General features: G+C 61.5%; 5 protein-coding genes and 2 long non-coding RNA genes across 11 annotated transcripts; 4 read left to right on the top strand and 3 right to left on the bottom strand.

Moving 5' to 3' along the window:
• The first annotated feature begins 6,496 nt into the window (after window positions 1-6,496).
• ARHGDIA (Rho GDP dissociation inhibitor alpha) lies at window positions 6,497-9,517 on the top strand. 2 transcript variants are annotated; one of them, XM_060627022.3, is made up of 6 exons: window positions 6,497-6,623; window positions 8,080-8,299; window positions 8,415-8,498; window positions 8,796-8,872; window positions 8,961-9,024; window positions 9,192-9,517. In XM_060627022.3, the coding sequence occupies exons 2-6, from the start codon at window positions 8,110-8,112 to the stop codon at window positions 9,389-9,391; spliced, it is 615 nt and encodes a 204-aa protein (XP_060483005.1). In that variant the 5' UTR covers window positions 6,497-6,623; window positions 8,080-8,109; the 3' UTR covers window positions 9,392-9,517. The 2 variants fall into 2 exon arrangements, with proteins under 2 accessions (XP_060483005.1, XP_060483006.1); XM_060627023.3 differs by lacking the exon at window positions 6,497-6,623 and adding an exon at window positions 7,225-7,560.
• A 3,677-nt stretch (window positions 9,518-13,194) lies between these two features.
• LOC144614399 (uncharacterized) lies at window positions 13,195-14,989 on the bottom strand. The gene is made up of 2 exons (XR_013552175.2): window positions 13,904-14,989; window positions 13,195-13,381 (listed from the first exon to the last, which is right to left on the bottom strand). It is a non-coding gene; the product is annotated as an uncharacterized LOC144614399 (long non-coding RNA).
• Window positions 14,990-15,248: 259 nt separating this feature from the next.
• P4HB (prolyl 4-hydroxylase subunit beta) lies at window positions 15,249-24,885 on the top strand. Its single transcript, XM_060645137.3, has 11 exons — window positions 15,249-15,468; window positions 16,391-16,597; window positions 18,019-18,152; window positions 18,289-18,426; window positions 21,563-21,667; window positions 21,853-21,978; window positions 22,160-22,360; window positions 22,688-22,808; window positions 22,924-23,105; window positions 23,211-23,297; window positions 23,993-24,885. Exons 1-11 carry the CDS (start codon window positions 15,318-15,320, stop codon window positions 24,071-24,073), a joined length of 1,533 nt encoding a protein of 510 aa, XP_060501120.1. The 5' UTR covers window positions 15,249-15,317; the 3' UTR covers window positions 24,074-24,885.
• A 406-nt stretch (window positions 24,886-25,291) lies between these two features.
• On the bottom strand, window positions 25,292-30,206 carry LOC132687201 (uncharacterized). The gene is made up of 5 exons (XR_009613987.2): window positions 30,188-30,206; window positions 26,998-27,106; window positions 26,791-26,862; window positions 26,413-26,582; window positions 25,292-26,265 (listed from the first exon to the last, which is right to left on the bottom strand). It is a non-coding gene; the product is annotated as an uncharacterized LOC132687201 (long non-coding RNA).
• On the top strand, window positions 28,796-29,887 carry PPP1R27 (protein phosphatase 1 regulatory subunit 27). Its single transcript, XM_060645140.3, has 3 exons — window positions 28,796-28,985; window positions 29,072-29,222; window positions 29,544-29,887. The coding sequence occupies exons 1-3, from the start codon at window positions 28,796-28,798 to the stop codon at window positions 29,665-29,667; spliced, it is 465 nt and encodes a 154-aa protein (XP_060501123.1). The 3' UTR covers window positions 29,668-29,887.
• Window positions 30,207-30,253: 47 nt separating the features above from the next.
• Window positions 30,254-37,003, top strand: MCRIP1 (MAPK regulated corepressor interacting protein 1). Of its 3 annotated transcripts, none has more exons than XM_060645141.3 (5): window positions 30,254-30,349; window positions 34,986-35,041; window positions 35,136-35,254; window positions 35,772-35,873; window positions 36,083-37,003. In XM_060645141.3, exons 2-5 carry the CDS (start codon window positions 35,034-35,036, stop codon window positions 36,145-36,147), a joined length of 294 nt encoding a protein of 97 aa, XP_060501124.1. In that variant the 5' UTR covers window positions 30,254-30,349; window positions 34,986-35,033; the 3' UTR covers window positions 36,148-37,003. The 3 variants fall into 3 exon arrangements, with proteins under 3 accessions (XP_060501124.1, XP_060501125.1, XP_060501127.1); XM_060645142.3 differs by lacking the exon at window positions 30,254-30,349 and adding an exon at window positions 30,451-30,568; XM_060645144.3 differs by lacking the exon at window positions 30,254-30,349 and adding an exon at window positions 31,748-31,819.
• A 4,770-nt stretch (window positions 37,004-41,773) lies between these two features.
• On the bottom strand, window positions 41,774-50,563 carry GCGR (glucagon receptor). 2 transcript variants are annotated; one of them, XM_060645139.3, is made up of 14 exons: window positions 50,064-50,563; window positions 45,646-45,817; window positions 45,435-45,537; window positions 44,662-44,769; window positions 44,467-44,588; window positions 44,265-44,371; window positions 44,021-44,177; window positions 43,765-43,924; window positions 43,627-43,687; window positions 43,345-43,414; window positions 43,030-43,118; window positions 42,770-42,908; window positions 42,653-42,694; window positions 41,774-42,285 (listed from the first exon to the last, which is right to left on the bottom strand). In XM_060645139.3, the coding sequence occupies exons 2-14, from the start codon at window positions 45,706-45,708 to the stop codon at window positions 42,055-42,057; spliced, it is 1,452 nt and encodes a 483-aa protein (XP_060501122.1). In that variant the 5' UTR covers window positions 45,709-45,817; window positions 50,064-50,563; the 3' UTR covers window positions 41,774-42,054. The 2 variants fall into 2 exon arrangements, with proteins under 2 accessions (XP_060501122.1, XP_060501121.1); XM_060645138.3 differs by lacking the exon at window positions 50,064-50,563 and adding an exon at window positions 49,508-49,667.
• Window positions 50,564-65,444: the final 14,881 nt, after the last annotated feature.

Raw genomic sequence — 65,444 nt, 5'->3', positions numbered from 1 at the left:
AATTCTCAACCACAAGTGTGCTGGTTTCCTCCGCACCTAAGCGCCACAAGCACAGAAAAGGAGACGAAAGTGACTTGACTGAGGTATAGTAAATACATTTGGTCTTTGTCCCTGGTTCCTGACACAGAGCTCCCAAATCCCCTGGAGTTTCCTCAATGATTGGAGCAGTTTTTGTAACAAGCCCCTTTCCACCGTCCCAGAGTCGACGTCGACGGGATGACTCTCAGGGGCCTCCGGATGGCTCCAGGGTGGAGGGTAGGGTGGGGGGCTGGTCACCAGAAAGTCCGAGCCGTGATCAGGGGACTGGGACTTTCGGCCCCACCTCACCCCAACCTCTGGGGAGGGGGGGGGGGGGAAGTCTGGAGATCGAGTTAATCATCAATGGCTAACGATTTAATCCATCCTGTCATTTAATGAAACCTCTATAAAAAGCCCCAAGTGACGGGGTTCAGCTTCTGGTTGGTGGGCACTGGGCGGAACTGGGAGGGCACCGCACCCACAGGGGGCACGGACGCCCCCGCCCCCACCCCCAGCGAGTCCTCTACGTCTCTTGCATTCGGCTGTTCCCGCCCGAGTCACAGCCTTTATAATAAACCGGTAACTGCAAATAAGGTGTTTTCCTGAGTCCTGCGAGTTGTTTTAGCAAGTAGTCAAACCTGAGGGGGGGTCATGGGGACCCATGTATTTGCAGTCTGCTGGCAAGAGCGTGGGCAGCCTGGGCACCCCTCCTGTGGCGTCTGGACTACGGGCCCTCTTGTGGCACTGAGCCTGCAGGGTCTGGGCTGACTCCAGAGAGCATCAGAATTTACTTGAACCGTGGGATACCCGGGTGGTTTCGGACGGTCGGTGTAAGAAAAACATCTCAGCAGCACGCTGTCCAAGTGCATGGTGTTGATTCCATCTGGACCCTGATGTACATAGACCAGCCTGAACAGGGGTTTTGAGACCGGGAAAAGGTGAACATTCAGTATCTGATAATACTAAGAAGCACTGTTAATTTTGGTAGGTGTGTTACTGGTGGCGTTGTGTTGAAAATGAGTCCTTATCTTCGCAGGTGAAATGGAGAAGGCAGAGGCCCCCCCAAAAATTAAAATGAAAAGTTAAAAAATAAACATAAAAAAAATAAACGTTAAGGGTGGGGAGGGCTTTTAAAAACTTATACAAATAAAAAAAATACCTAAGAAAACTAAACATTGGGAAATGCACAGGGACGTGAACAGGCAGTTCACAAAAGAAATAGGAGAATGTGCCCTTTTAGGGGCACTCAGTGGGTGAAGCGTGCAACTCTGTATCTCGGGCTGTGAGTTGGAGCCCCACATTGGGTACAGAGATTATTTAAAAATAAAATCTTAAAGGGGCGCCTCGGTGGCTCGGTGAAGCGTCTGACTCCCGCTCAGGTCGTGATCTCACGGTTCGTGGGTTCGAGCCCCGCATCGGGCTCTGTGGTGACCGCTCGGAGCCTGGAGCCCGCTTTGGATTCTGTGTCTTCCTCTCTCTCTGCCCCTAACCCACTCGCATTCTGTCTCTGTCTCTCTCAAGAATAAACATTTAAAAAAAATGTTTTTTAAAAACAGAAAAAAAAAGAACAGAGACTACATGCTACACGTAACAACACGGTTGATCTCACGGTCGTGAGAGTGAGCCCCACGTCAGACTCTATGCTGAATGTGGGCCTGCTTGGGATTCTCTCTCTCTCTCTCTCTCTCTCTCTCCCTCTGCCCCTCTCCCCGACACATGCTCTTGCTCTCTCTCTAAAATAAAATTTAAAAAATGTTTTTGCACACAAATGTTCACAGCAGCATTTTCCGTAATAGCCAAAATGTGACAAACCCAAATGTCCATCAATTGATGAATGTGGTGTATCCACAATGGAATATTATTCATCCATAAAAAAAGAACAAAGATGGGGCACCTGGGGGGCTCAGTCGGTTGAGCGTCCGACTTCAGCTCAGGTCATGATCTCGCGGCTCGTGAGTTCCAGCCCCGCGTCGGGCTCTGTGCTGACAGCTCGGAGCCTGGAGCTGCTTCGGATTCTGCGTCTCTCTCTCTTTCTGCCGCTCCCCTGCTCGTGCTGTCTCAAAAATAAAATAAAGCATTGAAAAAAATTAAAAAAGAAAAGAAAATGAAAGTCACGCCACGGACAATATTTCCAAATCATACGTGAGAAAAGACTCCTATCCAGAATGTGTAAGGACTATGACAACTGAATACCAGAGTGCAATTTAAAGATGGACAAAAGGCTTGAGTAGATGTTTTACCAAGAAGCCCCTTCATCAGGGGCTGCAAAGCAGACCCCCAAGGAGACATCACGTCACACCCAGCTTTAATCAAAAAGACAGACAATGCCACGAATTGTCAAGGGTGTGCCTGAGTGGAACCTTCTCGTATTGCTGGCAGGATTGTGAAATGGTACATCCACCTTGGAAATCAGGGGGGATTCCGCTCTCGGGAATCTAGCCGACAGAAATGAACATATGTTCCCACAAAGATAAATGCAAATGTTCGTAACAGACAAACGGAAGTGAAAAGTCCATCAATTACCAAGGAATGCAGGCAAATGTGGGTGGTGTACTTGCACAATAAACGGGACAGCATGCACATCCTGTGCCTTCGATGGAATGTACAAACATCGCTCTAGGCGGGATCACGAAGCACCGTAGGACCACGCGTTGTATAATGCCACTGACACGAAATGTTCAGGAAAGGCAAATCTATAGGTACAGGAAGCAGGACACAGGTGCCAGGGTCTGGGAGTGACAAAGAGCTCAAGGTAAAGTCTGTAATGATGTTTATTCAACCCGACAAATTTACCAAAAAATAATTGAATGATAAACTGTCCATGAGCGGATTTGGTCAATCATACCTCGATAAAGTTGTAAACAAGGCACCTGGGTGGTTCGGCGTGTTAGGCAACCAGCTCTTGGTTTCGGCTCAGGTCATGGTCTCACGGTTCGGGAGTTCGAGCCCCCGAGTTGGGTCTGCAATGTCCGCTAAGCCTGCTTGGAATTTGCTCTCTCCCTCTCTCTCTGTCCCTCTCCTGCTCTCTCTCTCTCTCTCAAAATAAATAAATAAACATTTGGGACAAAAAAGCTGTAGGGGCACCTGGGTGGCTCAGTCGGTTGAGTGACCAACTCTTGGTTTCAGCTCAGGTCATGATCTCACGGTTCGTGAGTTCCAGCCCCATATCGGGCTCTGCGCTGACAGTGTGGAACCTGCTTGGGATTCTCTCTCTCCCTCTTTCTCTGCCCCTCCCCTGCTCGTGCTCGAATGAACGCACGCTCTCTCTCAAAATAAATAAGTAAACTTTAAGGTTACAAAAAATGTTGTTTGCTGAGCCAAACCACCTGAAGGTTACGCTAAGGTGTAAGGTTTATTTTCACAGCAGGCTCCCAGCCCCACCAGCCACCCCCGGGTCAGGTATGGCCAGGCTATTATACCGGGTGTTCATATCCCTTAGGTTCTTTGCTAATTTGTCTTTTTTTTTTTTTTTTAATGTTCATTTATTTTGAGAGAGCGTGCGAGAGCGAGCTTGAGGGAGGTGGGGAGAGAGACAGAAAGAGAGAGAGAGAGAGAGAGAGAATCCCAAGGATGCTCCACGCTGTCAGCAAAAGCCCAATGCAGGGCTGGATGAGATCATGACCGGAGCCAAGTCAAGAGTCGGACACTCGACCGACTGAGCCACTCGGGCGCCTCTCTTTGCTAACTTGATAAAAGGTTCAAAATAGTGTCACTGCTCCCTCGTGACGGTGCGAAGTATGTGCCACATCACATTTGAAGGGGTCTGGTTCCCACAGGTTCGAACTGCACCCCACAGGAAGGACGGAGGATGGGGACTGGTCAGGGCGGTGGTGTGGGGCCACCAGCCGGGTCTCAGCCACGGGAGACTGTACGGGACCCCGGGATCCTTCAACACGACACCACATGGAGCAGAGAGAGGATGATTCTATCGACTGAGACATTAACGTATCGCTAACTGCAATGCACGTAACTTTGGTTCAGGTTCAAATAAAACGTGAAAGAACTCACCGATGCAATCAAGGAGAATACCGTTTGGATCTTTAATTCTGTTTAGGACCGTCGTTACTTTTCCTGGTTGGTATTCCGGGTGCCAACTGCTCTGTGAGAGATTACCCAGAACTTAGCGTAAAGCAAACACCATTTTATCTCACGCTCGCGGACTGTGAAGGTCAGGGCGAGATGGGTGGTTCGTGGGGCGCGGTGGGGCAGGTCTTCCGGGTCTCGAGCCCCAGGTTTCAGATGAAGAGAAACCACACCTGTGCCCTCTCACCTCTGCCCTGAGCTGAAGCCAGAGTAGGAGGAGACTTTTGGGGGTGCGGGGAGGCAGTGTCTTAGCAGAGGGGGTTGGGGGTCACTGTGGCTGGATCAGAGGCCACGCGTGCTTTGCTTTTCTTCCCATTGAGAGAGATGGAGTCTAACGCCCTGCCCTTGAACCTAGGCTGGCTCAAGTCTCGGGTTTGACCGGCGGAAGGGCGCAGAAGTTTGGTTCTGGCACTTCCCGGTGGGTTCACACGAAGACTCGTGGGCGGGCCTTTCAGAACATTGGTTCTTGGGGTCCGGCTGCCCAAATCCCACAGGAGTCGCGTGGCGCGGCCTCGGCCGGCAGCCTCGGCGGGGCACTACACGGTGGCTCTGTCTTGGGCGGCCCAGCCTTGTTTGGCCCCAGCTTGGACCTGACCCGGCTGCCGCTGCAGCAGAGCTCCCGCTGAGCTCACCCAGCCCACCGAACCCAGAGAACTGTAAACCGCTGCTCCAAAGCGCTCCGCTTTGGAGTGGTTCCGTCCACAGCAGCAGAGACGTGGGACAGGTGAAACAGTGGCACCACGGCTACTGTTTGCCCCCAAGGATCTTTTTCCTTCGAAGTAAATACGTGCTGAAATAGGGCGCCGGGCTCAAGGCGGTTAAGCATCCACCTTTGGTTGGGGTCACGGTCTCACAGTTTGTGCGTCCAAGGCCCCCATCGGGTGAGCACAAGCCCTGCTTCGGGATTCTCTCTCTCCCTCTCTCTCTGCCCCTCGCTCACGCTCTCTCTCAAAACAAAACTAGAAGTGCTGACATATTTATGGTGGAAATAACCTCTGAGGTTCGCTTCAAATTGGCTGCATGTGAGGGGAGGAGGGGAGGGCACGGGCGAAACGGGAGAGGCCATCTGCTGAAAATGACTGAAGCCAGGCAGCGGGCCCACTGGGTTCACAACCCCATTCCTTCCACTTTGGTGCATGGGGTGGTCCGCTCCCACACTGCACTAGGGCAGGCCCGTGTGACCAGAATAGGGCAGAAGTGACCCTGCTTCTAAGAGACGCCGCGGCTGCGTCTGGAGTGCTTGCCGGCTCCCTTGCGCTTGCTCGCTGTCCATCTGTCTGTCTCCGAGGCCTCACCCGGGAGCAGCCCTGTGCACAGCCGGGAGCTGCGGGTGACAGGGCACTAACTCCCCAAGCCACGAGGAACCGGGCCTCCCGATCGCAGCACGCGCTGGACTGCAGCCTCCTGAGAGGCCGGGGCCAGAGCACCTGCTCAGCCGCGCCCTGATCCTCGGAAACCCTAGAATAAGCGTGTGCGGCTGCTACATTCCAGGGCACGTTCTCACACGGATTGCTAACAAGATGTATGTTTGGAATTTTCCACAATAGGGTTTTCTGCTTTTGTTTTCAAGCACTTGGGTGACCTGAGGGCAGCGCTCTCCTCACCCAGCCACCCAGCCACCCAGCAGTGCGGGACGGTGGTCTGTGGTACCCTGGGTCTCCAATGACAGGGAGCCGCAGAAGGCTCTGCTTCGGGGCAGCTCAACTCTGCACAAGGAGCCGCCAGCGCGACTCTTAAGTTACACAAAATTCGCAAATGTTCCTCAAATATGAGAGAATCTCCAAAAGACAACGAAGGTTAGGGTTTTGCATTAAGTTCGCGGCCGAAACCGCGCCCCCCCCCCCCCCGCGCGTGGGTTCCCCGCCTGGCCTCGCGGGTCGGGAGGGGACGACGGCGGGGGGCGCGCCCCCGATGGGGGGGGGGGGTCCTTCAGGGACTCGGGCCCCGCGAGAAGGCCTCGCGCTTCACGAGGTCCCTCCCGCTGCTACGAACTGTCCCTTGACCCGGCCCGCTTCCATCCGGGGCGGCGGACGGCGCACGCCGGGAGCCTCCGAATCGAACCCCCTCCCGCGGCGCCGGCCGTGCGGCGCGGGGGCTCGGGGCGCGCGTCCACGGCCGGGGGTGGGGCGACAGCGCCGGCTCGCCCCCGCGTGGCACCTCTAGGACATGTCACGACGGACGGGGGCCGGGGGAAGGCGCACGGGAGGCTGCGACACTGTCCCGTGCCCACGGAGAGCGGCCGAGCCCCGAGGACCGCCCCGGGCCGGAAAACAGCGGCAGCGAAGGGCGCGAAGCCCCCAGGCGGCCCCGCCCTCGCGGGACGCGCCCACGAGGCCGGCTCCACAAGATGGTGGCGGCGCGCTCCCGGCAGCCCGCGCCCGCGCATGCGCCCTCCGCCGCCACCCGGCGCGAGCGGAAGTCGCGTGACCCCGGAAGTGGCGGGCCGGGCGCGCGCGGGCGGGGCGGCGACGTTCGTCATTCCGTGCGGGAGGGAGCGTGAGAGCGGCGCGGTCGAGCCTCCGGTGAGCGGCGGCGGCGGCGGGCGGGGCGGGGCGGGGCTGGGGAGGGGGCGCCGCGGGGGCCGGGGGCGCGGCGCCTTTGTTCGCGCCGCCCGCCGGGGGTGGGCGCTGGCCGGTGCGGGCCTCCTTTGGGGCCGCCGCCCGAGTCCCGCGGCGCCCCCTCCCCGCCGATGCGCGCCGGCTGGACCCGGGCCCGGCGCCCCCTCCCCGGGGGTGGTGGGCCCGGCACCCGGCCAGGGAAGCGTGGGCACCGCGCCCCTGCCCGGTTCCCGAGCACCCCACCCTGCGCGGCGCGCCTGCCCGCCCAGATTGCGGGGCCCCGCGGAAGGAAGTGTGGGCCGCGGCCATCGCACTCGGAGGAGCCTGTCGCCCGCGGAGGAGCCTGTCGCCCGCGGCCGCACTTGGGTGGCGTTAGGGCGTGAGCATTTTAGAGGAATTTAAGAGGAAGCGGCCGTGAGGCCTGGGAAAGCGGGCGGGCCCCACCCCACCAGTGGCCGGCCGGCCGGCTCGGGGTTCCCAGCGGCCCTTTGTGAGGTCTGCTGCTCGGGCAGCTCCGGGCTGCTAGGCTGGTCCGTGGGGAGAGGCGTTGATCATTCTGGGGCAACCTGAGGTCTAGTGCTGACCGGGCTGTGGCCCACTTCCCTTACCGCCCAGAAGGACTTGAGTGGTTTCCGCTACTTCTCAGATTCTAGCGGGGTGCGATGGGGATTCCTAGTTGAAGCCAGCCTCATGCACTGCTCCTTGTTCCCACAGCGCTGTCCCAAGCTCTTCTGGGCCAGGATCCAGAACGAGGGTCCTGAAAGCATAGGCAGGTCACAAACCCTCACAGTTGGAAAGAACATTAGCGCATGGTTAGGGTTCCTCATGACTTTTGGGACCCACCTGTGGGACTCAGGCCGGCCAGGTCGTCTGAGCTCCAGGAGAGCCCTGCGTTTGCAGGGTGAGGCCTTGCTTCACTGTTAGAACAAGGCCCAAGGAGTGTGCTTGGTCAGGGAGACCCAGGAGGAGGTGTCCCTTGGGGAGAGGGTCTAGGCAGCTCCAAAAGAACAGCAGGACTTTAGAAGTGACCCCGTAGGGGCCCTGTCAATTGGGCCTGGTGGTCTGTCTCTTCCCCCAGGGTGGGAGAGGTATGCCAGGTCTCCCTGAGGAGCGGGCTCCAGGCCCCACTTAGTTCTGGATGCTCTGTCCAGACCGTCCCAGCAGGTCCCCGAGGTGGGCAGGGCAAGGAGTGTGGTTCCCTCTGGGCCTTAGGAGTCTGTGTCTGGGCCTTTTGCAAAGCTCTGCTCGGAGCTGCTTTCTTCCAGAAGGCAACTATCCCTTGGGGTCCAAATATAGAGCCTGGTTACCTGCAGAGGTTTTTCAACAGCGAACTTGTGCTGGCTGTGGGGCTTGCTGAGGGACAGAAGAGGTAGACACTGTGGGTCCCTTCAGGCTGCCACAGCCCTGTCCCTGCCCACAGGTGTGCCAGACCCAGTTAGAGTAAGTGAGCATGGCCGAGCAGGAGCCCACAGCTGAGCAGCTAGCACAGATTGCAGCCGAGAATGAGGAGGACGAGCACTCGGTCAACTATAAGCCCCCCGCCCAGAAGAGTATCCAGGAGATCCAGGAGCTGGACAAGGATGATGAGAGTCTGCGCAAGTACAAGGAGGCCCTGTTGGGCCGTGTAGCTGTGTCTGCTGGTAAGTGGGCTGAGGCAATGCTGAGAGGGACACCTGTCACTTTGGGGTTTCTGCTGCCTCCCCCATCCTGCAAGTCACTAGTGGGGTAGAGCTTTAACCTGCTCTCACTCCGCAGACCCCAACGTCCCCAATGTTGTTGTGACCCGCCTGACCCTGGTGTGTAGCACAGCCCCCGGCCCCCTGGAGCTGGACCTGACAGGTGAGTGGCATCCGGGGGTCCTCTGCGGCCCAGGCCGCCCAGCACCTTGCGGGCTCTGCTGAAAATAGTCTTTTGGAATGCTGGTGCCCTCTTGTGGGGGGCCGGAGAAGTGCAGCCAGGAAGTGTTTGTGGACTCTGACTTTGGAGAGGCCTGGGTCCTGGGTGGGGCTACCTGGGGCCGCCTGGGTCAGGGTGGGAGCGGAAGGGGTGCCCTGCAGCTGCAGACGGGGGACATGCTGAGGTCAGAGCAGCTTCCTGTAGCCGAGCCTTTCAGTACAAGCTTCTTCCTCGGCACAGGTGATCTGGAGAGCTTCAAGAAGCAGTCCTTTGTGCTGAAGGAGGGCGTGGAGTACCGGATAAAAATTTCTTTCCGAGTAAGGCAGACGCTGGGGGGCGGGGGGTGCTGGGAGGAGTCGGGCCTGGAGAGCCCCACCGAGCTGTGTTTGGGTTGTGTCCCTGCAGGTGAACCGGGAGATCGTGTCCGGCATGAAGTACATCCAGCACACGTACAGGAAAGGCGTCAAGAGTGAGTGAGGCGAGCGCCACCTGGCTGGCCCGTGGGAAGGGGCAGGTGGAGGTGGCCGCCCGGGGGCGCGGGGATCAGCAGGGAGAGGAAGGAAGCGGTGTGCGGCCCCGGCCCGGCCTCAGGTGGAGGCGGGCGGCACTGGTGACCTGTGCGTTTCCTACGCGCAGTTGACAAGACCGACTACATGGTGGGGAGCTACGGGCCCCGGGCAGAGGAGTACGAGTTTCTGACGCCCATGGAGGAGGCGCCCAAGGGCATGCTGGCCCGAGGCAGCTACAACATCAAGTCCCGCTTCACAGACGACGACAAGACCGACCACCTGTCGTGGGAGTGGAGCCTCACCATCAAGAAGGACTGGAAGGACTGAGCCCCGGGGGGCGGGCCTTCGGACAGACGGACGGACGGACCTGTCTGACGCGCCCCACCCCCACCGCCCCCACCCCCTCCCAGCCCCCTACCAAAGTGCTGACAGGCCTGTCCCCCCTCCCCCCACCCGCCCACGGGCCCCCCGGCCTCCTCCTCCTCGGTGGCCTTGCCTTGCTGCTTCTGCCTGCGCTGGGGGGGTAGAGAGGGGAGGGAGCCTGCACCTCAGGCCTCCACCTCCCTTTCCGTACCCCTTCAGGTTCCCTCCCACCCGTCCTAACCCGACTTGAGGCCCCGGCTTTTCCAAGGGAACCTCGTGGCCTTGGCAGTTGCCCTGAATCCTGTTCTTTGGGGGTGGGGTGGGGTGGGGTGGGGTGCATGATTGGAGGCCTCTTGGGGGCCGGCCACCCTCCTGCTTTCACCTGTCCCCGGTCAGTTCATCCATCGCTGTCAGTAACCGTCTAACCATGATGCCTTAACATGTGGAACGTGTGCTGTGGGGGCCGTCACTAACCTCTAACCACCACCACCCCCCCCCCTCCCCCCCTCCCCCCCCCACCCCCCCCCCCGTGTCTGCATGAGCATGTGGTCTCCCCGGTCCCCGCCCCATCTGCGATCCCCGTGGCCCCGGGAAGTGTGTGGGATGTGCTGCTGCTCCCCTGCCCGCCAGGGCCTCGCCAGCCCCCTCCCCCGGCCAGGGCTGTGGGGACGGCTCCAGGGGCTCTGGGAAAGCCAAATTGCCAAAACTGAAGTTGCCTCCGTTCCCATCCGGGAGGCCGGGTGTCCTCACGCCTCTGCCTTCTTTGTCCCGGTGGGCGGCGCTGGAGCCCACAGCCCCAGCAGACGGCCCTCGCCGGACAGAGCCAGCGGCCGAGCCTTATGTGTCCCACCCGGGCCTGCCGGCCCGGGGTCGTGTGCCTGGCCCGTCAGTATTTATTGCCTCCATATGTGCCGTCCTCTGGGCCCCCTGGCCTGCCACCTCTGCCCCCAGGCTCGGTGCCACCGTCCCCGGCAGGCCCTCCCCACACCCAGCCAGGACAACCGTGGGACCAAGCGCGCACAGTCGGAGCCCTCCCCTGTGCCTCCCCTCCCCGACCTTCCCCGTGCCCTCCTCTCCCCTGTCAGGACGGGGCCTAGAACGCCCAGGAGCCTGAACCTGCTTCTCCTTTTCTGACCGGGAAATAAACTCCCCCAAAGGAGCCAGGGTGTTTGCTGCTTGTCTCCTGGCGGGCGGGGGCAGGAAGGCAGCAGGAATGCTTTTTCCCTGGGTGGCAGCCGCTGCTTCTGTGACCACTTTCATACTAATGTCAAGTGGCCAGGGTTCACTGTGGGTGAGGAACCGGAGTCCCCAAAGTGCCCAAGTTCCCCCGGATTCGGGGCAGTGGGAGGGGGCGCGGTAGGCCCGTCTTGGGGTCTAGAGCACCGGCTCCTCAGGAAATGCCCCAACCCTGAAGAAGGGGAGCCTCGCTGGAGGTTTGAGGCCTGTGCGGCAGGCAAGACATGCAGGTAGGGGATGGGAGGGGCCCTGCTGCCCTCTGGTAGTGCTGGGGGGGGGGGGGGGGCAGTCGGTGCTGTGGGCTGCAGGAACAGGCAGGATCAGCCATCCAAGGGTGGAAAGGGTGAAGCGGGGGTAGACTGGAGGAGACTAGAGGGCCCTCGCTGCCTAAGGTGCAAAAGTGCCAGGAGAGCCCTGAGTAACAGCCAATCCCGTGGACCAGGGAGGCCTCTGCCGGGCCTGGGGTGGTGGGGAGTGGAGAGGAGGATGGTCCCGCCGCCTCTCCAAGCACCACCCCCAGGGCACTCGGTAACCTTGACGCCCCTCCCCAACCCCAGGATGAGGAAAGGGCAGGTGGGCAACCTAAGCTCCAGACACCCTCTTACCTGGCCCACGTGGGTTACAAAAGCGGTCGGGTGCCACACAGTGGGGACGCGGGACTGCTCCCCTGGAGCCTCTACTGGCCACACCTAAGGCGGCCTGCCCCTCTTTCCATTGCTTCCAGCACAGTGTGCTCAGCTGGCAGCTTATCGCCAGCTGGGCTGGGCCACATGCCCGTGCCAGGACAGCTCCTACAAGGCTGGTCACTGCCTCAACCCTCCTTATGGGGGCCCCGTGCTCGATGGCATGAGGAAATGGCACTTCCTGCCCAGACACAGACCCAAGAGCCCAGGCAGGAAGCAGCCTGGGCCCCAGTTCTTGATTCCACAGGGTCAAAGACCCTAACCCACCTCTCCCAGAGCCAGAGCCGTGCAGCCCCAAGACAGGCCTGGTGGGACAGGCTCGGGCAGAGGGAGCCGCCGTGAGACCAGTTCCGGGCTCTGAGGCCTTTCTCATGGAACCGGACGCGGCTGCCTCTGGCGCTCATCCCCACCCCCAGAGGCAGAAAGCCCCATCTCAGTCAGTCCATAGCGCTGGGGCCACCACCTCCCTTCTCCCGGTACACTTCCTGAAAGGTCCAGTGCAAACCTCTAAACCCAGGGAAATACTGTGCCATCAGCAGCGCATTGGGCCAGGGTCTTCTGAGGCTGTCAGGCCAGAAGGCCTACTACTTTTGCTCTCGGATTTCCCCAGCTTTACTAGACATGTGAACTCAGGACCCAGAGTGCCCAGTTGTACAGGCACACTGCCAATCCCCAGGACTTTGTCCCCCGCCCCCGCTGAGGGGCAACACAGGGTGGTGCCTGCAGGACGTGGCTCTTGGGTCCCAAGTCTAATCTGACCCTCCTGGTTCCACCCTGAACCTGCCTACAGTCTGGGAGCCGGTGTCTGTGGCCCTCTTCCCTTCCGTCCTCTTCCACGTCCCCCAGAAATCCCCAAGCTGCCACCTCCTCATCCACTCCAAGATGGGCCCTCCCTTCCACTGAGGAGGGTGCCGTGGTCACCAGGTCAGGACCCCTGATGTGACTGATAACCAAATACTGTGGTTTAGGACAATCTTCATGCCCCCGTGCAGTCCCGCTCCACGATCAGGACGCCTGCAGCCCCCACCCCGGGGGCATGCTCACCACCTCGCCCCCAGCATGCACAGGAAGAGGACCGCGGGATAGTGCCTGATCGGGAACCTAGTCAGATTTCAGTGGCCCAGCGAGCACTTCTGGGGTGTCCGTGAACCTGCCATGACTCCCTCGACACACCCTATCCGACCCTATCCCTCCTTCCAACCCTATCACGCATTGGAAGGCAGTTTTATTCTGAGAACTCTACTTTTGAGAATGGTATTTATCAAAACATCTGCTATTTAATGGGCAACTTCTCCGGGAATGCCACGCCTGGAGGATGCCCTGTAGTTGTGTGGGTCCCCCAAGACACAGCCACAGGGGCAGGTGGGGCACCAACCTCCCAGGGCACATTCCGGCGCAGGGCCTGGGGCACAAGGTGAACACACCCCACTGCCTCTCTCTGGAGCTGATTTTGGAAGGTATGTGAGTGGGTCTTAGGAAGAATGAGACCGAGCCGGCCCTCCCCTCAAAGCTGAGGCCTGCAGAGGCGTTCAGTCAACCAGCCTGTGTTCCGGGACCAACCCCACAGAAACAGGGGGTCTCAGGCCTCCCCCAAACCAGGCCTCCTTCCAGCTGAACCCCCGCTTTGCTGCTCCTGCACGGGTTGGTACGTGAGGCCAATTCAAGATGAGCAAAGGCATCCTGAGGAGAAGGCACATTGGTGCGGCTGAGGTATCGGAATACCGTGCCTGGGTCAGGCCAGAGGCCAGTCGCCCGCATCAAGGTGTGTTTCGGCCGCCCTCAGCGGCAGCCATGGAGGCAGACTCGGCCACAGTGAGGCTCATTCGCGGCCGTTGCACCCTTGTCTGCTTTATTCTCCCCTCGATCCCGACGTTCTCATCTTTGTCGGGACTGTATGCTCTGGGGCGAAGCTGCCTCCGTGCTGGCACAAACTCATCGTCGTGGTGTGTATCATCTCTTCACTGTCCCCAGCGGAAGAAACTCAAACCCCACTCTTGAGGCACCTAAACCCTGGTCTCACGAGCGCTTCCGAAATCTAGACAGGATACAAATAACCCTTATATCAGGCCCCGCGGTCTGTAAAATAAGGGTTGTGGCAATCATAAAAACGTTAGGAGATAGTGCAGCAATGAGGCAATCCCCACCCATACGCAGAGAGCAGAGGGGGAGGACTCCGCTCGCAATTGTTAGGAAGAGCTGTCTTTCATCTGTTGAAGCCCCAGGCCAGGGCTTCCCCCACCCCATGCCCCCCTAGCTGGGGCGCAGGCCGGCACCTGCCAGGCACACGTCCACCGCCTTTCTATGCCCAAAGTCCCAGCTCCTGTCAAGTCGTCCCTGTGAAGACACGGATGCCAGCAGGTACAAGCACCTCGGTGAACCTTGCTCCCCTGGCACTGGGGGAAGAGCAGAGAACATGGCCTTGACCTTCAGGAGTGCATACACCAGTTGAGGCAGCCCCACACAGGAGAGACAGGAACACATGCCCTCCCCTCCAAAAGCAACCACTCGACAAATGTGAACTCTCCAAAGCACGAATGCATGTTTTTTTCTGTCTTACCATTTCTGAAATGAGGAGATTATTACAGCCAACGTGTACATTTAACGTGGGCGTTTCTCTTCTTCCTGCCATGTTATTAAATTGATGAGAAGTCTCAAAGCTACTGGTGGTGGCGTTTCGCAACAGAGGAAGCGAATACAAATGAAGAGGAAGGTTTCCTGGAGACAAACGGTCTGTTCCAGGGGTGGGGGTGGGGCGGGCTGCCAGGGAAAGGCAGACGTGGTGGCAGAGGCTTTGAGCAGTGACGGAAAGGGACGGCGGATCAGTCTAGAGCAGCGCCGTCCAGCAAAAATAGGGTGGGAGCCACAACCGATATTTTAAAATTTCTAGAAGCTAGTCAAACGTTTTAATTTAGCCCAACGTATACAAAATACCAACGCAACATCTGAATATAAAAAAGTTACGGGAGTTCCCGTCGCCTCGGTGGCAGGTGGTCACCGCCGCGGAGGGCAGCGCCCGGGGGCCCGGGATGGCTCGCAGACAGCCAGCAGGAATCGGCAGCCGGCGGGGAGGCAGGTGCGCGGCCCCCCGAGTCGGCCTCCCCCGAGACCCCGAGTCTCCCGCTTTTGGACCCTCAGCTGCAGCGGCCCAACCTCCCTCTTCCTGCGCCCGTTCTGGTGGGCCTCCTCGCCGGCCTTCCGGCCATATCACGTTCGGCCTCGGCGTCCCCCGCGCCACCTGCGCGCCGCCTCCGCGCCCCGACCCGCCGCCGGCACCGCCCGGGACGGCCGAGCCCCTCCGGCCCCGTCGGCCCCGTCGGCCCCGCCAGCCCCGCGGTGCTGGGCTCGCGGCACACACCGCCCGACCCTCACGCGCACCGGAAGTTGCGTAGGCTCGCCTTCCGACTCGCAGAGCTGGGGGGGGGGCGGTGTCAGTTAAGGACAGGCCGTCCAATCAGAATGCAACACGAAGGGTTTCAGAGGCGCAGACGCAGCTCCGCCCTTCACTCGGGAGCTCCGCCCCACTGCCACGTTTGACGACGGATCGCGCGGGCGTGCGCGTATCTCTTGGCCAATCAGGAGCCGCAGATCCTGGCCTCCAAAGGTAGCAGCCATTCCAGACCCGCGGAAGGTGTAGGAGAAAGCCACCAGTCACAAGTCGAGGGAGAGAAAGTTCTCCATGGGGAGCCAATGAAAAAACCGGGTAGAGTGCGAGCGCGAGCTCCTCGGCCAATCTCGGGCGAGGGCGAGGGAAGCCCCCATGGCGATTTCGAATCCGGGGTCGGGGGCCAGAACGGACAGCCAATGCGAACGCTTTGGAGGTGGGCCCCGGAGCCCGCCAGCCAATCGAGAGTGGGCGCAGGCGGGCGCGCGCGCGGCGGCGGCAGGGCTTATAGGGGCGGGGCGGCCGGCGCGCGCTCTCGTGGCCTCGCTGTCCCGGCGGCGCCAACCGAAGCGCCGCGCCCGCTGCCGACATGCTGCGCCGCGTTCTGCTCTGCCTGGCCCTGGCCGTGCTGACGCGCGCGGGCGCCGCCGCTCCGGAGGAGGAGGACCACGTCCTGGTGCTGCACAAGGGCAACTTCGAGGAGGCGCTGGCGGCCCACAAGTACCTGCTGGTGGAGTTCTGTGAGTGCCGCCGGCCTGGCCGGGCCTCGCCGTGGCGGGGCGGGGACGCGGGGGGGCCGGCGGGACGGGCGGGGGTCTCCGGGGCTGTCAGCATCCAGCCCCCCCTCCGGAGGCGCAGTCCCGGGCTGATGCGGCGCGCAGAGCTGCTGTCGGCGTCCCCGCGCTGCCCACGTCCTGGGGGCATCCCTCCTGCTTGAGCCGGGTCCCAAGGCTGGCCGCAGGCCGACAGCCAGGACATGCTTTATGCCTTACGTCCACATGGCAGGGGCCCTCCTTTAGCCTGGTGTCAGCTGCCACCAATACAGAGGAGCACGCCGGGGTCCAGCTCCCTGACCGCCCCCCAGGACTGATCCCAGAGCGCCCCACCTTCAACCCCATACAGCTCGCTTTAGCAGTGCTGTCACCCAGACTCCAGCACCGCCCGTCTGTGTTTATAAGTGTGTAAGCACTACTTGGGGTGGAAAGCTCCAGCCCGCCAGAGCTGCTAACCTGAGCTGGCAGAGAGTTGTGTTCCCACAGTGCATAGAGTCACTTTTAAGTGGGAGTCTTGGGGCAGGCGTGCACAGGTGTGTGTTGCACATTCACGACTAGGTCTTGCTGAGCGTACAGGTGCCGAGGCGCTGGCTTCTTGACTTTTCTGGGAGATCCCAGGGACATGACCGCCCTCACTGCTTGCAGATGATGGGAAGTCACCCATCGTTTGTCCCGTGCCAAGCAGCTTGGGGTCTGGGTGTCAGTTTGTCGTTCGTGGCCTCTGTACCAATATTGCCCAAGAGCGTCAAGCTATCAGCTCAGCCCTGTGGGTTCAGGGGGGTTATCTTGGTGAGTAGATAAGATTTTTATGGAAGGAAGTGCCAGGAAAAGGTGGGGGAAGCGGTGGAACTTGGTCGACGCTGCTTTCCAGCATCCGTTTCTTTTCCAGATGCGCCATGGTGTGGCCACTGCAAGGCTCTGGCCCCCGAGTATGCCAAAGCAGCTGGCAGGCTGAAGGCGGAAGGCTCGGAGATCAGACTGGCAAAGGTAGATGCCACCGAGGAGTCCGATCTGGCTCAGCAGTATGGTGTGCGTGGCTACCCTACAATCAAGTTCTTCAAGAACGGAGACACCGCTGCCCCCAGAGAGTACACAGGTGTGATTGCTGCACCGCCCTTCTCTTCCCTGCAGACGGGGGTGTGCCTGCAGCCTTTGGGAGAGACCTGAGAGGTGGGGAGGCCCGCTTTCAGAGGCAAGGCGGGGAACCTGGTCTCAGACTGGATTCTCAGTCGAGGTCAGCCTCTGACGCTCTCGTGAGGAAAGTGCTCCCATCCCCGAAGAGTGCGTCAGGTAGAGAGGGACATCCTTCCGGGGCGGGTGGCAAGCTGAGGCTTGTCCTAAGGTTGACCAGTGAGAGGAGGAAGGCTGGGGCCCTCGGGCCCGCTTGGAGCAACAGGTGTAGCGATTTGGGACTGTCCGGTGTGCCAAGCCAAGTGCCCGGGGCCTTCCCCAGGGCAGGGGCTGAGGCTGAGAGCCACTGGGTGACAGGCTGGCATCACTCACCTGTCCTGGCAGAGCTCAAATGCAAGGCCCGGCCCCTCAGGCTGCCTCCTGGGGCCTGGGCCCCTTTGTAGCCTGGTAGGTACCGGGACAAGAGGAGAGACTTTTGTCCATAGAACCGGTTCTGTGGCTCTTCTGTCAGAATGCTCTCGAGCAGCCTCGTTGATTCTGACGTCTGCGGCTCTGGTGTTCTTACTAGGCTGCTGTTTTGTTGTTCACACGTTCGCCTGGGTTCGCTCTCAGGACAGGAAGTGCAGAGTTCCCACGGTCCCATCGCTCGCGCTTAGGTTTGGTGAATGAGACAGCGGCTCCTAACTCCACCTGTAACTGATGAGTCAGCATCTCGTTGCCACTTAGGAGAATCCTAAGCGTGAGCCTCGCACCCTCCTTGTGCCGGGCCAGGTGGCCAGATGCTTTGAGGGGAGGAAGGGCTTGGCCTTAGTCCCAGGAGGAGCAGGCTTCTACCTTTTCAGTTTGTCAGCTCTGGGTAGCGTGCGGGAGCCTGATCGCTCTCATTTTGCTGGTCTGGGAGGCATGTGGGAGGGCCAGGCCGAGGACAGGGACCCCTGAGCGGTCCTTATGTCCCAGGCCAGCTAGAGCTCGGGGAAGGCGGGGGTCGAGCTGATTTGCCAAGCAGCCTTTTTTTATTTTATTTTTTTTGAATTGCATTACATCTTTAATTATGACGGAGCCTAGAGTGAGGGCACTGGGGGAAAGTGTGTGCTTGATGAATTTAAGCGTCAAGGGATTTAGAAAGTGCAGAGGGCTTAGAGGAGGGGGCGGCGGCGTGATTCTGCTACCCTGGGGGCAGCCGCTGCGTCTCCCCTGCTTCACACCCAGTCCCGGTTTCTCAAGAGGCAGAATAGTGCTCTTAGCGCTAGGATTTGCACAGGCGCGTAGACAAGGTTCCTCTTCTGGAAGGAGAGTGTTGAGCCCCGGTCTTGGCAGAGAGCTCGGAGAACGGGCAGGGAGGGTGGGCCCCGGTTTTCAGCGGAACCCGCCTGTATTTGGGTGCAGCTGGCAGAGAAGCTGAGGACATCGTGAACTGGCTGAAGAAACGCACCGGCCCCGCCGCCAGCACGCTGCCCGACAGGGCCGCCGCGGAGGCCTTGCTGGAGTCCAGCGAAGTGACCGTCATCGGCTTCTTCAAGGTAGAGGCTTCGGCACCGCGCCCCGTCGTCGGGGAAAGGTTCCCTGTGGTCTGGGTACTGCCTGTCTGTCCTGCTGGCGGCCCGGGCGGGACCCTCGGTGCTTGGGTGAGTGGCCACCTCTGCTGCTTCTCTGTAGGATGTGGAGTCGGACTTTGCCAAGCAGTTCCTGCTGGCAGCGGAGGCCATCGATGACATACCTTTTGGGATCACGTCCAACAGCGACGTGTTCTCCAAATACCAGCTGGACAAGGATGGGGTTGTGCTCTTCAAGAAGGTAAGTGGCCCTCCGGCAGCCCCGCCCAGGGCATGGAGACACCGCGGGGGGGGGGGGGGGGGGTGCTGCTTTCCTTATCACTTCCAGCCCCTGAGAACCTTGCCCGGGCGGCGCTGGACCGCCAGCTGGACTTATCGGGGGCCTGTTGGCAACGTCAGACCATAGGAGCCACTCAGACAGTGGCCTTCAGACTTTGCGCTGTGGGCCCGTTGTTCCGGCTCGAGTGGCAGCTCCAGGGCCGTGTTTGATGAAGGCAGAGCTGCTCTGGAGTGTTTAGTGTTTCCGAAAAAAAGAAAATGGCGAAATATTCAGGAAGGTCTGCCGCCCTAATCTTTTCTAAGCACGTGATTCTTAGTATGAGGCATCAGTTACGTTGATGGTGCCATGCGGCCGACACTCCTGTTTGCTCAACTTTTTGATCCCTGGAAATGGAGGCCGTGCAGGTGGCAGGCAGAGGAGGGCAGAAATCAGGAGAGAGGGGCAGGGGGCAGGAGGCGTGTCTTCGGGGATGAGGATCGGGCCTTTCGCTCCTGTTTTGTCCTGGTGGGAAGAGGGCGGGTTTGGAACTCCAGCAAAGCAGGAAACCCTGTGGTCAGAAAGGTCGCCGGCTTCTGGTCTAAGGCCGTTGTGTGTGTGCGCCCCACGTGTAGGGCATCTGGGCCGAGTGACTGAAGACAGGTAACTTTGTGTAGAAACTGCCTCATCTGGCACCTTGCCAGGGGCTGGCAGGGAGGGGTGAGGGTGTCTCCTGGCTGTACTCCTGAGGACTGGGGACGCCAGGGTGGCTCCGGGTGGCTCTGTTCCAGCGTCCTTGCCACTCCAGTGTTTCTGTAGTCTTGCTTTCCTCAAAACAATTCTAGATCCTCGTAGCACCCCCCCCCCCACCCGAGGGAACGGAGGGACTATGAGGCCCCCATGGGGGGCCCGGGTGGGACTGGGTGGGATGGGCCTCTGCGGGTGGCCAGAGTCCTGGGTCCTGAGGTTGAGGCTGACGGAGGGGGAGGGTGTCTCAGAGACCGCCGAGACCCATGTGCCATCCCGCGTCCAAACCGTGCTTTCCTACCTCCTGAAAATCCAGAGCGCCAGTTCTCAGGCGTCCTCCGGCCTCGACTCCCCGTTGTCTGTGGGCACTGGGCGCGGCCTGGGTGACGTGACCCCTTGGGTCTGGTGCCAGTTGGGGGGCAGCCTTGAGCAGAGGCCTGGCAGGACCCCGGGGACTTTGTGCCGCGTGGGTCAGTATGGGTTCCAGCTGCAGTCACAGACCATCGTACGGACGAGGAGGAGGAGGCTCAAGTCTGGCCCCTTCCGGCTCTGTTGGGCCGGCCCCCGTTTTCTCCATCATGCTCGTTTCCTCAGTCTTTCTTGTTCCCTTTTCTCTAGGTTGTTCGATCCCATTTCTTGCAGCGTGTTGGGTCTGTCCAGGGGCCGCTGTGGGCAGCCTCACTGAGTCAGGCACCTCCCTAGTGGGACAGGGCAGGCCACTTGCTGGGAAGGACGGGGGCTCGGATGGTGGCTTGGGTCATGGGTCACTGGCAGTTGGACTTCTGGTTTGAGAGCTATCCTGTGTCTTTATTCGTCCTGGTGGTTACTTTGCTTTTCTTTCCTGAAACCAAGGGGTAGGAGTAGGTGTCGGGCCAGGCCTGTCCTCCACTGCCTGCAGCGTTGCGCCTTTTGGGGATGTTTGTCATTGTGGCCTGACGGGGCTGGGCTTCACTACTGTCCCTGGCTGAATGAAGGCTGGTTGTGTGCTTTTTACTGAAGTAGACGGGGACTGTGGTGTGACGTGACCCCATTACTAAAAAGATTGTGTCTCAAGACAGGTGCGTGCGGCAACTCTGTTCTTTGGGCCTCTGGGCATGAAATTGGGCACACCGCCCACTGCTCGGAGGGGCTGGCAGTACGGTTCTGGAGTAGTGGGGGCCTGTGTGCCCCTGGTAGGGGCTCAGGAGCATGCCTGGTGGAGCCGGGCCCCCTGGCCTTGGCTTTTCATCCCCTTTCCCCTCTTCTCCTTGGGTTTGGGGAAGAGAGAGCAGGCTTCAGCTTTTCCTGGGGGTGCTGTGCTCGTGGCCCCTGGCACCTGGCCCTCGATCTGGTCTAACTTTAGCAGCCGGTGTCGTAGTCGTAGTCGAGCTGAATGAAGGTCAGGCTGTAATGTGATGTTGGCGGGAGCAGGAAGTGGCCGCCTGCTTTTCTGGAAGTTCCTTTGGGGAAGTGTAACTGGAAATGACTGGGAAGAAAAGGTGAGTAGTTTCTCTCTGTGGGACTCATTCGAGAGTTCAGAGGGAAGGATGAGATGCTCGTGCGAACAGGTGTAGACGCAGCATCGTTTTTGTGCTGGGAGTGGTCTCTGCGCTCCACCCAGAGCCAGGGCTGCAGCTTGGCTGCACGGCTGCCCGTGGGCCTCTCTGATCTGTAGCAACAGCCTTCAGCTTCGGGGCCTCAGGACCTCTGAAACTCTTAGATATTACTGGGGATCCCAAAGAGATTCTGTTGCTGTGGGTTCTATCTATTGATTTTTACCAGGTCAGGAATCAGAACCGAGAAATGTTTCTAAGACCCTAACCGTCTAGGGTGTCTGGCTGGCTCTGTCGGTAGAGTGAGTGACTCTTGATCTCAGGGTTGTGTGTTCAAGCCCCACATTGGGCATGGAGCCTACTTAAATAAGAACTCGTCCGTCTAAGTAACAGTTACGTGTAATCAGAAGGTCTTGTGAAAGTTAGTTTTTCCCAGACAACTGCATTTCAGTGGTGAGCGTGTTCGGGTTCTGCTGGTTTCTAGCCTCCACCTTGTGGAGGGCAGACCTGGCTGATGTCAGTCTGTCGGGACGTCCCTTGTCACTCTGCTCTGATCTGAGGGCATAGCACACTCGGGAGAACGCGTGTTCTGAGCAAGAGCACGAAATTGCAGCCGGAAGAGCCCCACGCTCTCCCCTTGGTGTCGCTGTGGCTCAGTGCCCGGAAGAGGCTGCTGTCTGCAGCCCTCATCTGGCTCTGTTCGGTGGACAGAGGCGTGTGGCTTCTGCTATCACAACTCCGGGTTGCTGTGCCGGGCCGAACCTGGGCTCCGGGGGCCGGGGCGGGCGGCATGGGAGGCTTTGGGAGGACCGAGGTTCTCGCAGCCCTCTCTGTGCCCACAGTTTGACGAAGGCCGGAACAACTTCGAGGGGGACATCACCAAAGACAAGCTGTTGGACTTCATCAAGCACAACCAGCTGCCGCTGGTCATCGAGTTCACTGAGCAGGTGCGGCTCTCCTGTGGGTCCTGCACCCCTGAGGGCGGGGCGGTGTGTGAGGGTCGTGGGGTCCCGACCCCGGGAACCCCCACGTACAGATCGTTGCAGCGGTGGCATTGTAGCCGTTGAGAGAATGTTCTGCGTAAATGGCTTAGTTTGTGGCTCAGACCCAGTAACCTCTGTTTACAACACAGACAGCCCCGAAGATTTTCGGAGGTGAAATCAAGACTCACATCCTGCTATTCCTGCCCAAGAGCGTGTCTGACTATGAGAGCAAACTGAGCAACTTCAAGAAGGCCGCCGAGCGCTTCAAGGGGAAGGTGAGCGGCTCGAGTGACTCAGGCTGCAGGGTGGCCCGGGGCTCTCTGCGGCTCCCGGGTCCCTCTGGGAGGGCCGGGCCGTGGCGGTGCGAGTCTGCACAGTGTGCGTGGCGGGAAGCAGCCAGGCAGGGGAGCGGAAGCTGCCTGCGGCCCCCCGCCTCACCTGCCGCTTCTCCCCTAGATTCTGTTCATCTTCATCGACAGCGACCACACGGACAACCAGCGGATCCTGGAGTTCTTCGGCCTCAAGAAGGAGGAGTGCCCCGCCGTGCGCCTCATCACCCTGGAGGAGGAGATGACCAAGTACAAGCCGGAGTCGGACGAGTTGACGGCGGCGAAGATTGAAGAGTTCTGCCACCGCTTCCTGGAGGGCAAGATCAAGGTGGGGGAGCCACATCCCGAGGTGGAGCCGGCCCGCGCCGGCCTCCCGGCCTTTGGGGTCCTGGGCTCCCTGCGGCTGCATCTGGAAGGTGTCCGAGCTGGGCGTGGACTCCTGCGGACGGGGCCCCAGACGGCGTGAAGATGCTTGGGGAGAGACGCGGTGGTCCCGCTGCTTGGGGAGCACCGAGCAGCCCCGACCCCGTGGGCTCGGCCCTCTCCCGAGGCTCCGTGAGCAGCTCTGGTCCCTGTGTGTCTCAGGCCGGGGTGGGGGTCCTAGGGGCCAGTGGGGTCTTGAGCCATCCCTGACCCTGCTCTGCCTGCCCCCCAGCCCCACCTGATGAGCCAGGAGCTGCCCGAAGACTGGGACAAGCAGCCCGTCAAAGTGCTGGTTGGGAAAAACTTCGAAGAAGTTGCTTTTGACGAGAAAAAGAACGTCTTCGTGGAATTCTGTAAGTGGAGCCTCTTCCACTCGTGCGCGCGTCCTCCCCACGAGGGCCAGCGGGCCGGGGGTGGGCAGAAAGCGGCTCCTCGGCCCAAGGGGGGGACTCCGCCGCTCTCTTCCAGACGCCCCGTGGTGTGGGCACTGCAAACAGTTGGCCCCCATCTGGGACAAGCTGGGAGAGACGTACAAGGACCACGAAAACGTCGTCATCGCCAAGATGGATTCGACGGCTAACGAGGTGGAGGCCGTGAAAGTGCACAGCTTCCCCACGCTGAAGTTCTTCCCGGCAGGCGCCGACAGAGCGGTGCGCCTCCGGCCGGGGGCTGGGGGAGGAGGGGGGCGGGGCCGGGGAGCGCGGGACCGGCTCCCTGATTCACATTCTCGCCCCCCCCCCCCCCCCCCCCCCCAGGTCATTGATTACAACGGGGAGCGGACACTAGACGGTTTTAAGAAGTTCTTGGAGAGCGGTGGGCAGGACGGGGCCGGAGACGACGATGTAAGTGGCACGTTGGTTCCGCCCGGCCACGGCCAGCCTCTGGGTCACACCGTGTAGTCCGTGGGACAGGCTTCCGTGGGCGCCACTTGAGGCAGGCACGGGGACCCGGGCTGGGGGGCTGCCGGGAAGCCCTCCCCGTGCCCCGCAAAGCCATCCTCCCCGATGAACACACTGTACGGAGCGCCCGAGAGGGGCCTTTAAATGCTGACATCTGCTTAAGAGACTTACTCGTCCCGTGAGGCTCCCTACTGCGCTGGACCCGGACGCTCCTCCCTGGCCGCTGGCTGAGGCGTCCCACCGGACACCAGCTTGGGCCTGTCCGTGCAGCCGTGGGCGGCTGGGGAGAGTGGAGGCCGGTCTGTGCCCAGGCCAGAGGGCAGGGTGGTGTGGGGGCGGGGGCCGGCAGAGTATGTGAGGCCGGGAGCCAGGGCAGTGGTCAGTTCAGTGGGGTGTGGTCGGCGGGCTGTCGGCGGCCCCACAAACCCTGGAGGCTGGGGTCCCGGGCTCCCGGGCTCCCCTTGCACCGTCTTGTGGGCAGAAGCTCTGAGAGCCGACGGTTGGCTGCTTCTGCCCAAAGGGCCAGCCAGTGTCTGGCTGACCGAGGCCCCGCCCCGTCCCTCCTGGTCCCTCCCGGTCCCTCCCGGTCCCTCCCGACCCACGTGCTTGCTTCCCTCCCTTTTCCTGCTGCGCCCCAGGACCTGGAAGATCTGGAAGAGGCGGAAGAGCCTGACCTGGAGGAAGATGACGATCAGAAGGCTGTGAAGGATGAACTGTGACACGGAGGCCAGACCCTGGCGCCCAGACACGGCACCTCAGGGCCGCACACCCAGCGGCGCGGCCTCCGGAAGCTGGGGCCCCTCCCTGGAAGGAGGGAACGTCCATCGGAAATGCAGGGAACTTTCTGAAGCAACACTTCATTCTAACACACGTGTAAATCGAAACCCATCACCCTTTGCTTTTCAATCTTTGGAAAGGGATTTATCTCCAGGCCAGCCCATCTTCTGGGCCATTTTTTTTTAAATCGTGATGTACTTTTTCGTACATGGTTTTGTCCAAAGTGCTCGTTAAAATGTCTTGGAATCTCGGGCAGGTGAAGCCTCCTTCCTGTTAGGTTTATACTGTCACTTTTGAACATGCCATCGGTGGGATTTTTAGACATTTTTGGACGTCAGGGTGTCTGTTCCACTCTGGCCGTGGCTCCCCGGAGACTCCTGTCCCCTGCTCGGGGAGGGGCCCGGCCGGCCTGGACAGCCACTCTCCACATGCTGGCGTTGCCATGGCTGAGCGTGGTTCTCCCGGTGTTTGGTTAAATGGACGCTTTGGCACGGTGGGGAAGGCGGGGGGCCTTCTGTGCCCGGAGGGGTGGTGGGTGCCGGCCGAGCCCCGGGCAGCCCCCCATCCTTCCCGAGCCAGGCCCCCCGTTCTGTGACTTCCGGGGTAACCTGAGGCCCGTGCCAGGCAGAACCTCCCATTTCCAGGCTGGGAAACGGTCAGGAGTGCTTGAGCCGAACCAAACGTTGACAGTTTTCAGGCATTTCTACCACAATATTGGAATTGAACACATTGGCCAAATAAAATTGAAATTTTACTACCTCTCGTTGTCTCTGCTCTATGGTCCCTCCGGGGCCTGGGCTCGGGTGGGGCCTCTCGCCAGGGCCTTTGTTGGCACGTGGCACCAACACGGGAGCCACAGGAGTCTCTTGGGTCGTCAGCCCGAGGTGGTGACCGCCTGCAGGTCACCAGGTGGAGGCGCTGCTCCCGCCCCCCCGCCCAGGTGAACGGTCCACAGCCAGCGGGCAGGGAGCACCCGGTGTGAACACTCTGGGCAGCGCCGACCAGACCCATGTGCTGCCTCCCCAGCTCAGTAGCCCGCGGTGAGCGCCGCCCATAGCCGGGCTTCCTTCCCCCGTTCTCCAGTCTCTGGTGGCCTGTGCCGGCAGCTTTCCAGCTGGTCCGCTCCCGGGTTCAGGTGTGCGGGGCCTCAGTCCTGCTGGCACAACGAGACGCTTAGCCGCGGAAAGGTGAGCTGGCGCCGTTCAGCTTCAGTGGGAGGACGGCGGCCCTGCCCTCCAAAATGTGAGCTGCTCCCCCAGGGGGCGCACGCCCTCCAGCCTCCAGAGGAGGCTCACAGAGTGAGGCTGCCACGGGGGAGGGGGAGGCGGGGTCCAATCCTGTGCTCCCTGCCCCCAGCGACCGGTGTGGGTGACCCTGTGGACCCAACTACGCCAGAGCCAGGCCCCTCCGCATGGAGAGCTGGGACCGGGCGGGAGCACGGTGTCATGTGCTCCTGGGAGCGGCGGGTGAATCACCCGTACCTTTCCCCTTTTGCAGAGGCAGCTGATTAGCACATTCCAGGGCCTGGATTTGCTGGGAGGCTGTGGGGGTGGAGTCCAAAACCTGGCCGGGCTGCCGGATTAGCAGGCAACTTTGCACACTCAGGGTGGTCAGTTAAGGCTTAGCAGCCCGGGCGTCCCAATCTCCCTCTCTTCCTCTCCCCTGCCCTCCTTCACTTCTCTCTCCAGGTGGCAGGAAGTTACTGCCCTGGTGCACCAGACACCCCTCCCCCGCCTGCCCCCCCAGGTCCTCAGGCCTCAGAGCCTGCCGGCAGGGACAGGCTGTACAGTGGGCCCTGCACCGTCTCCCAGTGGGCTCTCTGGCTCCTGTTTTCTGCTGGATAAAAAGCACCACTAGTCGCACCCCTCGGACTTTCCAAAGTGGGCTTTTTGCACTAAATGTTTTGGTTTGCTTTATTCCTCTAGAAGGTAGAAACCTAACATCGTACAAGCCAGATCGCGGGTTCACACGGGCATCAGGAAGAAAGCCACATGAATACAGGTGTGGTTCTGATGTGGTTACAGGTAGTTAGGGTTTGCCAACCAACATTCTTAGGTGAGACGCTCACAGCCAGCTTCTGACAAAAGGTTCCAAAGTGAGACGCTTCAGGCCAGGCCCACGGTTTAGAGGACGGCTCCAGTGCCCAGATAAGAATTAAAAGCACATTAAATACCTTTCAGGGGAGTCTGTTGTGAATGGGGTGGGGGGCACTTTGGGCACCAGTCCCTTCTCTGGCCCAAGCTGAAACCCAAAAGCCAAAACCCCCAAGCTCTCAGCTCACCTTGGTAGGACGGGGCCTGTCTCCAGCCCGAGGCCTGGCCACTCTCGGGAAGGCCTGGGTGGCAGCTTCATAAAGCCTTCTTTCATTTGATCCCCTGAGCAGGGAGGGCAGACAGAACTTTCCACGACACCAGAACAGGCCATCTTCACATCAAAGGAAAGTTCTTTCTCCTGTAAACACGCCAGAAGAAAGTATACTGACTCCTCCCAGGTGACTAGGAGTCAAGGTCACCCAGCACCGTCCTCTGAGCCCTGAAGCTCAGGAACCCCAGGCACCACCCTTGGATTGGGGGCCCTGCAGGGCCTGGCCTGGGAGGAGGGTTCCATGGTGGCCAGGCCCGGCCAGCAGGTAGGGGCTCTGAGACCAGCCGAGAAAAACCTTGTCAGGGCAGGGAGTCTGTCTTCGGCGGTGCCCCATTTCTCCACAGCATTTGGCCCCAAGGCTTTGCACCTAGAGGGTGTTAAATACATTTGTTGATTTGGTTCTGTTGGATGGAGACCAGCCTGGTGATGCAAGGCTGCTGGTGACCAGGTGGCCGGCCCCACCCCCAAGAAGAGTGCCAGTCAGCCTTGGTTCTGTCCTTACTCAGGACTCCAGAGACTCCCCGGGGGCTTCTCGCCAGTGTCATGGCTTGAACTGCATCCTCCAGTATTCCTAAGTTGAAGTGCCAACCCCCGGGACCTCAGAATGTGATCTAATTTGGAAATAGACAGTTGTCATAGATGTGGTCGCTCAAGACGAGGTCATTCCGGAGTAGGGCGGCCCCTAATCCAATGACTGGTGACCTTATAAATTTGGACACAGGCACACACAGGGGCAAGGCCGTGTGAACATGAAGGCAGAGATGGGGTGATGTCTCTACAAGCCAGGGAACAAAGACAGACACCAGCAGCCAGGAGGGGGCCTGGATTCTCCCTCAGAAGGAACCAGTCCTGCTGACGCCTTCATCTTGGACTTCCCGTCTCTAAAACCATGAGGAAATAAAGTTTTGTTTTGTTTTTCAATGTTCATTTATTTTTGAGAGACCGAGTGACACAGAGCAGAGCAACAGAGGGAGACACAGAATCCGAAGCAGGCTCCAGACTCGGAGCTGTCAGCACAGAGCCAGATGTGGGGCTCGAACTCAGTGTCCAGGAGATCGTGACCTGAGCCGAAGTCGGCCGCTTAAGTGACCGAGCCACACAGGTGCCCCGGAAATAAAGTTTGTTTCAGCCCCTAGTCTGGCCCTTTGTTATAGCAGCCCAAACGCACCCAGCTAGCCAACAGCACGTGCTGCGGGCGCTGCCCCCCCGACCCCGTGAGCTCCTGGCCCAGCTCTGCTCCTGTGTGCAAGGCTCATTTCCACTGGCTCTTCTCCCCGCCAAAGTCTCGGCCACCCCTGGACACAGGCTGCTGCGGTGGACTGCTAGCGCCGGCCCAGCCTGCCGGGCATCTTCGACGCACCGCACTGGTTACGTTCTCACAGGGAAGCCCGGACCAGGCAGAGTGCGTACGTCACCTGGGCCGTGATGGCCCTTCCGAGGGGAGCAGACTGAATGCTCCCTCGGGTGTGAGCATGTGTGTCCTTGGCAGTTAGCGGCAGGAGCCTGGAGCCAGAGGAAATGGGGGTGGAGGGCACGGGGCTAGAAGGAAATGAGGGCGGTGTGGGGAGGGCTACCTGGGGGGCAGGGTGGGATGGGCTAGTGGAAGCAGAGGCATTTATTTACATTCTAACCTGGGAAGGTTCCCAGCGGGAGGGCAAGGTGGTGCAGGCCCAGCTGGAAGGTGACAAGTGGCGGGGGGGGGGGGGGGGGGGGGGGGGGGGGGACGGGACATGGGTGGGGCTGGACCTGTGCTGGCATGGTCAGGACCCTGTGCTTCCTCAGATGTGGGCAGCCCCTTGCTTCTCAGGAGGTGGGAGCAGCCACCCCCACCAGACCTCGGGCCTTTTCCCTGAGCTCCCAGGACTGTGGGAGATGCCTGGGCCCTCTCCATGCCCTTGGTACCCGCTTGCCGTCCTTATGGGTCCTGTCCTTCTAGTGCCTTCTCCTGCCCTCTGTAAGGCACCTTCTAGGCCCAGCTGTGGGGCAGACAGCAGTGGCCAGGGAGGATCTGACCCCTTTGGCCGGGGCAGAGCGACAGGTGGGCTGAAAGACGAGCCACGAAACATGATCCTGTGTGCAGGGCAGAGCTGCTCTGTTTCAGTCCCTCCCGGTGTGAGCATGACTACGCAGCTTTATATAGCACTGCGGGCCCTATATAAGAGGGAGGTGGCCTCATCACAGGAGAGCACGGGGCGGCGGTGGCGCAGGAAGAGCCTGTATGCGTTGTCTGATCCGGGCCGGACACGTCCCTCCCCCGAGCAGTAGGGTCCCCGCAAGGTGGACCCACCACAGCCCCCAGGATGCCCAGCAGGACCAGCCGCTACGCCAGATACAGCCCACGACATCGGCGCCGGCGGATGCTGGCCGATCGCAGCGTGCGTTTCCCTAACGATGTCCTGTTCTTAGACCACATCCGCCAGGGTGACCTGGAGCAGGTAGGGCGCTTTATCCGGGCTCGGAAAGTCACCCTGGACACCATCCACCCCTCAGGTGAGCGCCTGTGGGGCCAGCCGAGGGTCTGTGGGGTGTTGGGGGGGAAGACCTCAGCTTTGACCCCTCCCGCCTGCCCTGCCCAGGCCTGGCCGCCCTGCACGAAGCCGTGCTCTCTGGAAACCTGGAGTGCGTGAAGCTGCTGGTCAAGTACGGAGCTGACATTCACCAGCGAGACGAGACTGGGTGGACGCCCCTGCACATCGCCTGCAGCGACGGGTACCCTGACATAGCCAGGTGAGAGGGCCAGGCCAGGGGCTTCATCCCAAATGCCCTGACCTCAGGTGGCCTCCAGGATGTGGTCTCCTGAAAGGCGGCCCTGGCAGTAGAGCTAAGAGCCCTAAGAGCTTCTAGGATCTTCTTTCTACCCTGTTGCCTTCCCTAGAACAAACGGGAAAAGTCAGCCACTGTTTCTGGAGGATAAAGTTTCTTCCTCTTCACCCTTCCTGGAAACATTTTTTTTAAAAAGGTGCACCCCAGGACTCTAGCCTGCTACCCCGGGGTTGGGGTGAACATCCTGCAGGCCGCCTTCCCCCCACCACAACCTTTGCACCCCAGGTACCTCATCTCCCTGGGGGCAGACAGAGACGCAGCCAACGACGATGGAGACCTGCCTTCAGACCTCATCGACCCAGACTTCAAGGACCTGGTGGAGCTCTTCCAAGGGACTCGGATGGACTGAGCCCAGCCCTGCCCTCCCGGGGCTCTGGCCCTCCGGAGAGAAGTTGGGTGCCCACCTCCCCCACGTACGAGGACTTGCCCCACCGGTAGGGGCGGCAGCTGGCCAGGAGCCCGTACCTGGGCACAACCCCCACCCCCCACGCTTCTGGCCTGGCTTTTTCTCCAGGTGAATTTTTTTTTATCGTGACACTTTTTACTTTTTCAATAAACGTCATTCCCCAGCCCCTGGTGGTAGCCTGATTACTGGGCACGGGGCCGTCCCGGTTCTCCCGCTTCCGGTGGTCAGTGGGCCCTGCCATCCCAGCGCCAGGCTTGGGGGTGCAGGGGGCAGCGCCAGGGAAGGGAGCCAGCGTCTCGGGGCTCCGGGGTCTGAGGTCTCTGACCCCGCCGACCCCCGACTCCCAGAACCCCAGCGTCCCCAGCCCTCAGCTCCGCTCCCCTCGGCTCTGCAGCCCCCGCTCCCGCCGCTCCCGCCGGTACCCCGCCGACCCCGGACCTAACGAAACCGGAGGCGCCCGTACCGCGGTCCCCCGGTCTCTGGCCCCGCCCCCAGCGGCCCCGCCCCCGCCCCCAGGCGCGCGCGCCGGTCACGTGCCCCCCGCGCCTGCGCCTGCGCGCGCGGTGGTGGCGTCACTTCCGGCCGGGCCCCAGCTGGCGGCGGCGGCGGTGGCCGAGCGGGCGAGGTGAGGCGGGAGCGGGAGCGGGGGCGGGGGCGGGGGCGGAGGCGGGGCGGGGCGGGCGCGGCCGGGACCCGCCCTGGCTCGGCGGCTCGCGAGGGCAGGGCCCGGGCGGGGTCGCGGAGGGCCGGGACCGGGCGCCCCGCTCCGTCCGCTGCGCCTGAGTCCCTGGGCCTGCTGGCGGGGGGGGGGCGGGGGGGCGCGCATCCCGCCGCGGGCGGTGCGGTGAGGAGGGGGCGTGGGGACGTGGCGGGGCCGGTCCGCACCTGTCCCGGGACGCGGCGCCTGGGTCCCCCCGGGGGAGACGGGCGCGGAAGGGGCAGCGATGGGCCCGCCCTTTCCATTCTCTGAAGCTGCCGCCGCGGTGGTTGACAAATGTCCTGCCTTCCCCCCTTTCCGAAGGGAGCGTTCCTGAGGATGCTCCTTGGCTCTTGGAATGCAGCTGGCCAGGCCCCCCGCCGTTTTCCCTGCCTTCCGTTATCCAGCCTCTCCCACAGCCCCGGCCTCCGCAGGCCAGGTGGTGCGGTGCCAGGTGCAGGGTGGGGACGGGGGGAAGACGGGCCTGCGTCTGCCCCGCCCTCGGGGAGCTCCCTGGGTTGCAGGGCCTGACCACCGGAGGGGGCTTCCAGAGATGGGGTGGAAGCCGTGTGGGGGTCGGCTTTCTAATTACGAAGGCCACCGGGCTGTCGTAAACATCAGATGATACGGAGGTGCAAAAGTTGTATTCTCCGCCCAGCCCCAGGGAGACTTCCAAGAAAAGGCTGTCTTGTAGCTGACTCCCGAGGATGAGTTAGGTCGTGTTGGGCAGAGGGGACACCTTGAGCAAAGGCCCTGAGGTGTCTGTGGTGAGCAGTGAGGGAGTCCTGGGTAGAGAGCTTTAAGAGAGAGTGGGAGTGGGGAGGAGAGGAAGCGGGGCGTGGGCTTGATTTGGGGTGAGCTGAGGTTTCCAGGTCACGTGGTGGGGGGTGCACACGCTGGCGCTGGTCTGTTGCTGGGGATGGGAGCGGCTGTCGGCAGCCAGAAAAGAGGGGGTGGGGGTGGGGCAGTGCTAGGGGCTTGGCCTGAGGGGTCTTCAAGGGAAAGCCCCTGTTGGACGTGGGGTACAGCAGTATTCTGGCTGTTGTTGGGGTAACATCATTTCTAGAAGTCTTAGTGGCTGAAACTGTTGAGTACCACAAAGACACAGGATGTGATGGGAAAGCGGAATCTAAGAAAAATTTAACATCGGAAATTCTAAAGGAATGCCCACTATTAGCGTCACCGATTCTAATTCTGGAATACTCATTGTCACTTTTCTGGAAAACAGAGTAGCATCTTCTTTCCTGTCCTAAAGCATATGGCTGTGGGGGGGGGGGGGCGGGGGGAAGAATTTGAGACTGGGTGGCCAGAGGCTGGGCTTCGGGTTCCCCCCCCCTCCCAATGCCCTGCCTTCCCCTAGGAGGTCTCTGAAGTCCTTGGTTCCCATGGAAGGGCAAGGTACAAAATTCACCCATCTGGAAGACTCCCTCCTTGTCTCTGAGCACAGCCACGTTGACGTCAGGGGTGTCCCGGGACCTGGCAGGGGTGCAGGCAAGGGCAGTGGTGGGCTCCGGAGGGCTCAGGTCGGCTGAGCTGTCCGGGCCTGGCCCTGTCTGCTGCCCCGGAGGCTCAGAGGCTAGGGCTCCTTGGGGTTCAGACCCTGCCTTGCTGGGTGCCGGGCTGCTGTGCCCAGCAAGCCTGTAACCAGCCCGTAGCAAGTGCTTGCTGTGGCTGGCAGTACCGCAGCCGCTTCACATATGCTGGACTTTCCTGGGCCTCTGCCTTCCTCTGAGTGGCTGGCTCTGCATTCGGTGTGTCCAGCACTGTCCACAGTCGTGCCTTTTGGTCAACAGTGGCCCTTCCGCTCCCAGAAGTGCCCAGTTAGGGCGCTCTTCCTAGGACGGTCCTGTCTGAGGGCGTGTCTGTGGTCCTGTTGGACGAGGAGCCACAGAGGTGTGGTTCGAGGTGGTAGCTCCACGTGGTTGTGCTGGGGTCCCTGTCAAGCGGGAGAACCTGGCGAGCCATCTTGGGGCTGCTTTGGCTTCAGTGAGTTCTCTGAGGTCCAGAGAGGGAGGGATTTCCCTGGAGGCAGCAGAGCAGGGGGTGGATGATCTCCAGCCACAGAACGGTTCTGGGCCCTGCCGTGGGCCCTGCCGTTGGCTTGGATAAGAGTCAAGGCGCACAAAGGGGGCATTAGCGTGTGGTTCTCCGTGGCGATGGCAGCTGGCAGAGACGGCTCTGTTTATACTGTGTCTGGGGGTGGGCCCAGCAATTCATGACACCTGAAGAAACGGACTTGGGCCAGATTGAGGGCTTGATGGCTTTAGAGGGCCCAGGGCGTTCAGGGTGGGGAATTATTTGGGGAGCGGAATTAGGACAAGGGTGGGGGATGATGGTGCAGCTGGCTGTCGTGTTGTGGGGGGTGGTAGATGGAGGAGGGGCGGCTGCAGATGGGAAGAGGTGATGAGGGTGAGTGAGTGGCGGGTCACTGTCCTTTCTGTCTGCAGGAAGGCACCAGGCCCCTGGTCTCTTTGCAGGAGAAGTCTCTCAGTGCCCCCGAGTCTTGCCGGGTGGCAGGGCCCGGGGGGCGGGGGGGGGGGGGGGCAGTACAAGGTCTTGGTGGTGAAGACCCAGGGCCCAAAGCTGAGCTCTGGAGGGGGCGGGAGGACCCAGATGTTCCTGGGAAGACGGGTCGGTAGGACCTAGGCTGTGGCAGAGTCAGCTGGGTGGGGTGTGATTTTCTGCTGCAGAAGGAGGCAGAAGGCGGCGCCCGTCAATGTTATATTAGCCTCGTTCTTCAAGTCCCCAGGGGGTGAGAACCTGCTGACTGTGTGGCCAGTCCTGTCTTTCCAGAGTAGCAGAAACCTCCTTAGCTAAAGTAGGATGTCCGTACAGGCGGGCCTTTGCTGACAGATGTACAGCCCTGGGACAGGGAACTGATGTGACCTCATCCTGCTCCTGGTTTGGTCAGGAAGCCCAGCAGGCAGTGGGGCCGGGTCCCTGGTGTGGGGACCGAGTGCTTTGTGGGTCCAGGGCTCTGGTCTTAGGCACACCCCTGCGGGCCAGCTGCTCTGGGCCCAACCCGGGTTTGGCCTTAGGTCTGCAGTGACAGGGGAGCTGGTGAGGTGTCCAGAGAACCCCATTAGGCATGTGCCTGTAGGCAGGGCGACGGGAGCCAGGAGGGGGTGAGCACCTGAGTTAGCCCGAGAGGGTGAGTAGGCGGCCCTGAGATGACGCCACAGTGCCCACAAAGGCCGGGGGGCCCCCAGAAGCTGTGGCCAGAAGAGGCAGAGGCTGCCGTGCGGGGAGAGGCCCGAATTGGGGCGGGTGAGGCTGGGAAGGCAGGTGCCCTGAGCAGTGGCCTCCGGGGTTGAGGAGAGCAAAGTACAGGAGGAGAGGGGGGCCTGGCTGAGGCGGGGGGCCATCCTGTGGCAGGACCGGAGCTTCCCCGCCATGTCCCACTGCCGATAGCCCCCCGGGTCGGCCAGCGCACCCTTAGGCCCGAGAGGGCTCCCCCTTTGCTCTGGTGTTCCAGGGGCCGGCGCCTGGGAGACAGGACCAGGGCAGGGAGACCCCTGAGCCCAAGAAAGAAGACGTCACTTTGTGAGGGAGGGGCACGGGGTTGCACGCACCCTCCAGGAAGCTGGTTCTGTGCTTTTTTTTGTTGTTCTTGCTCTGCCGCCTGGGCTCGCGTTCAGCCGTGCGGCTGTTCAAATGCCTGATCACTGGTGAGACGGCGAGCGAACCAGAGAGCGGGTGTCCACAGCGTCCCGCCGCTCCGGCCCTCTGGGAAGGCCTGTAGCTGCACGCTGGGGCCGCAGGGGCGGGGGCTCTTGCGTTCAGGGCCCCCTCCGTCCGCCCCTGGCACCGAGGCTTGTCCTGTCCCGAGACCAGGCCTGGGACCGGCCCCGTGTGGGCAGTAGGCAGCGTCCTCACCCTGTGCTGTGTCGTCCACCAGAGAGGGAACCCTGTCCAGCTGGCTGGTTTTAGAGTGAGCCTGAGAGTAACCCCCGCCCGGGGCTATGGCCGCAAGCAGGCAGCACCCCAGGGTCTCGGTCGCTCGGTCAGGCCCAGCTGCTGCTTCCAGGCTCGCACCTTCACCCCGGCCCTCCTTCCCCGTTGGGTTCTGTGTCCAGGGCCCCAGGTCACTCGCGCCCCGGCCTCTGGGACCAGGAAGCTCCGGCTCTGCTCGGCTCCTCACTGAGGAAGCATGGCCCCGTAGACAGGGAACCAGGCTCAGTGGAGACAGCCCCCGGGCCCCGCAGGCAGTGAGGGTGGAGGTGGGGTTCACTGGGATGGTGGCAGCCCTTTCCCGCAGGCCCACGCTTCCCTGACAGGTGTCCCGGGACTCTGGAAAGGGGGCATCTGGGCTCTGCTGCCGGCGCCTTCCCGAGCTGCCTGACTGCAGGGGAAGGGGCTCCCTGGGTAGCGGTGGCCCAGGCGCCGGGATCTGCCCGGAACCGAGGCTGCTCTGAGCGCAGGTGCCGGCTGCTGGCCCCCAGCCTCCACGTGCTTGACTCTGCCCACACTGGGGCTGCGCGCCAGCCTTGAGGGACCCCGGTGGGCAGCTTGAGGGAGGAAGCGCGACTCGGTCCCACCTCTGGGGTCTGGGCTTCTCTTCTAGAGGCCGAGGGGACCCGGCAGCGGAGCGTGAGGACCAGACACCCCCGCGATGACCAGGTGGGTCTCGGGTTGTGGAGCGGCCTCGCCCAGGGGTCAGGGGGTGAGCCCCACTCTGCCCCCAGCCCTTCCTCACGTGCTGGGCCCCCTCCAGTTCCCCCGTCTCCAGAGTCGTCTACAACGGCAAGAGGAACAGTAGCCCCCGCTCTCCCCCCAGCAGCAGCGAGATCTTCACCCCGGCCCATGAGGAGAATGTGCGCTTCATTTACGAAGGTACGCGGGGCACCGCCAGCCGGGAACTCTCCAGAACCCCCCTCTTGCCGTTCCGGGATACGGGCTCTCCCCTGGCCTTCAGGGGCCCGGCAGCTGGGGTCACTGGGGACTTGTCTGGTGAGGAGACCCGGTCCTTGTAGTGGGAGGCGGGCAGCTCCTAGGACAGGCCCCATTTGGAGCAGGCCAGGTTTACTTGAGGACAGGGGACCGTTGTGGAAGACGGGCAGACGGTGCACCCCAGGAGGACCCAGGGGTGTCCAGAAGTGTGGCCGGGGCACATGAGCATGTGCGTGATGAGCGTGCCAGGAGGCGGGAGAGGCCCAGAGCCTCCTGGAGGAGAGCTGCCGGGTCCCGCGTGTTGGGTCCCGCGTGTCGCGTGTCTCTGTGACCGCAGCCCCCTACAGACGAGGGGCGGAGCTCTGAGAGCTGGGAAGGGGCGAGGGCGCTGAGGGCGTGGGCTCTGCCTGCCACCGCCCGGCCGCGCTGGGGGATCTGACGTCCTCCCTGCTCTCCGCAGCCTGGCAGGGAGTGGAGCGAGACCTGCGGAGCCAGATGTCGGGCAGCGAGCGGGGCCTGGTGGAGGAGTACGTGGAGAAGGTCCCCAACCCCAGTCTGAAGAGTGAGTGGGGAAGACGACCCGGGAGGGAGGGGCCCGGCCAGGGGCCCCGCGCCGCGGAGGGTGGAGGGCAGAGGGCAAGAAGGCTGCCCACTCGCGACGCGGTTTGGCAGCACGGGCCCGGGCCCAGGGCTTCCAGAGGCAGGTACGGGATGGGGGGCCCGGGCCCTGTCTCCGTCTGTGCCACCATTGACCGCCCCGTCCCCTGACAGCCTTCAAGCCCATCGACCTGGGTGACCTGAAGCGCCGGAGCACGCCTGACGCCAAGAAGTCCTGAAGCCGGTGTCCCCTCCCCACCCCCCCACCCCCCCGCCTCTGGGAGACCTGGGTGCCACCCGATGTTGGTCTCCCGTGGGCTCAGTTCCTGGGAGGGGGATGGGCCGTGTGCCCAGGGGGCTGTCAACCCCAGGACCGGGAGGGGCACGATTGGTGGCCAAGGCCTGCCCTTCCTCCCCGAGCCCCCTCCTTTCCTCCTAGGGGGTCTCCAGCTGCCCCTGCCCCTGGGCGGGTCTGGACCCTGCCAGCCCCCACTCTCCCTGTAGTTGTCTCCTCGGAGCTGCCTGCCCCCACCCCAGGGCCTCGGCTCTGACTCCCCTCCACCTCCCGTCACCTTCCATTGCCGCCACCCCCTGCCCCCCGGCCACTTCCAAGGTCACGAGGGAGACCTGGGGGGCCTGTGCCGTCTCCCAGGCTGGTGGTACTGGGCTGGCCTTGGCCCTGAAGTGGCCAGGAGGCAGGACAAAGGTGGCCCTTCCATAACCTGTTGTGTATTCCCTACCAACTCCTGCTGCTTCTCTGGCCTGGACACGTTGGGGAGCATCTAATTCTTCACCCCACTGTCCAGCCTGGCCCTGTCCTTCCCTGCATCAGCTTCGGGTTGGCACCAGCCCTCTGGGCCTGGGATGTTGCGAGCACCCGCTCAAAAGGGGTCCTGGGCAACCAGGCCTAGCCCCTTGTTGTCTGTGGCCCTGTGGCCACAGCAGCCCCCTTGGGCAGGGGTATGAGGCTGGCCTTGGCCCTGTGCTGTGTGCCGGGACGGTCACCAGGGCCCCCCTTTCTTCCTGTGCTCTCCAAAAGCCAAGTGTCTGTGACTGAAGCCCAAGGACCAGTGAATAAAGGCGGGTGGCGCTGGATCGGCCCCCCTTGGTCTGTCAGGCCCCTGTCCCAGCAGCCCACGCGGGGCTAGAGGTCCAAGGTCACGGTCCAGGTGCCAGAATCCAGAAATTTCATCTGATCCCTGGGATCCTCTGGGGGGGGTTCAGGCCTCCTGGGGGGCTGTGGGAGGTGGACGTGGGGCTTTCTGGAGGAGAGATCGGTTGGGGTGGCTCTATGCTCTTCAGGGGACCATCCTCTTAAGGGCGGGGCCCTGCAGGCAGCAGCCTCCCTCTGCAGCCCTGAACCTCCGTGCTGGACCCTGGAGGGAAGTGGCTTCGCTAAAGGGGTGGCCGCTGAGCCCTGAGAGAGACCCAAGTGCACTTGACCTTCAAACCTGGAAAGCCCTGGCAGGCCAGGCCCAGATAAGCCAAACTGGAATTTATTTTGGGAACACTGTTTCCTGGAAGAGTATTCTGGGGCCCTACAGGTGGCTCCAGGAGGCATCTTCTCCGGTGGGGGGAGGGGGGCTCCCCAGGGAAGGGGCACAGGAAGGACAGGTCATGCAATAAACAGCCGCCTTGGCTCGCTGCCAGTGGGCGCTGGCTGGTGCCAGGCCCTGAGCCAAGCCTCTAACCACGTGGCCTTGTTTGCTCCCTGGGGACCCGTGGGGTGTTTTGCAGAGGGTTTCAGTGCCCGCAGCTACCCTCCCTGGCCTCGTGCACTAGTGGTGATAGCCGTGGACCCGTACGCCCCACCACTGTGTGTGGGGGCACCACAGGACACCCCCTCGAAGCCTTTTTCACTTTCCATGTCCCTGCAAACTTAGCTTTTCTGTGAAATGGAGGCCCTCAGCCTGCGGTGTCTGCCCAGAGCACCTGGGAGGTGGGTGGAGGCTCGGGGGTCAGGGGACGGGTGGGGGCAGGGCAGATCGGAGGAGGCATGCCGGCTAGGTGTGGAACCACCCCTTCCCTAACTTGGGGTCCAGGTGTCCATTTGGAGATTATGACCGGCGGATGAGGACTCTGTGGTCATAAAGGGGGTCTTGGGACCAGGGGGGAAGGGGCAGACACGGGGTGGAGGGATGCCAGCTGGTGGGAGGTGCTGGTTGGGCAGAGGTCCTCCCTGTTGGCCTGGCCCGGCTCTCTGGTGGGCGTGGGTCCTCCGGGCTGAGCCCGGCCCCAGCGGTGCTGCCACCTCCCTGTCCAAGGTGCCTTCACCAGCGCTGTGCGGCTGCCTACGAGTGGCTGGAGACGCCTCACCTCGGAACGGCGAGGGCAGCAGGCAGCGTGGTGGACCGGGGCTGCGTCTGTTTCTCCACGTTGTACGCTGCACGTGTGCACGTCATTTCATTCGATGTCAGTGACTCCGCGGGGCAAGTTTTATTACCCTAGTTTCACGAATGAAATGGCCTCCTGTAAGAGACTGCCCTCATTCAAGTTTTAGGACTTTAGTTTTATCAGAATTTTGATTTAGTAAATATTGAGCATGTTCATGTGCCTTGAGCATGCACAGTAATCCCCAGTCCACGTTCCCCTTATCTGAATGCATTCTCGGTGGGTCACGGACTCAGGATGGGAAGGCAGAGTGCATCAGCCGCCTCTGCTTGACGCGTCCCTTAAGTCTCAACCGCTGCCCTGCCCCATTTTGGTATTGAGGACCCTGGGGTGCTTCAAAGTGGAGTTTCCCACACTCTGGGTTTGGCCGGTCACCTCCTGTTAACGGGCTCCTCTGTCCCCTGTGTTTCTGTAAACTGAAGGGAGATATAGAGGCCTGATGGGATTCATAGGAAGAGACCTTGGATGTAATATGATCACTTTGGCTGCTAAGGTTGAGAAAGGACTGTAGGCAGTTTCAGGGTAGAAGGAGAGAGACCTATTAGGGCTATCTCAGTGAACTCTAGAAAGAGGAAGCTGGGGGTGGGGCAGTGAGGAGCTCTGTGGATTGTGGGAGTTGAGGTGTTACGTGGGAAGATGGGTCCAAAGTGTGGATATGAGAGAGCCACAGGGGCTGGAGATAAAATTGGGAATCATCTAGAAAGATAGTTTTCACAGATTGATGAGAGGAGGAGAAATGTGGCCCGGTCCCTGGGCAGGGCCGTCAGGGAGGGGAGGAGGAAGCAGGAAAAGGGACTGAGCAGTGGAAAGGTCAGAGAAAGAGCAAGCAGGGGGAGGATCTGGGGCTGAGGCTTGCCAAAGTGTCCAGGAAGAGGTTGAGGCAGCTCAGAGAGTGGACCAGCAGCCCTCAGTCTTCTCCCACCCCTCCCCCACCCACAGGCAACCCTTTTCAGCTCTTCAGCTGGTTCTTTGACTTGTATTTCTAAGTAGCAAACATATGCTGTTCCTTCTTGGTTTTCCACTACACACATATGCCGTTCCCATCCACTATTCTTCCTAGACAGTTCTTTTTTTCTCCCCTACCTTTGGTTACATCAGTGTTGAGTATTTACATTATGATGTCTATGTTTGTATTTGAAGCTGAACCATGTGGTAAATTGTGATTGTTTTTCTGTTCTGCCCAACTTTTTGTTTTCCTTGAAGTTATTAATTGCCTTCTTTTTTTCATTTGCTTAGTTTTCTATGTACTAAGTCCTGAATTCTCCACCAGGTCATTTAAATTTCCCCTTGGTTTAGTCACTTTGGTCCTGTTGAGGGTGTCTCGCCTGGAGCTGTCTGCCTCCCACCCAGTGATGCACTCTGGTGCAGAGCTGCCATCCTGGGGAATGACCCCTCAACTCTCCTAGGTTTGATCCCTGTTTATTGTAGTCTAGGTATTCCTCTTGTTCTTCACACTCATTTTAGTAGCGCGTATGTACACACACATGCATGTGCACACAGGCAAGGCAATACCCATGTATTCTTTGGGGGTAAGGCCTGAAGTGAAGGACTGTGGTAGCGATGGGGAAGGCAGAGGGCCTGGAGTGTTCATTCTCCTGGGCAGAGAGAGGCGGGGGTGCTGGGCTGTGAGAAAGTGGGTTTCTCGAACCATCCCCCTCCTCCCTACTTGCGGGCTGCCCGGTCAGAGCCAGTGTTTATTGGCTGGGCAGGTCCAGCCCCTGCCAGACCTCCGCCTCCACCCTCAGAGCTCTACCGGTCTGCTCCAGTTCCCGTGGGGACAGGGACAAGGGTGAAGGAGGATAAGGGCAGAGGGAGTCAGGATAGGGAGGGCTGTCAGGAGGCCACTAGGTGAGTGGCACACTCCCCAAGGCAGTCACCACCCCTGAGCTCAGCTGGCGTGAAGGAGAGCTTACGCCCTCCTTGTGCCCACACAGGCTTCCGGGCATCAAGGGCTGGCAGGGGTGCCCTGTGGGCAGGGGCTTGGGAGGCCCTGGCACAAGAGGCAGCCTGAAGCCTCAAGGTCAAGGCCCTCAGTCTTCCAGCTGCATGGCTGGCACTGCCCACCAGTCCTACAGAGGCACAGTCGGCTCTGCAGACCGCCATCAATCATAGTAACGCTGGAGACCCCCCCTGGGCCACGCAAGAGCTCAATCTCCCCTAACTTGTCTCCAGCCCCTCCCTGACCTCCCCCCCCCCCCCACTTCCCTCCCTGCCACATCCGGGCCTGCGGTGGGTGTGGGCAGCACAGGGTGAAGGCCCCCTTGGGAGGGCCCCAGTGCCTGGCGGGTGAGTAATTTTATTTACCTTTCCTGAGAGGCCTTCTGTCCTCTCATTTTCTCCAATTAGCCCGGCTCTGCCTGAGCAGCTCCAGCCCACGTGGCCTGTGGGGGCTGTGGGCACCCCACACCCTAGAGCTCAGTGGTCACCTCCCAGGTCCTTGAGGCAGGGACACCTGGCAGGCTGGTTAGCTTGTGCTCTCTGTGCCTCTGGCTCCTTTCTCCTCTGACACACAGCCCAACAGGTGTCACCGCACTGGCTGCACGGGCACTCAGGAGGGGTGACCACAATCCCCACACTCGTTCCTCCTCCCGCACTTGCCTCCATCCCCGCGTCGGATACACTATCCCCAAGATGGCAACCTTGACCTTGGGGTGCTCCCCAAGCAATTGGGTTCCCCACCTAAGTGCACCGTCTGGTTCTTCCTGTGTAGGACACTCCACTCTTCCCTGGTGAGCACCAGCCCTTGCTGCCTGCCAAGCAGGGTGCCCACCCATCATGCCACGGACAGTGTCCTTGCTGCACTCACTCCGGTGGAGCGGGTCAGGCTTCTCTGTTAAGCGATGATGTCAGGACGGCGCAGAGGTCTTGGGAAAATAGTGCCGCTGCCATCACTCAGACCATTTCAATTTTGGGGGGTCCGTTCCTCCCCACTTCATCTGCTAAATGGTCTGTGAATTGTTGGGGTTAGAGCCGGGATCGAGTAGCGGCCAGTGGAGGACATCCGGCTCTGGATTGTCTGCCGACGCCCCTGTCGGGCCTGAGCTCAGCCCTGGCTCCGGGAGAGAGCCCGAGGTATTCGCGTGGGGTTGGTGGAAGGAGTGTGGTACCTGCGGACTTCCCTCCGCCATCGTCCGCCCCTTCACACCCTTCCGCTGGCTGATGGTGACCCTCTGGGGGTTGGGAGCCAAAACGAATGGACCGTCCCCTCGGGCCCAGGGTGTGGGCGAGCCCCACCTAAACCAGCATGGGAGGGTGGCTAGAAACTGCTCCGGTGGGGACGGGGAGGGGCGCTGTCAGCCACCGGTCGGGTCGCGCTTTGGGACCCCCTCAGGGGTTCCAGCTCCAAGTTATCGGGAAAATGGGGGGCTCCCAGAGGCAGCACACCAGCCGCAGTCCTCATCCAAGGCTGCTCCCTTCCGTGGGGAGGCCCTGGGCCCGGCCCCGCCCTCTCTTTCAGCCCAGCTCCCCACGGGGTGCGGCCGCTACTCAGACTCTTTATTGTTGGAGGGTACACACGTCCTTAAACACCGGCTACACCGGCAGGCGCTCACAGCACGGCTTCCCGTCACACCCCGACCCCCCCCCCCCCCCCAGCACAGGGCAGAAGGGAGGCCCTCAGACCTCCCACACCGGGCGGGGCAGGGTGGACGGTGGGGCCGCTGTCCGGCTCCCGTCCCTCCCGCCTGGGCTCTGGGTGGTTCAGCAGGGCCCTCTCTCAGCACCCGAGTCCGGCCTCGGCGGGGCCCGCGGGGGCGTTAGAAGGGGCTCTCGGCCAACCCAGGGAGGCTGCTGACCCGGCCGGTCTCCGCGGAGGGGTCCCGGCCGGCCCCGTTGCTGCCGCCCCCGCCCCCGGAGAGCAGCAGCTTCGCGCTGGGGGCGCGGCCCCGGGGCCGGGCCGAGGCCGAGGGCCTGTGCACGTGGCGCTGTTCCCGCAGCGAGTTGCCCACGTGCCAGCGGTGCCAGCGCCGCAGCAGCTCCGACTGCACCTGGGGGGCGGGGGGGGGGTGCGGGGCAGGTCGGGCCAGTCCCGCCCCCCGCCGGGACCCCCGACCTCCCAGCCTTGAAGGACCCGCCGGCGGCCCCGGGTGTAGACAAGGCGGGCTGCACCACCACGGGCCCCTGGGGTCTTCCGGTTCCCGGGCACCCCCCCTTCACCGCGCACGCCCCGAGCACCAGGCCGAGGCTGACCATCTGGGGGGGCGGGGGGGGGGGGACAGCACCCGGCGTCGTGGGGACCGCGGCGCCAGTACATGCAGATGGACGTGGGGGGCGCCCCCTGCACCGGTGAGGCCAGGGCGCCTAAGCTCCCCTCCGACCCCAAACGCAGGCCCGGTCCCAGACCTCCCCGCCTACCTCCTTATTGAGGAAACAGTACAGAACAGCCACCAGCAGGCCCTGGAGAGAGGAGGCAGTCAGGGCCTCGCCCAGGCCCGGAGGGGGCCAGGCGGTTACAGGGGGCAGGGCGGGCACCTGGAAGGAGCTGAGGAAGAGGTCGAAGAAAAGCTTGGCGGAGCGCAGGGTCCCCTGGGCGTGCTCGTCCGTCACGAAGGCAAACACCACCTCGTGGACCCCCAGCAAGGGGATGAGGGTCAGCGTGGACTTCGCCAGCCTGTGGGAAGGAGCCTGAGCCGCCGGACCCAGCCCTGCCCGCCGGGGCCCCGGTGTCCCCCCGCGCCCCCAGCCCTCCCGCCTCCTCCCGGCCTCGGGGTCCGTAAGCCGCCCGCACCCACCGGAACTTGTAGTCGGTGTAGCGCATCTGGCGGGCTCGCAGCTTGGCCACGAGGACGCGGAGGACGCGGGTGAAGATGAGGAGGTTGATCTGTGTGTGGAGGGCAGAGCTCAGGGCGGCCCCTCCCGGAACTGGCGGCCACGCGGGCCGGGGTTGGGCACCGGCTGGTGTCCCGGCTGAGGGCCAGGGCCTCCCTCCCTGCGGCCAGCAAGGTCGTCCGCCTCCTCGGGCCCCCGGGGCCCACACAGGAGGAGGGGGCGGGCGGGGGCCAGACACCGGCAGCCTGCGTACCCCTCCCCGTGCCTCACTTCCTCACCAGGATCGCCAGGAAGACGGGGAAGCGCAGGATCCACCAGAAGCCCATGTTATCGTTGCTCGTCCAGCACCTGCAGGGCGGGGCCGGCTCAGGTCCCGCCAGCACCCCCTCCCCCCAGCCATGGGGGGTCTAGTTAGTGCCTTGGGAGAGGGTGGGAAGTGACCCCCATCCTTGGGCAGGCTCGCTCCCCGCCCCCGCCTCTGACTATTGACTCCGCCCACACACCCAGCCCAGCACCCTGCGGCCGCCCCCAGCCCTGTCCTCTGGCCGGCCCATACTCACTGGATGTTCTCAAACAGACACTTGACCACAGCCCAGGGGATGACGAAGAGCATGGGGGCACCTGCGGGGAGGGGGCAGCTGTGGTCCTGCGGCCCCGGCCAGCCTGCCCCCCCCTCCGCCCCGCACCGGCCTACTCACCCCAGCCGAGGCCCAGGTAGAGGGCGAAGAAGCTCCTCTCTGGGAAGGCGGCGAGGCCCAGCAGGCTGTGCAGGTACACGCCCTCCACCAGCAGCCAGCAGTAGTTGGCCACGATGCCGTACTGCATGAACACCGCGGCCACCCGGCAGCCGGCCACTGCCTGGCCGCAGGGGCGGGGTGAGCTCGGGTCCCGCGGCCACCTGCCGCCCTGGGGCCGGGAGGCCCGGAGGCCCGGAGGCCCGGTCTGGGTGCTCACCCCATCACTCAGCCAGACGCTCACGCTGAGGTCGTCGCCGATCTTCTGGCTGTATCGGGTCTTGAGCAGCGTGTCGATGACCAGCACGGAACTGGCCTTGAGCACGAAGGACGCGAACAGGTTTGCGTGGATGTAGTTTCGGGTGCAGTGCAGCTTGCTGTGGGGACAGCGAGTCGGTGCCTGCCCGCCGGCCCGCTTCCTTCCGTGGGGGCGGAGGGGGGCCGAGCAGGGTGGGCGGGCGTACCTGAGGCCCAGCAGGGTGGCGAGGGCCAGGAGCAGGGCCCCCAGGGAGAGAGAGTACCCCACCGTGTACATCACCTGGAAGCTGTTGTACATCTTGGCCACCTCCTTCTGCAAAGCGCGGTGGCCGGTCAGGGCCGGGGCGCCGCCGCGCCCCGCCTCCCGCCCCCCTCCCCGGGGCCCCGCTGTGCCCGCCGCGGACTGACCTGGACCTCAATCTCGTCGTCGTCCATCTGGCACTGAGAAGCATTCCGCCACGGCTGCCCCCGGGGCCCGCGCACCCACTGCCCGTCAGGCCCGCACTTCTTGAAGACGAGGCGGTGTTGCACTGGAGGGACAGGCTCCGGTCAGCCCCCGGCCCCCGGCCCCTCGGCCAAGCCCCGCAGCCCCTCCACAGTTACCTTTGTGGTGCCAGGGCAGGTACCAGGGGCAGGAGATGTTGGCCGTGGTGTTGGGAGGGGTGTCCGGCCAACAGGAATACTTGTCGAAGGTTCTGTTACAGACCAGCTCTGCGAGGCAAAGCAGGGCGGGCTGGGAGGGGCCCCTCAGCAGGGCCCGGCCTATGCGGCCGGCGGTCTCCTCTTAGAAGGCCCTGCCTATCATCCTCTGCTCCCCAGCATGCAGCCCTCCCCCACTCCCCTTGCACACCTGCCGTCTCCAACGTGTGCCCCAAACCCACCCGGGCTCGTCCCTCTTCCCAGTGCCCCCTTGCAGTGCCTCCCTCTCCGGGGGCCGAACCCCTATCTGTTGGCTTCCTTCCAGGGTCCGGCCCCGAGTCTGTGGCTCACATCCCCTTTCCCTCGGCCCAGCACAGGCTCCCTCCCTCCATCGGACAACGGCCCTGAGTGACCCTCAGAACTTACGTGCCCCTGTCCCTGCCTGCGCCGCATGACGGCCCATCTCCCTCTGCACCCGGGCCTCGTGTGGGCTGCCTCCCTCACCACCCCATCTGCCTGCTGGGCCTGAAGCTCCATGGGGGCAAAGACATGACCCCTGGGACCAGCAGCGGACTGGGGGGGAGGTGGGGGACTGTGTAGCTCCCAGTTCTGGACCATTTCTTTTCTTTCCTGGTGTGTGGCCTTGAATAAGTCGCTGACTGGCCTTTCCGCGGCTCCCCTATAAACGGGGGGAGGGGGGGCAGGGGGGCAGGAATGGTGAAAGGCTAGGGGCTCACCGGTGGGGGGGGGCAGCAGGCTCAGGTTGTAGAGACACTGGTCACCGTACAGCTTCCACTTCTCAAACAGGAAGTCCATCACCTGGGCGGAAGGGGCCTGTGGCTGGGCGGACAGGTGAAGGGACAGGGGACAGGACTGCATCAGCGGGAGAGGCAGGCCGGTGGGTGGGAGCCCGGGGGGGCTGGCGGGGCGTCTGGCCGTGGTGCTCACCTGGCAGGCCAGCAGCAGCAGCAGCGGGAGAAAGTGGGGGCGGTGTGGCCAGGTGGGGGGCATGCCTCTGAGCGGCCGCCCCCCACATTTGGCTGGGACTGCGCGGCTGGGGCAAAGCGGTCCTCCTGGGCACGCACGCTCCTCTGGGGAAGTCCGGTCGAAGCAGCGGGGCCTGTGGAGGGACCCCCACGGGTGAGGAGACCCAGCTGGGCTCCACTGCGACCAGAGGGGTTTTCTTCTTCCCTGAAACCGCCCCTCTGAGCCTCTGGTCCTGTTGATGAAGTGGGAGCCGGGAGGGAGAAGATGCCAGAAGTCGCTCTTGGCCAACGACAGGGTTGGGGTCCGGCCCAGTGCCAGGAGGTGCTGCCCAGGGTCGTGGAGGCTGTGCTGTCTCCCCCGGGGGGAGCTGGGTTTCCCACGGCTGGTGGCTGTCTGTCTGGCAGCTCTGACAGGCCCGGAGCTCTCCCCGCCCCATGCTGGTGGCGGTCACCATCCTGCCTGACGACAAAGCTGCTCGAAGCAGCCTCCCTGGTTACCCACCTCCTCCCTTCGGCCCTTGCCATCCTCCCTACCTATTCTTAGCCCCTGGGAAAGGCAGCTTGCCAGGCCGGGGCGGGGCGCCAGGGCCATCCATCACAGTGCCGTGGTTATCCAGGTGGCCCCAGGCCAGCTCCCAGCCTCGTCCAGGGGCCAGGAGTGCCGGGCACATGCCTAGGATGGTCCCTGTCACACACATGCCCTCTTCCCAGGACTGGGGTGTCGAGGGGTACCCTCTGGGCCCCACCCAAGGCTCAGGCCTGGCTTCCTGGATCCCCTGGGGCACATAATGCAGGTGGCTGGCTGCCCAAGCTCGGGACCCCCACCGTGGTGGTGCCTGCAGGGGGGTGCCCTGGGCCTGGCCTGAGTCTGAGTGGAGATCTGGGGTAGCAGATCGGATCGACTTTCTTTGCTTTCAGAGCCTGTCTTTGGCTCTGAGCGAATTCCCCGAGGGCAGGAGGGAGGGGCCCCTCAGGGCCTGGGTGTGGACTCCCTTAGGAATGGCTTGCGTGAGCCCTCCAGGGCCCTGGATAATCCCTTCTTTGGGCACCCTGGCAAGGAGTGAACAAGTGATGGACGGATGGATGGACAGATGAACAACCAGTTGGCTGGAAGACAGTGAGCAGCCAGGGGTGGGAGGGGGCGGGGTGGGGTGCAGGCAGGTGGAAGGTTTCAGCTTCCTCCCATCAGCGTCCAGTTGGGCCCTCGTGGGGCCAGCTCAACCTAGGGCTCCCCTGAATTCACCCCTCAGCCCTAAGGGGACCCTGAGACGTCACCATGTGGGGTGAGAGCTCAGTGATCCAGGACGGGCGCTTCTGTGGGGCTCCTGACCCAGCCCCTGACCACGGGTGCAGGCCAGCCCGGTAGAAGCCTCACCCAACGGTCACCGGTCCCCAGTCTACAAGCCAGGTGAGGGGACACGCAGACTGAGGGCTCAGGAGCCGAGGCGCCACAGTGCGGAGGACCCTTTTGGCAGGGAAAGTGGCAGGCAGGTGGAGAACGAGGGCCAGTTCAGGTATCTCCAGCCCTGGGGTCGCCCAAGGGGCCTTATCTCCTGAGGCTGATTGGCCAGCCCCGTCCTCTGCCCTGCCCCTTGCCGGCTCCGGCCACTGAGCCGGGTGGGTAAGGAACAGGCAGGAGCCAGCCTCTTGCAGGAGGGAGAGGCGGTGCAGGGGTGGCCTGAGAGGCAGGGAGGGGGAGGCAAGGGCTGGCTGGGGCACGGCGGACAGCGAAGATGCAGGCAGGGGACACGGGGAGGAAGGACGGCCCAGTAGGTTTTCCCTGCCAGCCCCGCAGCTGGGGATGGGGAGCGAGGAGCTCCACGCCAGAAGGACAGCCCCTCGGACCTCAGCTGGGGGTGGCGGCCGGGACAAGCCTGGCAGCACCTGAGCAGCCGGCTGGAAAAGGGGAGCTCACCTTGCTGACTTTCGGCCGTTCAAGGCTGAGGGTCTCGGGCCCTGGCTTTCGGCACCCAGATGCCAGGCCGGCCCCACAGCAGAGGGCCTGTCGCGTGCCAGCCCCGTTCCGGTTCTGGGGCCACGGGTAAAGAATTTAATTTCCCAGAGGCTCAGTTTCCCCACTTTACAAATGGGGATCCCTGCTTCCCTATCTTGAGGAGTAAATGAGCTTTGCCACACGGATGACCATGGCCAGGCCCCTGCCCTACCGCGGGGGCGCACTGAAATCCAGCCCCGGGATAAATATTTGCCGAATTGGATGAGGGTTGAAGCCGAGACGATGAGGCGGTCAGAGGCGGAGACGCGGCTTCTGGGGCTCCCCCAGCCCCCCATCGGCCGCAGCTCCAGAGTTAGCTATTTTCCACCTTATTACCCTAGCTTGAGCCGGCGGGGGTGGGGCACGGCCCGCCAGGGACCCGAGCCTCCTCGCTTCGTGGACCGGGTGACCTGGTCCTGGACTGCCCCCGCACAAGTGTCAGCTCGGTGCTGGAGATGTGGGCAGGGGTTTAAGCAGAGAGGCAGAGTCAGGGGCCTCGTGGGAGGTCTGGTGGGCTAGGAAAGGACGAGGTGGCCTTCCCCAGCTGCTCAGCTCACCTCCTGTCCCCTTTCCCAGCCCTTTCCCTCCCCCCTTGGATTCCCGCCCCCCCCCACACCACCTATTGGGCTGGCTTGCAGGGGGTGCCCAGCCCCAAGCCTGGCCAAGGCACCACTCCCAGGTGCTCACGGCCCAGCCACCATCCCACCAGCTTCCACTGGGGATAGCTGAAGGACTGCCAGACTGGACTGGAGGAGGGGCCCCCAGAATGGGCGGTTGGTCCAGGGAACCGGCTAGGTTGCCCTGGTCACCCCCTGTTTGCCCCTTGATCCAAATGGGGGGGGTTTGAGGATTCCCAGCCTCAAAGGGGTGTGACGTGGTGGGGGTGGGGGGTGTTTTTGTGAAACCAGAGCAAGTAGCAGGAAGGTCATGGCCCCAGGGCAGGATCAGGGGCCACCGGCTGTTGACAAAGCCTGACTCCCGTGTCCTCCCCACCCCCGTGGGGCGGAGCAGACCTGGATGCCAGCCAGGGTGCAATTCCCCTCCAACCCTCATCCCCCAGCGCTGGGGGACCAAGAGACAGCCAGGGCCAGTCCTGTGACCATGCGGGTGCCCAGACGTCAGGGGTCAGTTGGTTCAGGGTGGGGACAGAAACCCCGAGGCCTGGAAGTAGTGGGGGGGGGGGGACACTGGAATGGTGGGGGCAGAGCAGAGCAGGTCAGCCACCGGCCCTCGCTCTGGCTCAAAGTGACAAGTGTGGGCCCCACGAAGAATGGGCCGGGCAGGGTGCAGCGCCACTCGCCCCCTCCTGGGGAAGCCGGGTAGAAGGGATGATGCAGTGGGAGTCCTGGGGACCTGGGGGTGGGGGGACGGGGAGGGGGGCTGTTCTGGGGAGCTGGGGCCAAAGGGGGCAAGCAGGACTGCCTCTGCCCTCCCCCTGGGAATCTCTGGGGTGTCTCCTTAGAGCTGCTTGTGGGCACCTTGCGGGGGTGGCCAAGGGGGCGCGTGCTGGACAGGAGTGGAGAGCTGACTGGGGCCGCAGGACAGAGCGCCGGGCCGCCCGGACCACCGCCCGCAACCCCGGCCGCCCTCCCCAGGGAGGAGACCCCAGACTGCCCGACGGTGCGGGACCCGGTTGACCGTCTGAGCTGGAAGGGCGAATCGGATGGGGACGGAGGTGTCCGCCGGGGTGAGGACAGCGACACCCCGGGCCCTGAGACCGCCCGGCCCACGACAGGGGTCCCCGCCGGCCATTTCTGCGCTGCCCACCCCGCGGGCCCTGGCCGGGTGGGCTCCGGGGACGTCCCCTCGGGGCCGGGCCCGGGTTGCTCACCGTGTGCCGCTCGGCCTCCCGCTCCGGCCCCGGTTCCTCGCCGCCCTCCGCGCTCTCGGGTCGGCGCCCGCTCCGCTCCCGCGCCCGCCGCGCGCAAACTTTCCGGCGGCGACGCTGGGTGGCGGTGGCGGTGGCGGCAGCGGCGGCGGCGGCGGCGGCGGAGGCGGAGGGGCGGGGGCGGGAGCAGCCCCGCGGGGGGGCGGGGTGGGGGGAGGGGGGGCCGCACGGAGGGTCCCCGCCCGCCCTCCCCCACCCGGCGCCGCGCTCCCGCCCCCGCCCCCGCCCGGGTCCCGGACTCCTGCCCGCAGATCGCTGCCCTGCGGACCCCCACCCCCGGGACGGGTCTGCAGACCGGGTCGCGGCGGGTCAGCGGCTACCCCGGGGAACAGGAGACGCGGGGGGGGGACTGGTGGGGGTGAGCAGAGCGCTCGGCCGTGGCGGGAGGGAGGCTGTGACTCGACGTCCCCTCCTCTCGCGCCACCCCCCGCCCCCCCTCCGCGCTCCCCGACCCGCCCCGCCTCTTTCCCGGATGCCGCGCCGACTGGACCCCACTTACCCCCGCCGCGGCTCTGGGGGACATTTCTTCCGAGCGCGCCACGGGGCAGACTGGGCTGGGTGGGGGCAGGGCGGCCCGTGGGGTGTCCCCCGGCCCCGGGCTCTCGGGGCCTCTCCAGCACCGCTCGCTTGCCGGTGCCACCGACCCGACTCCTCCCGCCGATGCCGCCGCTGCTCCCGGTGCCCCGGGGACGCTCTGCTCCTCCCAACCTCCTCCTCCCCAGACTTCTGCCCTGGGCTCACCCTCCTGAGGGTGCCCTCTCCTCCCCGCCCCCCCGGGAGGGGGCTAAAGCCTGAATCCCAGCCCCTGCTCTGTGCCCAGTGACTTCAGGGTCACCAGACCCCAGGGACGCTTTGGGGCCTCCTCTTTCCTGGCCTTTCAGCATCCTGGGACCCTAACTGTCCTCCCTCCTTCTAGAACGTTATCTGGTGTCTGTGGCTTCCAGGGTGGCACTCCCCCTCGCCCTCTTCACTGCCCTGCTCTCTCCCTCTCCTTCACAGCTCCCAGCCACCCCCCCCCCCCCCCCCCCCCCGCCTCCTCCGGGTGCCCAAGGCCCCCCCTGGAGCCCTCTCCCCCCACCTGCTCCTAGTTTCCAGAGGGACTTCCTCCACCCACCCCACCCGCCTCTGGACACCGGGCAGTGTCCCAAGGCCTCCTGTCCATCAGCAAATCTCCATTCTCCTTCTGCATCTCGCTGGAATCCATCGGGTCTCTTCTCCACTGTCAACCCCGACCAGCCACCCACTGTCACCCAGGACGGCCTCCCTGGCCCAGCTCCTTTTTTGGTGCTACCCTTTGTCCTTGGGACCCTTCTCTCGACGCTACTTCCGTTTTAGGGGGACACTGGAACCTGTAGGCCACCCTGCCGCCCATCCCGCAGTCCCCGGAACAAAGCTAAAGCTGGCCCCGCTGGGCGACAGGTAGCCGGTCTTTAGCACATCTCTGTGCCCGGCCGCACACCCCGTCCCAGGGTGGGGGTGCCCTTCGGACCTCCATTCTTACCAGCCCACCCGAGACCCTGCCCCCAGAGCTAGCCTTTCTGTTTTCATTCTGGGAACGGGCAGAAGGCAAAGGTCAGAGGCAAAGGTCAGAAACTGTGGCTCCACCTAGGGCCACAGCTAGCTGGGTGCAGGTGCAGATGCTGGGCTGGGGGCGGGGGGAGTTAGCTTCCAAAGACTCCCTTTGCCTCTGCCTCCACCCTCCCCCATCCCCTTCCTCCAGCTCCCCCCCTCCCCACCCCACCCCCCACCCCACCCCGCACCTTTCTGTGGTGGGGCCCGTGGAGGGGGCGGCACAGATCTGGGTCACGCCCCGTCCATCCCCAAGGGAGACCCTGCCCTGCAGCCCTGGTTGGGTCCCAAGCTAAAGAGATGGGGGGTGGGGGGCAACACCTGTGACGCGTGGACTGGGGCGGGGGCGGGGCGTGGGGGGGCATCAGAAGGGGATGGGACAGATGGGGTGGGGGGGCCTCCCAGGGCTGGGCCACCTCTATTTACATAACGGAACTCAGAAGACATAAACAAAGTGGGAGCTGGGAAAGGAGGGGGCTGGGCCTTCCCACAGAGCCCGAGTGCTGAGGAGGGTGCCTGCCCTCTGCAGAGTCCCCGAGGGTTCTGAGGGGAGTGGCATGTCCCTGGAGGTATGCTGGCTAGGCTCTGGGGAAGGCCAGGGTGAAGACTGGAATGCGGGCTCCATCTGTCTGCACCGCGAGGTCTGGAGAGAAGCCCAGCAGGGCTTAATTCAGGTGCTTGACCAGCTTATGGAGTGCTGCCCACAGGCCCAGCGCCCGCTTGCCTGTCGGGGGAGAACCAGACAGACGCCCACCCTCATGTTCTAGGGTGGCCAGACGGGTGGCCGAACAACAGAAACCGAGGGCAGGGGGAGCCCGGGTTGGGAGGGGCATCAGGGCTGCAGGAAAGAAGGTGGAGCCAGAAGGGGGTCCTCCCCCCCCAGACAGAGCCGCTATTGACAGCGCGGACGTTTCCTCCAGACGCCTTCCCTGGGCTCCTGACCCGGGACGTAGTTTTGTTCCCGGCTTTGCACTCCCCACCACAACTTGTCACATAAGTGTCCCTTCTATCAACAAGAGGGGACGGAGCGCCCATCTCAGCGCCTCTGCGCTTGGGTGAGACCCATCGGATCTGACTCAACCAGAGCCCGGGCTTGTCCTGGCACCTCGCTCTTAGAGGTGGATGGAAAATCGGGGACCAAGAACTGAGGGCAAGAAGGACGCTGGAGAAAACGTCAGCGACGTGGTGGCCGCGCTGCTCACCCCGCGGTGACGGCGAGAGGCGCCCCTGCAGCGGGAACAGGACATCGTGGCAGACGGGCAGAGAACCAGAAAGAGCCCTTGTAGATGAAAAGTGTCGTATCTGAGGGGCAGCTGCGTGGCCCAGTTGGTTAAGCATCCGACTTTTTTTTTTTTTTTTTTTTTTATTTTAAAATTTTTTTTTTCAACGTTTTTTATTTATTTTTGGGACAGAGAGAGACAGAGCATGAACGGGGGAGGGGCAGAAACAGAGGGAGACACAGAATTGGAAACAGGCTCCAGGCTCCGAGCCATCAGCCCAGAGCCCGACGCGGGGCTCGAACTCACGGACCGCGAGATCGTGACCTGGCTGAAGTCGGACGGCGACTTTTTTTTAATGTTTATTTATTTTTGAGAGAGAGAACAGGGGAGGGGCAGAGGGAGGGAGACAGAGGGTCTGAAGCAGGCTCTGAGCCCTCAGCCGAGCCAGACACAGGGCTTGAACCCGTGAACCCCGAGATCACGAGCTGAGCCAGAACCGGATGCTCGACTCACTGAGCCACCCAGGCGCCCCACCTTGTGCGGCTCTTGATTTAGGCTCGGGTCATGATCTCACGGCTCGTGGGCTAGAGCCCCGTGTCGGGCTCTGTGCTGGTGCGGGGCCTCCGTGGGACGCTCTCTGCCCCTCCCCCACTTGCGTGTGCTCTCACGCACTCCCTCTTTCTCCAAATAAACATTAAAAAAATATATGAAACGTCTCACACACAAAAAAGTACAGGAAATATCAGGTGTCTGAAGAAATAAAACGTTAGGGGCACCTTGGCTGGCTCAATCAGTGCAGCGTGGGACTCTCGATCTCGGGGTGGTGAGTTCGAGCCCCGCGTCGGGCTCTGTGCTGCCAGCTCAGAGCCTGGAGCCTGCTTCAGATTCTGTGTCTCCCTCTTTCTCTGCCCCTCCCCCGTTCATGCTCTGTCTCTCTCTGTCTCAAAAATAAATAAACGTTAAAAAAAATTTTTTTTAAAAATAAAGTGGTTGAACGTGAGCCGGGGCTCACCCGTGTTGGCCGGGGGGGTGGCGCACTGGCTCTCGGCTGCCGCCTGGTAGTCCCGCGTGTGGGGCAAGCCCACTTTCCTGTTCATGCGTCCGATGGAGGGCACTGGGTTCGATTCCCCCCCATGCCGTCCTCTCCTTTCCTTCTCGGCCGTGACCGTGGAGCTGCCAGGAGCAGTCCCGGACGGGCCTCCTGTGCACGCGAGCTCGGGGCTCTCTCGTCATTGGGCTGTGCCCATCGTCAGGTGGCTAGGTTTGACGGGCTGTTCCTAAAGCGCTTGTGTCCCCTCGTAATCCCGCCAGCCCGCGCTCGCCAGCATCGTGTTTTGTCTTCTGATGGACACGTCCCCGTTGAAAGTCAGGCTGGTGGAGGCTTCATTTGCACACAGAGAAACTTACCCTTGAGAGATGTATAGTTCAATGCACACGTGCAGCCGGGTAACCCCCACAATGGGGGTGCCCAGCGTCTTGCCCCCAGAAGTCCCTGCTGTCCCCCAGCCCCAGCCCACCCCTGACCTGGCTTCTGTCCCTGCGGTCCTGCCCTTCCAGGAATATCCTGTAATGGGGTGTGGGGCCCTCTGCGCCCGGCTGTTTTTCTTTATCACAAAGCCCTGGGGACTCTCCTCTGCCGCGGGATGTGACAATAGTCCCTTCTGTCTGTCCCCCGCTGGCAGCCACAGCTCTGTTTCTCCACTCTCGGGCCGGCGGACACCCGGATTGTGTCCCCTCTCGGGCGGCTGCGAGTGGACAAGCGCGGGTCTCCCTGCGACGCGGGTGGTCGTTTCTCGAGGCTGTCGGCTCCCAGAGCAGGCGTCTGGTCCCTGCGACAGAAGCTGCCCGGCCCTTTTCTGGAGCGGCTGCTCCGTCTGGGTTCCCACCTGCCCAAGGGGGAGGGGCGGGTCCCCCACCCCCCCACCGACCCTCCACGGTCCTGGCTGTCGGGCCTTCCTGTGTTTGGTTCTTTTGGCCATTTTAGTAGATGTGCAGCGGGACTTGGGGCGTCTTCACTTGAACTTCCCCAGGAACCCCGCCCGTGCTGCCTGGCCGTCGGTCATGATCATCTGTTCAAATCTATTTCTCATTTAAAAATCGCCTTCTTTATTTTATTTTATTATTTCTATTGAGTTGTAAGAGTTCCTTATACCTTCTGGACACAAGTCCTGTACAGGCTACATGTTTCTGTAAGTGTTTTCTTCTACATGCCGGCTGGGTCTCCAGTTTCCTTAGCAGTTTTTGGTTTTTAGAAAAAAAATTTTTAGCATTTATTTATTATTAAGAGAGACAGCGTGGGGCGCCTGGGTGGCTCAGTCGGTTGAGCGTCCGACTTCGGCTCAGGTCACGATCTCGTGGTCTGTGAGTTCGAGCCCCGTGTCGGGCTCTGTGCTGACAGCTCGGAGCCTGGAGCCTGTTTCCGATTCTGTGTCTCCCTTTCTCTGACCCTCCCCCGTTCATGCTCTGTCTCTCTCTGTCTCAAAAATAAATAAACGTTAAAAAAAATTAAAAAAAAAAAAGAGAGAGACAGCATGAGCACGGGAGGGCCAGAGAGAGAGAGGGAGACACAGAATCCGAAGCAGGCTCCAGGCTCTGAGCTGTCAGCACAGAGCCCGATGCGGGGCTCGAACTCATGAACTGCGAGATCATGACCCGAGCCAAAGTCAGATGCTTAACCTACTGAGCCACCCAGGCACCCCTGATTTGCTAGCATTTTAATAAGGATTTTTGCATCTGTCCTAATTAAGGGTATTATTCTGTAATTTTATTTTTTGTGTATTAAGAAAATTGGCGTGGGTATCAGGAAAATGCTGACTTCATAAAATGAGGTGGAAAGTGTCCCCTTGTCTTCTATTTCCTGGAAGTCTCTGTGGAGGTGGTGTTATTACTTCCTTAGAAGTTGGTAGAATTCAAAAACAAACAAACAAAACAAAACAAACAAAAAAAGAAGTTGGTAGAATTGACTAGCAAAGCTGTCCGGGCCTGGAGCTGTCCTCTTGTGGGAAGGCCTTTAACAAATCCAATGTCTTTAATAGATACAGGGTGAAAAAAAAAAAAAAAAATAGATACAGGGTGGGGCGCCTGGGTGGCTCAGTCGGTTAAGTGTCTGACTTCAGCTCAGGTCATGATCTCGCGGTTTGTGGGTTTGAGCCCCGTGTCGGGCTCTGTGCCCCCTCTCTCTGCCCCTCCCCTGCTTGTGCCCTGTCTGTCTCTCTCTCTCAAAATACATACATAAAGAAAATAAATACATATACATAGATACATATATAAGCAAAATAACTACATAAACATTAAAAAAAATCAATCAATCAATCAAATAAAACCATTGTGCTCATCTTCACCCCATGTAGGATTTTGGGGTTTCTGTTGTTAATCTTCACCAATACAAGGCTCTGTTTCATTTTCAAGTGTGTGCGTGTGGTATTTTCTTAATGTAAAGCACCAAGATATCAGGTCAGTGTCCCGGTGGCAGGTGCATCCGAGGTGGGTGGGGGGCAGTTATCTGTCCCTGTCCATCCACGCAGATCCAGCTGTGGGTAGAAAGCCTCACTTCCGTCAGCAAACAAAAGATTGTGTCATCAGAGAGGCACTGCCTTGAGGTGGCAGGTGACAGGTGGGAGCCCTGAGCCCTGGAGGTTGGGGGCAGAAGTGCGGGGTTTGTGTGTGTGACTGGGGTGCGGTCCTGATGTCAGCCTGGCCACCCCCATGGCCTCAGCACGGGACGGCCTCGACCCTCCAGCCCCTGCCCCTGGGCTCCTTCCTGTCTTCCTCGTCCTGACCTGCTTTTTCTCCCCTTCCCCACCCCCCCACCACCTGATTTTGAATTTTGGTTGTAAAAGAAACATCTGTAGGCAGCCCTCGTCCTCCAGGCTGGACGCTGGCCCGGGCACCATTTCCGAGAGGATAAACTGAGGCACAGAGGAACTGAATAATGCAAGCTTGCCCAACGACCCTCCAGGACGGAGAAGCATCTGGAGCCCAGAACCCATGCACTTGACCTGCAGGGGACTCTGATCCCTGGGACCAGCCTCTGTGGAGGGGAGGGCTGTGCTCTCCCCTCTGCAGATGGGGAGCCTGAGGCTGTGGAGGTGAAGTGGCTGGTCCAGGGTCACCCTCTGTCCTCAGGGTTTGTCCCAGGGAAAGGACCCAGGCCCCCCCGCTTGCAGGAAGGGGGGCGGGACCAAGGAGAATGGCCTCCCCTCCACGGCCTTCGTTCTCTCCCCGAGTGACCCCCATCCTCTGGGAGGACACCTGGGTCCTGGCCTCTGTCTCGCCGGTTGCCTCTCGCCCTGGGGCCACCATCAGTGTCATTTGGCTCTGCAAAGTCACATTAGGTGTCATTCCAAGTGGCTGGATCAAATCAGGCCACTTAGAGGGATGGTGGCGGCTGGAAGGGGCCCTGGGGCCGCCAGCTCCGGATGGGGCCAGGCTCGGGTCAGTGACAAAACGGGGACGGGGGGAGGCTGGGGTCCAGTGCCGCTGGGAGGGGGGACCCGAGGACAGGGGGGCAAGGGCATGGAGGAGATTGTGAGACAGGCAGCCCCTGACCCACGAGCTCAGGAACCCCCATGTGGGTCACAGAGCCCAGGTGATGTAGGACAGGAGGAGGCATGGCCCCTGGGCTCCTGCAGAATGAGCCAGGCCAAGTGGGGTTGGGGGACAAGGAGGAAGGACGGGGTGAGGACTGGGGAAGGCACCGGAGGGGGTTAAGTCTGGTGCCTCTCCGGGTCTGGCCCACCACCTCTGCGCACACCCAGCGGCTCAAAACCTGCCATGACCCCCGCGCCCTGCGGCCTCTCAGCGGACACGGACTGGCCTCTGCTTCCCTCTCTTGTCTCAAAAAGGTGAACTGGTAGAGTCCTGGGGCAGGGACGCTGGAGATTAGCTGCCACCGGCCTCAAGGGTTGCTGGCAATGGGTGGTGATTGCGGGTGGAGACAGCCGCTCCGCAGCCTGGCCTGGGCCACGAGGACAGGAACAAGCGGCCGAGACTCGCCTCCAGCATCCAAGAGATACGGGGGCGACAGGAGTTCTACGCATCGGGCATTAGCGTGGAGCCCCGAAGGCGGCTCGGTCAGCAGATTCCGGGGCCTGCGGCGAGACCCAGAAGTGCCCTATGTGGGCTGAGCGGAGTCCCTCCAAATTTCTTTAATTTTTTTATTTTTTTTAACGTTTATTTATTTTTTTTTTTTTTAATTTTTTTTTTTTTCAACGTTTTTGTATTTATTTTTGGGACAGAGAGAGACAGAGCATGAACGGGGGAGGGGCAGAGAGAGAGGGAGACACAGAATCGGAAACAGGCTCCAGGCTCCGAGCCATCAGCCCAGAGCCTGACGCGGGGCTCGAACTCACGCACCGCGAGATCGTGACCTGGCTGAAGTCGGACGCTTAACCGACTGCGCCACCCAGGCGCCCCAACGTTTATTTATTTTTGAGACAGAGAGAGACAGAGCATGAACGGGGGAGGGGCAGAGAGAGAGGGAGACACAGAATCGGAAGCAGGCTCCAGGCTCTGAGCCATCAGCCCAGAGCCCGACGCGGGGCTCGAACCCACGGACCGTGAGATCGTGACCTGAGCCGAAGTCGGACGCTTAACCAACTGAGCCACCCAGGCGCCCCCCCTCCAAATTTCTATGTCAAGTCTTAGTCCCGGGTACCGCGGGGTGTGACTGTCATTAACGTACATGGGGTCCTGTGCGCGGGCCCTGAGACACTAGGAGATGGGAGCACAGACTCACGCAGAGGGACGACACGTGAGGACATGGGGGAAGAGGCCTCTGAGCCCAGGAGAGAAGCCTGGGGAGGAACCAGGGCCGGAACCAGGCTCTAGACCTGGTCTGGGCCCCCAGTCCGGGGCACGTGCCGTGACCGCCCCCGGCCGCCACAGCACCGTTCAGAGTCTTGATTCCTAAAGCCAGGGAGTGGATTGTCCTGGAAATCAGGCCAAAGCTTTGATGAAAGGGTGTTGGGGCCACAAAGGAGGGGACAGTGACTCCTCAGTCCTCCTCCCATGCTGCAGCCAGGGCCCCCGAGGACAGAGCGGACCCCACCCCCTGGGGGGGCGGGTATCTACGGGACTCGCCTGCGGCCAGGAGCCAGCAGCCCGGGCCCACAGGCCAGCTGAGGGGGCCAGCCTCCCGCGTCCCGGGCCGCGCTCTCACCTGGGCCAGCTGTCCCTCTCGACCTCCCTGCCGACCCTCTGAGCTGCCTGGGCAGAAGGCTCTGCAGGCCGCAGGCGGGGGGCGTCATTGCACAGGGAGTGGCCGGCCAGCAGGCCCCGGGGGAGTGAGAGCCAGGGGATGAATGTTGAGGCTGCCGGGGGCTTGGGCCTGACCGGAGGAGTTTATGGACACGAGGCACTTTGCAAATCCTGGCCAGGCTGCGTGAGAGCCGCCGCGGTGCCCCCTGAGGCTGGGGCATGACAGGCCTGCGGCGAACGGGACGGAGGCGCCCCGGCTGCCTACGGTGAAGGGGCAGAGAGGCGAGAGGGCCGGGGTGGCCAGATCAGAGCCCCTGGCTCAGGTCATGATGTCGCCGTTTGTGAGTTCAAGCCCCGCGGCGGGCTCTGTGCTGATAGCCGAGAGCCTGGAGCCTGCTTTGGATTCTGTCTCCCCCTCTCTCTGCCCCTCCCCAACTCACACTCTGTCTGTCTGTCTCTCTCTCAAAAATAAACATCAAAAATTATTTTAAAAATAAATGAACATTTAAAAAAAAATTTTTTTTAACGTTTATTTATTTTTGAGACAGAGAGAGAGAGAGCATGAATGGGGGAGGGGCAGAGAGAGAGAGGGAGACAGAATCGGAAGCAGGCTCCAGGCTCTGAGCCATCAGCCCAGAGCCTGACGCGGGGCTCGAACTCACAGACCGCGAGATCGTGACCTGAGTTGAAGTCGGACGCTTAATCGACTGAGCCACCCAGGTGCCCTAACAAACATTTTTTAAAAATTAAAATTTTTTTTAAATGACTGAGGGTCCAGCTTCAGGAGAGGCTTGATCAGGGCTATGGTTCCATCTCTCTGGGATTGTCTATTCTGCCCGCTCTATGTGTTGGCGGCCTCGCCAGTCCTGCCATAGGACCCACACGCCATGCACACATGCAGAAGGTGTAGGTGCCTCAGTGGAGACCAAGTAGTCCTTCCAGGTGCCTGGTCCCATGTGACTTCTGCTCTGACCACCCTGGGGAAGGGGCCAGCTGCCTGGGTAGAGCCCAGACCTCCCTGGAACCACTCTCGGCCTAGAAGAGTGGAGCCGTGCCCTGCCTGCATGGGGAGCTGGCCCAGGGGACCTGAGCCTTACAGGAGCAGACAGTGGGCCCTGGGTCGGGCTTGACCCTGATCCCCCGAGAGGGAATGACTCACAGAGCCTGCAGTGACCAGGCTTCCAGGGACCACAGGCACCTGTCATGGGAGGTGAGGCCCTCGTGGGTGCCGGGTGCCCCAAAGAATGAATCACCTACCTCCTCTCTGATGCCAGGTGTGGCCTCTGCATTGGCCCTCGGTGGCAAAGCAGGCCACAGTGGCTGGTGCTCCAAGTTCCCGGGGGGGGGGGGGGCGGTGCTCTTGGTATAGGGTGCTGGGGAGGGAGGGAGCCCCACGGTGGTCCTGGGCTTCCTGGTAACCCTCACGGGGTCCGGAGCCATCACCTGGAGAAGGAACCTGTGCTCGGTTGGCCCCCCCACGGGTGAGGAAGGACCTGGTCCCACACAGGGCATAAGGGGCAGGTGGGTCGGAAGCCAAAAAGGGGTGGTGTAGAGCCCCCAGGGGCCCACAATGGAAACAGCCAGGCCCCTCTCCACGCCCCTCCACTGCACCCGCGTCAGGCACCCCGAGGCCTGCCATTGCATGGTCCTCTGCACCCTGTCCCTCCAGCCCCCTCTGTCCCGTTTGAACTCAAGACCATGCTCCCCAAACCATTCACCGAAGGCAGCCAGAACCTTCTGCCCTAATCTCTGGAGTCTCCCTCCCGCTGTAAACTCCCAGGTGTCCCCAGCCGGAATCTGGAGGGACAGACTCGTCACATGGTCTGGCGTGTCCCCTTCGTGCTTCCCTCAGGTGGGCTCAGGCCACCCAAATGCCCCTCACCCTGCCTACCCTCCCTCCTCAGGAGGTGCCTCTGTGGTCTGGTGCCGGCGTCCGCGTGGGGAGCACAGAGGCACCCCAGGGTCCGACCTGTGCCCCTGGAGCACCCTCCCTGCTCGGGAGCCGGGAACCCACGCGCACCCTCTCCCCAAGGCTGCCTAAGCCCCCAGGAGCCGGCAGGTGCAGGAAGGCCTTCCCGCCTGGACCCAGCCACCCCCTCTGAATGCTCGGACCGCCTCTGATCCCCGTTTTTGTAGTTTTGTGTTTTCCAGACCACTGCTGTTCCCAGGCAAACCCAGAAACATTTCAGCCAACTTTTCGTCTGTCTGCTCATCTTCCACCCTGGAGGGCCACGCCCTCAGCAGCCAGCCTGGCACAGGGAGCCCCGGCCGCACCCTTCTGGGTCACCTCCTGAGCCTGGGCTGTTCCACTCCTGGGCCGTCCTGGCCATCGGCGCCTCGTGGCTGCCACCCAGCGGCCACTCAGGGGGTGGCAGGCTTTCCCCGTGGCTGCTGGCCTGCCAGGTGGACACACTCACCCCCAGCTCCTCTCCCATCCACTCCTTCGCTCAGCTGCTTGCTCATCCATCCGCCCATCCATCCATCCATCCATCTGTCCATCCTTCCATCCATCCGCCCATCCATCCATCCATCTGTCCATCTGTCCGTCCGTCCATCCACCCATCTGTCCACCCATCTGTCCATCCGTCCGTCCATCCATCCATCTGTCCATCTGTCCATCCATCCATCCATCTGTCCATCCATCCATCCGTCCATCCACCCATCCGTCCAACCATCTGTCCATCCGTCCGTCCATCCATCCATCTGTCTGCCCGCCCATCCATCCGTCCGTCTGTCCATCTGTCCTTCTATCCATCTGCCCGCCTGCCCGTCCATCCGTCCATCTGTCCATACATCCGCCCATCCGTCTGTCCGTTTGTCCATCTGTCCATCCATCCGTCCATCCACCCATCCGTCCATCCATCTGTCTGTCCGTCCATCCATCCATCCACTTAACAAACAACAGTGACCTCTGCGAAGACAGGCCCCAGCGGGCCCGATGGCTGGAGGACACAGCCAGAGGAAGCACTCGGTCCCCCTGCTCAGGGACCACCTTTCTAGCAGGATGCAGACAACTTCGCACACGGGCAGTTGGCACGTGGGACAGAGGGACAGACGCGCCCTGCCCGGGGCCGCGCTCTAGGCGCCACGACCTCCCTTCTGCAGGGGGTGCTGGGCTCCCCGCGGGGAGGGTGGGCGGCCCGAGGCGCCAGTGGACGCGCTGTCCTCCGGCTTCACACCCCTCCCACAGGCGTCCTTTTGTTCTGTTTCTTCTAACAGCTTTACTGGCGCCCCCCCCCCCCATTCACTCCCTGGAAGTGCACCGTCAGTGGGCTTGGGAGCCTGTGGTCCCTGGAGAGAGACCCCCTGCCCTTGCCGCCGCCCCCACCCCCCAGCCGCTGACACACTGTCCAGGGACCCGCTGTCCGTGGTCTGCCCCCTGCTCTGGCTCCTTCCCTGGGAGGAGAGTCTGCCGTTTGCCCCCCGGGCCTGCTGTGCGAGCCTCGATTTCCCTTCCCTGGATGGGCCTCTCACGATTTGTTTATCCGCTCATCCTCCAGGGGACCCTCGACTCGTTGGCACCTTTTGGCGGTTATAAGGGGGCTTCGAGCGAGCGGGCGGAGCTTGCTGTGGGGACCCGAGTTTCACTTCTCCGGCACAAACCCGGGAGGGGGGCGGGGGGGCAGGGGTAGCTCAGGGTTTCCCTGAGGAACCGCCAGCGGGGGGGTCTCCAGCTCCCAGTCCTGACTCAGCCACAGCCCCCACCCAGGCCCCCACAGCCCCTGCCACGCAGCCCGGCCAGCCGTGCACCCTCCCTGCCCTGCGGGTCCTGGGCGGGCTCTCCCCTCCCTTCCCCTGCTCCCCCTAGATTCCACCCCCCCCCCCCCGCTCCCAGTTCTCCAGCCCCTTTCCTGAATTGCTCCCACGGTGTCTGTGCAGTCAGTCCATTAGAGTCCAGTCTGGAGGCTGCAGGAGAGAGAGTGTTCCGTCTTGAAGCACATAGTAGGTGTTCGTCTTGAAGCACATAGTAGGTGTTCCACGTCACCTGGTGAGAACAAACTTTCTGAGCAGGACAGGATCCAGAGATGTTTTAATTTCTTTTTCTCTTTCACTTTTTTTTTTTAAAGTTTATTTTGAGAGAGCAAGCAGAGAAGGGGAAGAGAGAGAGTCACAAGCAGGCTCCACAGTCAGTGCAGAGCCCAATGTGGGGCCCGAACCATGAGATCATGACCTGAACTGAAATCAGGAGTCAGAGACTCAACCAACGGAGCCACCCAGGTGCCTCTCTCTCTCTCTCTCTTTCTCTCTTTTTTTTGTAGTTTCAAGTTTAATTTAAATTCCAGTTGGTTAGGGGCGCCTGGGTGGCTCAGTCGGTTAAGCGGCCGATTTCGGCTCAGGTCACGATCTCGCGGTCCGTGAGTTCGAGCCCCGCGTCAGGCTCTGTGCTGACAGCTCAGAGCCTGGAGCCTGTTTCAGATTCTGTGTCTCCCTCTCTCTGACCCTCCCCCGTTCATGCTCTGTCTCTCTCTGTCTCAAAAATAAATAAATATTAAAAAAAAAAAAAAATTCCAGTTGGTTAACATACAGTGTAATATTAGTTTCAGGAGGTAGAATCTAAATTAAAAAACCTTTTTTCAAATTTTATTTGAGAGAGAGAGAGAACGCGCGCGCACAAGCGAGGGGAGGAGCAGAGAGGGAGGGAGACAGAGAATCCGAACCAGGCCCCACGCTCTGTCAGGAGCCCGAGGCGGGGCTCGATCTCGTGACCCTGGGATCATGACCTGAGCTGAAATCAAGAGTTGGACACTCAGCCGACTGAGCCGCTCCCGGGCGCCCCTCAGGAATAGATTCTAGAGACTCATCGTTCACATCACAAGTGCCCTCCTTAATGCCCATCCCCCACCTAGCCCATCCCCCACCTCCCTCCATCAGCCCTCAGTTTGCTCTCTCTAGTCAACAGTCTGTTTCTTGCTTTGCCTCTCTGTCCCCCCAGCCCCCACCGTGTTCATCTGTTCTGTTTTTTAAATTCCACGTAGGGGTGAAATCATATGGTAACTGTGTTTCTCGGACCGACTTATTTCGCTCCGTGTTACACCCTCCAGCTCCATCCACGTCATTGCCCAATGGCAAGACTGCATTGTTTTTGACGGCTGAGTGATATTCCATTGCTGTTTTGATTTCTAAACGGGGCTGCATGGGACAGAGTTCTCTTCCGCCTGCAGAACATTCTCCAGTCCCTCCCTGTGCGTCCGTTCACAGCATGTTGGTTTTCCCTTGGGGACCTTCTCCCCACTCTTGGGCTAAGGTTAGAGGCTGGAGCCTCAGACTCGGCTGCTCAGCCTGTCCAGGGCAGCTAAGGTTGAGGTTGGCCCAGGGGCCAAATGGCTCAGACGGCGTAAAGAGGTCTTTACTGCCCACCCCCCCCCGCGCCCCCCTCCCATGGGGAATCTGAACTGGTGGAATGTGGCCACCATTTGAGGAGAGGCTGCTTGAGAAGGAAGCCGTGTAAAGGAAAGCTGGACTGAGGCCGGAGAAGAGGAACGAGTGAGGCACCCAGATCAAGCCGTGCCTGAAGGCTAACACCCAGGCTCTTCAGTCACGGAAGCCAATGATTTTCTTTTGTACAAGTCATTTTGAACCTCGTTTCTGTACCATGTAATCAGAAGATTCCCAACTAATGTGAGTGTATGAGCCACAAAAGATTAACAGTCTTAGCCTATTCTTTTATCAGGTCTCCGAGTAATCTGCAAGAGCAATTAGTCCAGTAGGGACTTTTTATTACAAACTTTGCAAATATTGTCTCTGATTCGTTATTTGTGTGCGTGTTTGGTATACTTGTTTATGAAACTTTTTGCCATGCATAACTTTATTATTTTTTTTAATGTTTACTTATTTTTTTGAGAGAGAGAGAGAGCACGAACAGCGGCGGGGCAAAGCGAGAGGGGGACAGAGAATCCTAGCCTGACACGGGGCTCGAACTCACGAACTGCGGGATCAGGACCTGAGCTGAAGTCAGACCCTTAACGGGCTGAGCCACCCAGGCGCCCGCCATGCGTTATTTTAAAAGATTGTTGGATAATCAAATGTCTATCTCTCCTTCTAAACGTATGCTTTAATTTTGCTGTACATTTTTAAGGAGATGCCCTTTAGCAGATCAAGAAATTGTTTTTCTACTCCTGAGTTGCTAAGAGATTTTTTTTTTTTTAAATCACAAGCGAGTATTAAATTGTGTGAAGCGCCTTGCATTGCTTACCAGTCTATTTAAGATTTGTGCAGCACGGCCGTGACCTAGATGGCTCTACTCATATTCGTTTTGCAGCCGAGCGCCTGTTAGCCTTCTGCGAACACTGTAGGACAGGGACTTTTCTGATCCGGACACAGTCCGTGGACATGTGGCAAAAATTCACCTGTGGAGCCAGCCAGCTCTGGGATTCGGGTGAGGTGCGGGGTATCGATGAAGGCGCCCGGCCGGGGCTGAGTTCCCAGAGCCCGATCCGGCACGGAGGCGGCCCCCCGCGACTTGCACTCGGGCAGAGACTCAGGCCGGAGGAGAGGGACAACTCGTGGTGCAAAGCGGGGGGGCTCGGGGGCTCCCCGGCGGGGACGGGGCTGTTGGCCTGGGGAAGCCACGGGCCGGAGCAGGAGGCACAACGTCTGCGATGGCTGAGCGGGGCGCACCGGCTCTCTGCTGGGGCCTGAGTGGGCAGTTGAGGCAGGAATTAGGGAAGCTGGCAGTTATTGACCAAGTCCTGGCCGTTTGGGGCCCGAGTGGTGTTGGCATATGTCACCACCGTGCGGTTGTATATTCTGTCTCCGTTCTTCTAGAACATTATCTGTCCGATCTTGTCTTCCAAATCTGCGAGCCATTTGGGGGATTTGCTTATGACTCTAATCTCTAAGATTTCTTTAGGGTGTTTTCCTTCGTGGGTGATTTCTACCCTCGCTCGTTTTCC

The sequence above is a fragment of the Panthera onca genome, chromosome E1, assembly GCF_046562875.1.
Source record: "Panthera onca isolate mPanOnc1 chromosome E1, mPanOnc1 haplotype 2, whole genome shotgun sequence".
NCBI lineage: Eukaryota > Metazoa > Chordata > Mammalia > Carnivora > Felidae > Panthera > Panthera onca.
This window is presented reverse-complemented; position numbering and strand designations above follow the sequence as displayed.

Coding starts and splice junctions, on each gene's coding strand:
- GCGR (XM_060645139.3), bottom strand. CDS start 45,708: ATGCCCCCCACCTGGCCACACCGCCCCCACTTTCTCCCGCTGCTGCTG. Junction 44,589..44,661: donor CCTGCCCTGGCACCACAAAG/GTAACTGTGGAG, acceptor CTGTCCCTCCAG/TGCAACACCGCCTCGTCTTC. Junction 43,925..44,020: donor GCGTCTGGCTGAGTGATGGG/GTGAGCACCCAG, acceptor CCCTGCGGCCAG/GCAGTGGCCGGCTGCCGGGT.
- P4HB (XM_060645137.3), top strand. CDS start 15,318: ATGCTGCGCCGCGTTCTGCTCTGCCTGGCCCTGGCCGTGCTGACGCGC. Junction 18,427..21,562: donor GGGTTGTGCTCTTCAAGAAG/GTAAGTGGCCCT, acceptor CTGTGCCCACAG/TTTGACGAAGGCCGGAACAA. Junction 21,668..21,852: donor TCATCGAGTTCACTGAGCAG/GTGCGGCTCTCC, acceptor TTTACAACACAG/ACAGCCCCGAAGATTTTCGG.
- ARHGDIA (XM_060627022.3), top strand. CDS start 8,110: ATGGCCGAGCAGGAGCCCACAGCTGAGCAGCTAGCACAGATTGCAGCC. Junction 8,499..8,795: donor CCTGGAGCTGGACCTGACAG/GTGAGTGGCATC, acceptor TCCTCGGCACAG/GTGATCTGGAGAGCTTCAAG. Junction 9,025..9,191: donor GTACAGGAAAGGCGTCAAGA/GTGAGTGAGGCG, acceptor TCCTACGCGCAG/TTGACAAGACCGACTACATG.
- MCRIP1 (XM_060645141.3), top strand. Junction 35,255..35,771: donor TGTGCGCTTCATTTACGAAG/GTACGCGGGGCA, acceptor TGCTCTCCGCAG/CCTGGCAGGGAGTGGAGCGA. Junction 35,874..36,082: donor CCCCAACCCCAGTCTGAAGA/GTGAGTGGGGAA, acceptor GTCCCCTGACAG/CCTTCAAGCCCATCGACCTG.
- PPP1R27 (XM_060645140.3), top strand. CDS start 28,796: ATGCCCAGCAGGACCAGCCGCTACGCCAGATACAGCCCACGACATCGG. Junction 28,986..29,071: donor GGACACCATCCACCCCTCAG/GTGAGCGCCTGT, acceptor TGCCCTGCCCAG/GCCTGGCCGCCCTGCACGAA. Junction 29,223..29,543: donor GGGTACCCTGACATAGCCAG/GTGAGAGGGCCA, acceptor TTTGCACCCCAG/GTACCTCATCTCCCTGGGGG.